The 55,662-nt window shown below is 36.3% G+C and overlaps 1 long non-coding RNA gene across 1 annotated transcript; it reads right to left on the minus strand.

Moving 5' to 3' along the window:
- Positions 1–15,566: 15,566 nt before the first annotated feature.
- Positions 15,567–47,051, minus strand: LOC128778280 (uncharacterized). Its single transcript, XR_008423790.1, has 3 exons — positions 46,883–47,051; positions 44,809–44,968; positions 15,567–16,062 (listed from the first exon to the last, which is right to left on the minus strand). It is a non-coding gene; the product is annotated as an uncharacterized LOC128778280 (long non-coding RNA).
- Positions 47,052–55,662: the final 8,611 nt, after the last annotated feature.

The raw sequence follows: 55,662 nt of genomic DNA on the forward strand, positions 1-55,662 counted from the left end.
AAGCTTTGCTCTTTTCTAGTAATGAAAAAGAGATTCGTGGGCTGATATTTCACTATTGATGTGTACAGTATCTATGTGTCAAATATATGTTTCAACCTCCACTTCATTCTGATAGTTAGATCTGCCATTTCCAGTCAGCAAATTTCATCAGAAAGGTTCAGTAGAAATTCCATAGAAAGGCCTGAAACTTTAATTAGTGAGAGAAGGGTACTAAGTATTAAGGAAATTTCTATAAGGTAGCTCTACCCCATTTTGGATATTCAGCTGTTTCTTTTTTGCTGTTGCCATATGCTTTGTTATCATTAAATTGTTTATCAATGAGCTCAATGCTTACAACTAATTTGGGCAATTAATTACTGGGATGGCTGATGGAGGCCCTAACAGAGAACTGGAGTCTGACTAATTAACGTGTACACAGCACTTGAATTATAGTTTACCATTGCTACTGCCAGTTACATTACTAGAGCTCTGGAGGAGGATTTCTTTCTTAACCAGCTGATAACATGCTCTGTGCTTTTTTTCTGCACCATAATGAATCATCAGTGGTCCCTCTGAGTCCCCAAATCTTCTAGGTTACATTTAATTATCTGTGTACTTCGTTCTATTTAGTCCTTTGCCCAAATTTGTTGATTTTACTTTAGCTCCTAAATTCGGTCTTCTTTTTCCCTGTAACTATAGTCCTCGGTTACATTCTCATTATTGCTTGCTTGAATTATCAAGTTTATTGGAAGTGGAATTAAAAAACCAGTAATTATTGAGGACTTTCTGTAAGCTAGGCATCATAGAAACATGTTTCAAACATTGTTTACTTTTCAGAACAATCATGAACGTTATATTATTATTCCTATTTTACATACAGGGGAAACTGAGATGCCACGATATTCTGTACTGTAGTTAAGTAGCCAGTTGGGAGCTCGTTGGACTTCTTTCCAGCTCTCTCTGCAGCACCACACATGCTATGTCTACAATTACTCTGAGTACCTACCATGTTCCAGAAATTAAATTATGTAGGCGCTATGAATATGAAATGAATAAGACATAATCCCTTACCTGGGAAAGCTCATACTTCAGAAAGGAAACAGGCCTACACACAAATAAGTCAATTCTGGAACACAAGCACAAGTATTTGGAAAAAGGTAGAATGAGTAAACTCACAGAAAATAAAGAGGATGGTTGTGAGGACCAGGAATCACGCACGGACAAGGGAAGAAAAGAGGAAGGGGTATATCAGTAAGAACTGACAAGAGCATAGAAAATTAAAGATTGTGTGATATGGGGGGAAATACTATGGCTCCCTTTGCTGAAAGCTGTGTTTCAAAATAACCCTGTGAGGCAGACACACATGGTGCAGCTGGATTCAGGGGCTCAATCTGGAGCTGGGGTTTCTCTCATCTCTGCATTGTTTTGGTTGACTTTGACCCTGCGAGGGCTCTCCCCTCATGATCAGCAGCAGCTGTTAATCCGTAGCGGTGTGGTCTTCAAATCTCAAATGCAAAATAGTGATTCTGTCCCCTGATTCTTTTTTTTTCATTTCTTAAAATATTTATTTATTTTTGAGAGAGAGAGACAAAGAGACAGAGACACAGAGACAGAATGTGAGCAGGGGAGGGGAAGAGAGAGAGGGAGACACAGAATCCAAAGCAGGCTCCAGGCTCTGAGTGTCAGCATGGAGCCCCACGCGGGGCCATGGTCAAGAACTTTGAGATCATGGCCTGAGCCGAAGTCTGATGCTTAATCGACTGAGCCACCCAGGCACCCCTACCCTGATTCTTAGAAGTATCTTTGTCTCTAATTGTGTCAGGCGCCCATCACTGAACTAACTGATGCTGCCCAGGGTAATGTGCTATGCTGACTGGCTTCGGTTTTTATCACATGCTATCCCTAAGCTATCTTTGGGGGCTCACTTGGAACCTATGTGCTAAGAGGGAGAGGAACTACCTCAGGGCACTGTTACCAGGAGAAACACAAATGGGCACTGGGTGGTAAAAACAGTCATTTACTGATGTCATTGTTCTCCACACATGTTCGCTTTTCTTGTGTTCCCTTTTCATTTCAGATCCAGGTAAATGCACCAATGCCTTCTTAATTTAAGTCCATTCGACAATTAATCACTGAATGCCTGTTTGATGCCTGGCCTTCTGTTGGTCCCTGGAGAAACAGTTGAAAAAGACATGGATCCTACTTTCAAGAAGCCCATAGGCAAGAAATAATCTGTCTTATCTTTAAATATCTAAACAGGGGTGCCTGGGTGGCGCAGTCGGTTAAGCGTCCGACTTCAGCCAGGTCACGATCTCGCGGTCCGTGAGTTCGAGCCCCGCGTCAGGCTCTGGGCTGATGGCTCGGAGCCTGGAGCCTGTTTCCGATTCTGTGTCTCCCTCTCTCTCTGCCCCTCCCCCGTTCATGCTCTGTCTCTCTCTGTCCCAAAAATAAATTTAAAACGTTGAAAAAAAAATTTTAATAAATAACTAAACATTTTTTTTGCATTTTCTTGACATAATTTAATCTTCTGACCTTATCAGTATTGTCTTCCTTAGATACTAGGCTTTTTGGAACCTGCTCTTTTTAGCTTGTTTTGTACTAGTTCTCAGTTTTGCAGACAACCGCTTTTCTTTGAAGAGTATGTCAATAGAAATTACTTTCCCAAGGGAGAAGAGAACATTGGGAATTTAGTAAGTTTATCCATTAGTGTTAAGTACTGTCACACACGTTGGTGAGAGATCAAAGTAATGAGAAGGAATTCAACAACCTTCATTATGAACTGCATTACTATTTAACTACTTTGTTCTTAAAGCACAAAAGTATCTAATTTTTAAAGAAAATCTGTCATATTAATTGTCAGATTTTACATATTTTTGTATTGCAGCTCATTTTATCTTAAAAATTAAATAAATCTTCCATCAGAGCAAATACCTCCTGATGCAATCCAACTACCTTTATTTTTTTTTTTTTTTAAAGATGCTTCAGGAGACACTTTAGAGCCAAAGGTTTTGTCTGTTTTAATGTTGATAACCTATTCACTTATGAAATAGTCAAGAATTTAACTTATTTTCTATTTGACTTAAATAATGCAAGGTCCCAAAGGAAATGTATTTTTTATTTATTTTAATTATTATGTGTAACTCCCTGGTTCTAGATCTTTGTAATTAGTTCTTTCTTTCTCTTTAATGTCCATCATGACTTTCATGGTTTATCCTCTGTCGTCATTTATCCATTTCCTTTTGTAGAGGCATTTGTACCTGATGATACCTGAATTTTTGCGGTGGATCTTTTGTTTTTCTTCTTTTTTCTCATCTTGTGTCTGTTAATACTCATATGTATACATATACACATGCATACTTACATACACATATATATGTATATGTATACATATGTACATATATATGTACACATGTACATCAGTATATATTTGTTTAGTTAAAAACACTGAGTTTAGTAAGATGAGCATGAACACCACCATTTTACAAAAAGGGAGCAGAGTATAACTGATTGATTTGAGGTCTTTTACTTAGTTCCCTGGGAAGTAGTACAAAAAAGTTCTTGTTGTATGTTCCTAATAAAGGTAATTAAAAGTTTTTGCTCTTTATGTTTATACCTATACTATTAGGTGCATACAAATTCATGAATATTACTTCCTCTTGGTGGATTGTTTATTATTATATAGATTTCTTCACCTTGGCTAATGACTTTTGACCTTATTTTGCCTGATGTTAATGTTGTTACTCAAGCTTTTTACAAGAATAGTATTTTTGACAATATCTCTGCTTCTTTCCCTTTATTTTCAATTTTAAGTTTGGCTTTTTCTTTTAGTTAGGTTTTTTGAAAGCAGTGTTTAAGTTGGAATTAAAGAAAAAATCAACTGATAATTGCTGTAATTAGAACTATTGTAGTTTTTATTTGTGGCAATTCATGTATTGGGTTTATTTCTTCTATTTTAAGTTTGTGTTTTGTGGTTCTCTTTTTTGTTCTCTTTTTTACCTTCTTTCCTTTCTTTACATTGATGAAATTTCTTTTGTTTCTCTTATTCAAAAGCTATAACTTCTGTTTTTATTATTTTAGTGTTACTCTTAAAATATAAAGATACATTTTTAATTATAACTTTTCCTTAACAGGGCTCCCATTATTCAGTATTTCCATCCTTTTCCTAAACATAAAAAGGTATTAATATGTTTTAAGTGTGCATTGGGGATCTTTCTGCAATATTATTATTATTTAGATTTTTATTTTTACCACTCTAACTCTACAGATTTGGCATTTTTATTTTATTATTACTATTAAAATAGCTGACATATTATCAACTTCTGTGGTTTATATTTCTTTAACAGTTCTTTTATTGCAGGTGCATGGATGGTAAGCTCTCATCGTCTTTGAATGTCTGAAAAGTTGTTTTTTTTTTTTTTACTTTCACTGCTAAATATTCATTTCAACTATTTAAAAAATTCTAAATTGATACTTTGTTTTTTTGTCTAATTGGTACATCAATTACTAAGAGAGGTATTAAAATCTCCAACTAAGATGGTGCACTATTCTATTTCTCTTTTCCATTCTGTCAATTTTTGCTTTATATATTTTGAAGGACTGTTATTGTGTCTTTATGATGAATTAAACCTTTTATCATCATGAAATTTACTCTCCTCTTTAGCTCTTGTAGGAGTCTTTTTCTTGTTTTCTCTTTTATCTGATAATATAAACCCTTCAGCTTTCTTGGGTGTACTGTTTGCATGGTACATCTTTTTCCATTCATTTACTTTCATTTTATGTGTTTACATCTTACTTTTCATCTTCATTTTTTAGCATAACATACATCTCTTTAGATTGCATATTATTTTTTAATCCATTCTAAAAATCTCTGCCTTTTAATTGGAGGGTTTAATATATTAATAATTAATGAAAATATTGTTATGGTAGATGTAGGTGTACCATTTTATTATTTTTTTTGTTGGTTCCTTATGCTTTTTTGTTTGTTTCTGTCCCTCCTTTATCACCTTATATGGGATCATTTGAATATTTTAGAATTCCATCTTAATTGATCTATTTTTTACATTTATAACTTTGCATTGCTTCTTTTTTTTGAGAGAGAGAGAGAGAGAGAGAGAGAGATTAAGTATGTGAGTGAAGGACAAAGAGAGAGAAAGAGAATCTCATGAGGGGCAGAGAGAGAGGGAGAGAAGGAGAGAGAGAGAGAGAGAGAGAAGCAGGGCTCACTCCAGGGTCATGTTTTACCCGAAGCAGGGCTCATGCTCACTGGATGAGGGACTTGGACTCAGGAACCGTGAGATCATGACCTGAGCTGAAGTCAGATGCTTAAAAGACTGAGCCACCCACACATCCGTACTTCTTCTTTTAATAGGAGCTCTATTATTACATTCTTAATTTTTCAATTTCCTCAGAGTTAATATTATACCACTTCACATGAAATAAAGAAAGCTTTCAATACTATAGGCCTATTTACCCCTGTTGTTTATGCAACAGTTGTCATATATATTTCATTATACTTTTCAAACCCACAAGACTATGCTATAATTTTGGCTTTAAATAATCCTGTGTTTTAAAGAAATTAAAAAGAAATACGTATATTTACCCAGATATTTACCATTTCTTGTATTCTTCATTCTTACCTGAAGATTTAAGTTTCTATCTGCTATCATTTCTCTTCGGTCTGAGGAACTTCTTTTAGTACTTCCTGTAGTACAGGCCTGCTGGCAATATATATTTTTTGTTTTCGTTTCTTTTATGTAAAAATGTCCTTATTTTGCCTTCATATATGGGGATATTTTCACTGGATGTGGTATACTGAGTTGAGAGTTATGTTTTCTACCCAGCTTTTTAAAGATGTTGTTCCACTCTTTCCGGCTGCCAGAAGCCTTAATAAGGTAACGGTAGCTCTAAATGTTGTTGCCCTGTGCATACGTATCATTTTTCTCTAGCTGCTTTCAAGATTTACCTGTCATCTTTGGTTTTCTGTGGTTTGACTATCATGTACTCATATATACTTTTCTTCATAGTAGCCCTGCTTGGGGATCTTTGAGATTTCTGAATCTTTAATGTGAAATTTTTATCAAACTTGGGAAATTTTCAATAATTTTTATTCAAATATTTTTTCTGTTTCCTTTTCTTGTGTGTTTCTGCGATTCCCCTTCTGTGTATGTCTGTTAGGCCTTTTCATATTGTCTAAAAGTTCCCTGAAGTTCTTTTTTTTTTCAATTTTGTATTTTCTGTTCTTCAGGTTGAATTATTTCTGTTGACCTAACTTAAAGTTCATTAACTTGCTTCTGCTATCTTCCTTCTATTATTAAATCCATCCAAATATATTTTTAATAATTTTAGATATTATATTTTTCAGTTCTAGAATTTCCATCATCTTTTAATACATTTCTCTTCTGAAATTTATTTATTTATTTTTATTTATTTTTGTTTTGAGAGATAGAGAGAGGACACAAGTGAGCAAGGGGCAGAGAGAGAGAGAGAGGGAGAGAGAGAGAGAGAGAGAAGCAGGGCTCACCCAAAGCGGGGCTCGTATTTACCAGAAGCAGGGCTCAAACTCACCCAATATGGGTCTCAAACTCGGGAACCATGAGATCTCGACCTGAGCTGAAGTCAGATGTTTAACGATTGAGCCACCCAGATGCTCTCTGCTGAAATTTATTTATTGTGTACATATTTTCCTTTATGTACTTGAGCATAGTTATAATAGGTGCTTTAAAGTCCTTGCCTGCTACTTCCAATTTATGATCGCCAAGGATTGGTCACTGCTTATTATATTTTTCTCTTGAAAATGGATCATATTTCCTGGTAATTTTGGATTTTATCCTAGATATTGTGAAATGTTACGTCGTGGAAACTCTGTTATATTCCTCCAAAGAGTGTTGTCTTTTGTATTTTAGCAGACATTACTTTGGTTGGATTCAAAATACAAACTGAGCATTGGCAAACAGCTCAAATCTTATTTGGGTTCTTTAATCTTTAGTGGAGTCTGTGCATTGCATGCATGTTTAGGGAATTAGAAATTTGTACAGAGTCTATATCAAAATTTGGGGATTTCCTTGTCTGTGGTTTTGTTTTGTTTTGTTTTGCCCACAGAATTATCCTTCTCCCAACTTTCCATTGTTTGTGATTCATTTGAACTCTGTATTCTGGTTCTTCAGGTGAAAAAGATTGTGGTTTTTCCTACTGGAATCTTAGCCACATTGTATAGCATCAACTTTTACTTGCTTTCAGGCTAAAAGCTGTAAAAAATGGGGATCTCAAACCTTGCTTTGGTTCTCTCTTTGGTGCCTTCAGGTTGTTGCTTTTTGTATTTTGTTCAGAGTTTATAGTTGTTATCTGCAAGAGAGTAAGTTGTGGTAGGAACTTACACACCTACATTATCATTTTAATATCAACTTGTTCTTATATCCTTTCTGCCTATATTGGTTTCATGATGTCATATTATTTCTCAATGGATATTGTACCTACATTTCTTTTTGAAATCTTCCATACATTATTTCAAGCTAATTTTTATGCTCTATAAAATAAATTCCACCTCCAGGTTAATCTTTTCCTCAATAGGTTTTTTGTTTTTTTGTTTTTTTTTTTTTCAGTTTCTCTCTCTCTCTCTCTTTTTAGAATTTGCAGGCTTATTTTGAATGCTTTTGTTTGTTTTTGTTTTCTCTCTCTCCCTGTACTATTGACCTGTTTTATGGTTACCTCCACTTAGTTCTTTGGGCTCCCGGTCAAAAACCAGGATTATAATCTGCTCCACTGATACATAGGAGTATGGACAACCCAGTAGGCAGTGGAGCTGTGCTCCTAGCACCAACATCATATTTCTCTTTAGGCTCACTGTTACTGATGAAGCCAAAGTCCCCATCAGCAGGTCTGCCACCTTTTCTCTTAGCTTCCTTGTCCATGTGAGAGAACTCACGTAAGGCCCAGATTTTCAGCAGTGACGCTACTGTTCCTGTCTTGCATGAAACACTTGCAGCATCCCCTCCTCCCCAGGAGTCAAAATCCTGCTGGTCAATGGCTCCCTACTGACCTAGGTGGCGGCACACTTGACACTTCGGCCCCTACCTACTCTTTGGACAGTATGGATATTATCTTTTATACGAATCTGAGTGCATCTTATTTGGTTTCTCTTAGTATTCCACCCACTTGCTACGTGTTTTGAGTAGATGGTGTGCATAAAGCAGGACCCCACTGTGCAAGTTGTCCATGAAGACAAGTTTTTCTATCCTGCCTACTACATACAGCAATGCCTCTCTATATTCTTTTGCTCGCTCCTTTCTGTGTCTATCAGAAAATACATTAAATTTTCCTTTCCATTGTTTTGTGTAATCTAGATGATGCAGTCTTACTTGTATGTAGCCAGGCCTCCTGATTTTAGAATTAAGGCGAAGAAGATGGAATTAGTGAGTATTTATATGTAAGGTAGGATACTAAGGGGAGGAAGGGATAGTATTTGTGAAGAGAACACATTATAATTTTGGGGTTAAGATAACAGACTGTGAAGTCTAAGTGTGTGGTCTACAATCCTGGCTCCACTGTGTACTAGCTCTGTGGTATTGAAAAGTCTCATATTCAACAAGCTGGCAATAGACTTCCTATTAGGGAGAAACCTTTTAATTTTGATTCAGAAAAAAGACTTTGATAGGCAATTGGTACAGATGATGAAACTCTTAAGGTATAACTAATCATATTGCTCCAGGACAAAATAATAGGGTAGTAAACTTCTCTTTAGGAAAAAATAAAATTCATTTATTTTTGCTCCTGAAAGGAAATGGGTATGGAGTATGGTGTTGTGACACTGAGGCCTGATGGAGGAGGACTAAGCACTGAAAGTCCTTCAATGGTGGTGTGGCTAAAGGACATCTCAAGAAAGGAATGCATATTGCTTACTGTAAAGTTGCTTGTTTTCCTGAACTATGATCCTGTCCTATTTCACAGCCCCCAAATTTCAGGTGGTATCACTAACCTCATCAATGGCTTATATGAGATATTTTTTTCAATTTTTATTTTTAGAAAGAGAGAGAGCACATGAGTGAGGGAGAGGGGCAGAAGGAAAGAGAGAGAGAGAGAATATATATATATATACATACACATATGTGTGTGTGTGTGTGTATATTCCCCCCACCCCCCACCCCGAGAGAGTAGGGAAGGTACAGGAGAGAAGGAAAGAGAGAATCCTAAGCAGGCACCACAGTATCAGCATGGAGCCGTATGTGGGGTTCCATGCCATGACCCTGGGTTCATGACCTAAGCTGAAATCAAGAGTCAGATGCTTAGTGGACTGAGCCACCCAGGTGCCCAAGATTTTTATGTGTTTATAATTTTTAATGGAAATCTGCTGAGGCAGTCCATAGACTGAATGAAATCTTCAGAACCAGTGGAATGAACCCCAGAAGTGAACAAGAATTTATATTTATTTAAATCTATATTTCGGTATTTATAGAATCCCAAGAAGGGTTTCAGATTTTAATTAGAAGATCCCAAGTTAACAAGTGATCACAAAAATGAGGAATGGATGGAAGGCAAAGTGAGCAGAAGAACTCTTGGTTGAGTGGGGGAGGTTAAAGATCAACTGAAGGCATCTCATACCCATCATTTGATCATTCCTACACTAATTCTGACCATAAGTACTTATAGAAGATTCTCATTTATGATAGAGGTGTTCTCTAAAGTTGCCACAAACACTGAATTAATGAATACTGAACTAAGGGAAAACAGAGTTGATCAATGTTATGACTGATCAATACATAACCTGCTTTTAGGTGTGTTCCCATTTAGAGACACCTTATTTAACATAGACTTGACACATTAACATTGAATTCATGGCCACCAGCTCCCTAACGAACTCCTGAAAGAAGTTTCTCTCACACATAGACTTTTTGTGTGAAGCACATCAAGCTTTCCTGTGCTTAGGAACACTAGACAGAACTGTATTACTTTGCTTTGGGGCTATTTTAAACAGTGGAATGACCAACAGAAAGCACAACAATGTGAGAAACACGTGACACTAAAACAGACCACAGAAAGAACACTTGTTTATAGGACAGAACCTGAAACAAGAAGGCAGAGGGTCATCTTGTTCAACTTCAGCTAGGAATGTGGCCATCAGATAACTCTTTTTTTTTTTCTGCTCTGTACATGTCTGTGAGTGACCTCAACAGCACAGCAAGTATTGATTTTGGGGTTACAAATAACTTTTGGTGAGTACTCAAATTAACAAGTACAGAGTCCCTAAATAATGAAGATTGCCTGCATTTTTATTTTGGCAGGTGTCAATATGTGCTTAGGACTTGGAAGCCACAGGAAAATCTTCAGTTCTGTTTCTCATATTCCAAATGAACAGAAAAAAATAGAACATGATCTTTAATTATGTACTCCTATTTAAAACCCGGTTAGAGAAAATAGGACGAGTTCAGCAACTCTGCTTCTTTTAGAGGTTCTGCTTTCATACAACATGTGCATTTCCTCCAGAAAATTAATGAAATAAATTCCTAAAAATTTAAAACCCAGAAGTTTACAGACTTAGGAGTTCTTTCTAATGAGTAAAAACCGTAGAAAAATTTGAAGGTAATTTGATACATTAAAATTAGTTTTATTCTATATTTCCAAAGTCCCAATGGCTTTTTAAATTTGAACACTTAGAAACATTTATGAAACCACAGCCATTACTAACAGAATGTATAAAAATTTGCAATTATTAAAGGTTCCTCTCTGACATCCTCAATGTCAAAGTAAGTCAAACAGGTATTTAACTCCACAATTCAAACCACATTGACTAAATCAAAAATATAACATTCACATAAAAAAAACAAAAAACAAAAACAACTTACTGAGCCTCCTGGGTGGCCCAGTCCGTTAAGACTCCAACTCTTGATTTAGGCTCAGGTCACGAGTTCGAGCCTAGCATAAGGCTCTGTGCTAAGAGCTTACAGCATGGAGGAGACTTGCTTGGGATTCTCTGTCTCTGTCTCTCTGTCTCTGTCTCTGTCTCTGTCTCTCTCTCTCTGACCCTTCTCTGTGCACGTGCACTCTCTCACTCAAAAATAAATAAACATTAAAAAAATATTTTAAAGACATTAGTGATAAAAAATATAGTATTGGGTGTCTGACTTCAGAGAAAGAATCATATTTTTAAAACTTCGGCAACCAGGGTCTATCAACCATTCTGGTACTTCTTTCTCTTTCTCTCCTTCCCGTTTATTACTCTTGGGCAGCCAAGATTCATCCAATATGAAAATTATTTACAGCAACAGGAAATACTCTTACTTTATTAAAACTATTTATATGTGGTGTTCATGAGGGTAAGCTGTAAGGAAGGATATAATAAAGCCTCTGTTTAAATGGTGTCATCATAAGAGTAAGACAAGTGAATAGGGTTAGAAATGAAACTCCTAGGTCCCGCTACATGTACCACTATCAGAATGTGGCAGTTAGTCAAAAAATTTTAATCTGAATAAAGCTTTAAAAAGCTCAGACTTATAGGTACCTAATTAGTGATCAGAATTTCTCTATCAGATGTGTGCAGGGGGAAAACTTGATGGTATGGTAGTCAGTAGATGATTTGTGTCTTTCCCTAAAGGGGTACTAGCTCACCTTTTGTAGGTTCATGCCTTCATTCTTTTGTCTAATGGAGCCATAATATCTTCCTTGGTTTTCCTGTTCTGCAAGAAAAGGATAACTTTAATTTTGTAGTGCCAGGGTTCGGTAAATACTCTGTGCCCAGATAATAGATTTATATTAAATGGATCATTTGAAGCTTGATTTTACAAATGCAGTCCCACCAGCACCATGTTTAACCTGAATAAACTAAATGTGGCACCTAATATTTTTGTCTGCACATGGTAAGAAATGTAAGCAATAAGTGTTTGTTGATATTGCCTGAACTAAAATGGACACAATATATAGATTTAAAAAAAACCAAACCTTATTTGTCTTTTTATTTATTTACCACTATTTGGATAACTAGATACCAGAGTAGGTGACCAATGAACGGCATTAGCCACGTGAAGAGGTTAGATACTAATTGCTTTAGGATTTTTCCGCCTGTTGGGAGACAGGATCCCACAGTAATATGGCGGTATGATCCCATTTTACAGATGGAGGTAAATATATATATATATATATATATATTTATACATATATTTATATATATATTTATATATATTTATATGTATTTATATATATGTATATATATATTTATATGTATTTATATATATTTATATATATTTGTATGTATTTATGTGTATTTATATATATTTATATACATATATATGGAGACACTAGGTGACATATCTATGAGAAATGAGCTTAGTCAGAAATAGAAATTGATATAAAATATACACAGCAACAATGATTAACTCCTTTACCTTATTATTTGCCTAACTCCTTTGTTTGTAGTTCAGGAAGTGAAGTTTTGTTTATTTTTAAGGATTCCGGTTGGAGCCTATCAAAACTAACTGGACCAAGGGCTCTAGGGTCTGTTAACAAATAGTAAAAATACATGCTCTGACTTGGTTAGAAATTGCTTAAAACATTAATCACACTCATATCATTTAACTAAGTTGTCTACCTCCCTGTTTTATTTCAATCTCCATTCAGTCGTCAATGAACAGAAAGCATCCTGTGGTACAGTTTCTTTTCTACTTGCCTGACTTCTCTTAATGCTTTGTTTTGTCTTTGAAAGATAAATGCAGAAATTTGCAATGATTTAAAGGAATAGAGAAACTTTCAGGCCAGATTCTATACTTTCCTGTGTGACCTAGAAAGAAGGCAAACCCATTAATGCAGGATTTGATTTTCTAGGAGAAGCACTGGACTTATCAAAGCAGATGTTTGTAAGCAGTCCATTTACTCATATAATAGGTAACTCTCCTCCCTCTGGACCCTCACACACAAATGGCAAGAATAGTTTAACTTTCTTACTTACAGTCAGATATGATCTATATTTCCTGATCATGCTCAGCATGGACTAATGGTTTCATCTGTCTACAGAGATGAAGATCATAGAAAGGGATGGACCCAACATACTATATTGAGTATTTACCATGTGACAGGTTGTATATTAGAACATTCTAAGCACATTATCATATCTTATCCTCCCAACAACCTATAGAAGTAAATACTATTCACATTTTATGGTGAGAGCTTGAAATATAAACAAGTTAATGATATGGTTAGTAAGTGGAGATGGTTGCTAAATTTGGGCACAAAACAAAATTAGAAGCTTGGTGTAAAGAGGGCCCAGGAAGAAAGCAAAGGATACATATAACACCTGTGAGGAATAAAATCTGCTTCAAGTACTTTTGGGGAGTTCAGGCACTCCTTTTGCAGAATCAGATGAGTAGCACAGTTATCTATGTCCTTGTTCTTTTTACTAAATTCATCCCCCTCTCACAACAGGGGAAGTTTTTGTTCATTTAGAGTGCATGTTTTTAAAGCTATTGACCTAGAGTTGTCATCACACTCTTCCTACTTCAAATAGTCTGAGTATTAAGATAAATATATTCTCCATCACTTTACTGCTAACCAAACAGACCCTTCAAGCATAGGGGAAGAGCCAACTCATGAAAAATAATATATAATACTTGCCTCCTCTCTAAAATATACATGGATTGGAATATCACCACTCTGGAATAGAAGTAGACCATATAAGAAGGCAGGCATCTAGAAACATATATAAAAAAATGTAAAGAAGTACATTAAACACAATGGATAAGTAGAAAAAAGGCATAATAAGGCAGCTGGGTTTGGGAGAGGGAGAGCAGTGGAAAATCCCCCTTAGACATTTTTTTCAACACATGCTAGAAGAAAAGAAACTCAGCAGAAAGGGCTTCTCTTAATGTGGAGCTATTTCTCCATCCCAAGGCTGGTCTTCCTATTTCACGTTTCTCAGTGGTCAAGTTTCATGCTCTAATTCCTTAGTACTTCTAGGTTGTGTGGTCTGGCCTGCAGTGACTGTTTAGGAAGCCAGCCTCTGCAGATTCAGTGTGGTGTTTCATGCAGAAGTGGAGAGGGTGACAGCAATAAGGGGCATGACTGGGCCACAGGGCCCTGCAGGCACAAAGATTCACCCAGAGCTCCAGCTAGCTTGAAGAACTTATCCATGGCACCAGTATAAGGCAGCTGCAGAGTGGTCCAGCCAGTGACTGTTATCTTTGGAAAGAATGAGATAATCAGACATTCTGAGAAGGCACAAAGGTTTGTGTCCAATAAGCAGGGCTGCCATAGTCTCCCTGAGGGTCATCTCCTTTCTAGCCAGCCAGAAGAGAGAACATAGAGGTGTGTATCTGGGACCTTTTCATGGGATAAAACCTCCAAGGCACACATCACTTCTGTTCACATTTTATTGATTACAACTCAGCCACATGGCCACATTTAATTGTAAGGGAAGCTAGGAAATGTAGTTCAGTTGTGCATCTAGAAAGAAGTGGGAAACATGGGTTTTGAGGGGCATCAACTGTATATTTTAAAAAGTGTAGCCTAGTGAAATTGAGTGCCTTGCCAAAAGTCACACAACTTAGAATCCAAGTTCTCCCTACAATGATATGCTTCTTACTTTTTGCCTCCAAAGCTATCTGCAAGTCTGTGGATATGAGCATCCATACTGTGTTCCAGACAGAGGGGTGGACACTTTGGTTTTGAAAGAAAAGCACAGCATTTAGAAGATACATTTAATAGGCCTAGCCATATCTCACCTCTTTTGATATTTTAAAAGAAAATCTGAAATTATGGGGAAATATTTAATTTCATGACATTAAAATTAAAGTTTAGCAAAAATTGGTTGTTTTAACTAATAAAAAAAATTCTTGTTTGACATTTCTGTGAATCATTGAACCAAAAGAATCAAATCATGGCCCCTCTGTGAGACTAAAATGTAGGTAGATCATTTTTTTCCAATCTTTGAAGAACAACAAGGCATTCTGGTTTAGTAAATGTTAGACTAAGCCAAAATATGGGGACACAAACAAATGTTATAAACAAAATATTTCAAGTACCATGTAACATAAAGTAAATAGGATAGTAAAGTAAATAGTTCAGAACATTGGCTAAATCTCAAAGTTGAGGCCATTGGATGATAAGTACTTCATGGTCTGAATCGATGGACTAGATATATCTTTGCAGCACACACTTAATATGCGATCGTATAGATCTGTGAACATCACTCAACTCTAGTCTATATTAAAAAGGGCTAGAGGAGAAGTTGGGTGGTTCAGTCGGTTAAGCATCTGACTCTTGATTTTGGCTCAGGTCCTGATCTCTTGGTTCATGAGTTTGGTCTGTGAGATTAAGCCCTGTGGCAGGCTCTGCACTATCAGTGGGATTCTCTTCTCTCCCTCTCTCTCTGCCCCTCCCCCACTCTCATGAGTGTGAGTTCTCTTCCTTCTCTCTCTCTCTTATCTCTCTCTCAAAATAAATAGAAGTAAACTTACAAAAAGGGCTAGAAATGTATCAGCTGAGCTCTTTAAAGAGAATTTTTAGGAGTGGGGAGTACTGTGGCATTTTTTTCCCTCTCACTCATGGGAAGGAAAAGGATAGGAGAGGGTAGTTCCTTCCCACTTCCTCAAGGCAAGTGGGGGGAGGGGGACACAAAAGAACCATCCATTAAATCAAAGCTGTTTGCAACATGAGGAGACTTGTGCTCACCTCCTGTTCAGAAAATACTGAAGGCAGGAGTCAGGCTGGTGTGTTTCCTCGGCTGGTGAGGCAAGGATTGAGGGGCCAGCAGTTAGCTGTGCTCCGTAACTTGGTGAGAGTCAAACATTCAAGAGCCTTCCTAAAGGGCAAATGGGCACATGAAGAAGTTAGACAGGCTTAAGTTTTCTCAGGACCCAGTCCAATGGGGCTGAATGTTGGGGCAAGAGAAATACAGCAGAGGGTCCTGAGTCAGGGGAGTGTACTGGGCTATGGGAACTCCCCAGTGTACCTCATAGAGGTCATTGTTATCAGATCTTTATCCCTACCTCTTGGAAAACGTCCTTGGATTTCACATTCTGTTCTGCTAAGCTCTCATTACCGGCAGCTCTCATCCATCTCTCTCTTTCCAGTTGCCTCTCTGCCTTGCTTCCACTGTCTGTGGAGCTGAAAGTAAAGTTAAAAATGTAAGAAGTGTTCCAGGTAATTCTGGTGCTATTTAGTTGCAAAAAGCAGGTGATCTTCACACAGGCTTTCTAATTTTCTTTTACCAAGTTGATTAACCTTTTAGTGTGTTCTTGATTTTCCCCTTTTAGGATTCAGTTTTGCTAAGCATTTGCAGTGGGTTCAATTATTTTTGGTAAGTCACTACATGAGTCTTTCCTGCTTAATTTTAAGTGAGAGAAAACCAAATTGTAATTTAGGGAGTACTTTTGGCTTCTGGTGTGTTATGATCTATTGTGGGGAAAAGGGTTTCAAATCTAGAAGGACATTGTATATCCTCTGTGTTGTCACGCTTTCTCCTCGCCAGACCACATCCCTCAGATTGTGGGGGAGGGTATTGGTGAGATTTTTAAAAATATATTTGGGACTTTTTTCTTCTCAGTGTTGCTTGGGGGAATAGGAGAAGGACATACATCATTCCCAAGGGCCTTCACTTTTTAAATATAATAGAGGACAATCATAAAGATTGACATTTTAATTAATTTATTTTTATTTTTTTATTAAAATTTTTTTTAATGTTTATTTATTTCTGAGACAGAGAGAGACAGAGCACGAGTGGGGGAGGGGCAGAGAGAGAGGGAGACACAGAATCTGAAGCAGGCTCCAGGCTCTGAGATGTGAGCACAGACCCCGACACAGGGCTCGAACTCATGGACCATGAGATCATGACCTGAGCCGAAGTCAGACGCTTAACTGACTGAACCACCCAGGCACCCCAAGATTGACATTTTTAGATTTACAACAGCACTTGTAAACAATTGTTCCACATTTAATGATTGGGAAAAAGGCAAACTAAATCCAATAAAAATTCAATCATTTTCTTGTCTTTTTAAGAGCAGTAGATGTAAAAAGAACAATTTAAGTCTAAAATTATTTAACTTGATGAATTAATAACATAGTGAAGACTATGCGCAGATTTAAAATGTTCTTTTCAGAAAATACAATTTAAACAATTACAACATTAAAATAAAGAATATTCTTGTGGCACCTGAGTGGCTCAGTCGGTTAAGTGTCCGATTTCGGCTCTGGTCATGATCTCACAATTTGTGAGTTTGAGCCCTGCGTCAGGCTCTGTGCTGACAGCTCAGAGCCTGGAGCCTGCTTCAGATTCTCTGTCTCCCTCTGTCTGTCTTTCCACCACTTGCACTCTGTCTCTTGCATTGTCTCAAAAATAAATAAACATTAAAAAAAATTAAAAAAAAAGAATATTCTTGTTGAATTCTGGTGAATATACCAGCTGAAAAACAAAACTAAACACCTTTCTTTCTTTTTGAAATGTTCTCTTTGGTAAAGAAAATCAGATATTTAAGATTTTCTCCCTCTTTAGTTCTTCTAATAATGTATCATGAAAGAATATAGAAATCGTATTGTACAGAGATTCTTTGTATACCTTGAAAATAAAAAAGAGATTTACATAAGTTTTTAGGAAGAATGCTAGGAAGATGCCTGAGAAGAACGAACAGGTTTTATCTGATTGTTAAACTCTCTATACTGTAATAGGCCACAGGATAGAGCCACTGAATTTTACAACTTTTGGAGGCACCAGTGACATCATAGTCCATATCAATGTCATCCCATGGAGTTGCATGGTATTGTGTGGTATGCAGTCTAAGCCACATGGCTGTAGGTGGAGGCCCTGCCTCTTTTTTATATTACCTTTAGAATAATAACAACAATAACAAAAACTTCTTCTAATGTCTAGTAAATTTTAGCTTATTCCCACTGAAGTATACTGAAGTCAAGTTAGGTAGGAAATCTCAAAAGACTGCATCTCAGATACAGCAAGGAGAGCTGTCCGGAGGGCTGGTTGGCTTGGAAAAATAACTGGGGGAAGCAAATGAGATGTGTGTGCCTGGCAGGAGAAGAAACAATACTGCCTGCGCCAACACAATGACAGCTGGCATTCCATGGGCTTTTGCTATGGATGAGAGTGCTCAAAATTGGGCAACTTCAATATTTTCAATTACGGGTGGCAGCTTTAATGGTCAGCTGCTGGTCATTCTTGACCAGATCCTCAACAGGTATACATTGTTCACTATTATGTTTTAGATGCACTCTTTCCCCTCTCCCCTCTCTCTCCACAGTCCTGACAGTTCATTTTGAAATATGGACAAGAATACATTAAGTTACCTACAGTTGGCCAGATTGGTTTTTCCTATTCAGCTTTCACGTTGGTATGAGGATGAGGGAAGAAAAGTTTAAACAGACTTGCTTTGATGTTATGAAATGGTGGTGGTGTAAATTCAAAATGTAAAGTATCAACCTTAGATAAATAACTTAAGATTTAATATAATGTTTTCCATTTGCAAAATGTCCAAGACAAGCAGACTTTGGTTTATGAAAATTTTATTTGTCTTATTTTTCTTCTGTGGCTCAGATTGAGTCTCCCTGCTTATGGTTTAGTTTTTAATAGTTTTTGCTACTGGAGTCTCTTCAGCAATGTCAATCCTCATGGTGTCTCTCTCCTCATACAGTGTTCTCTCAAAGATCTCTGAGGAAGGTGAGTTGGGAATATAGGAATAATCTTCCGCTTCATGGGTTCATATTATTGCCAGTCTTAGCTATATTTCTTCATAGGAAGTTTGTATCCTAGAAAAGCCTGTTTATTTTGCTTGATGATATATGCAAGATGGAGTTTTGGTTGTGATAGATTTAAACAATATAAACAAGTATGTCTTTTGAGCTACTTTCCCAGGGGAGATGATGCATTTTTTTTTTTTTTAAACCGATTACATTTATTCTCAGTTGCATTTCTCTGTTACCAGTAGAATGTGTCTGTTAGATAGCTGGGTCCATGAGAGTCTACTAGAACTCTTGGCATTATTCTCAGTGTCACTGCTTTTGATAGGTGACCTTGATTCTCTTTGGTTTTACTACTTTCAGGATTTTGGATTTCATCTGACTGCCATTGTAGCTCAATGGTTCCTCCACTTAGAACTTAAGAACTCTGTAATACTTGGCTATTTGGATTCTTAGTGGAAATATCTATCACAGTCTGTCTCATGGTTATAGAGTGTTCTGTGTCATTTTTTTCCTGTTCTTAGTCCCAGTCCTAGCCTGTGCCTAGATCTCTCTTACGGAGTATAAAATTTCCTATAAAGGGAAGTAACCATGCCCTCCTTAAGTGGGACTTCCCTGCTGCTTGACATAAATGTTATAGTGATGCAGACCACATCCCCCGCCCCCACTCCTCATCCCCCTACTTCTTTTTTGTGTTTTCTAGATAGGGAATGATATACAATATCCTATAAGCGATGACCAAAAAATCATTCGAAGTGGTCATTTAGAAAATAAATCAGCAGGAACAGCTGGGCAACAGGGACTCAAAATGTAGGAGAAACATTTTAGTCCACAAGAAAATTAAATAATGGTAACTATAGATGATTTGGAATATTTTCTTTTTGTTTGATGTTTTTGCTAAGAGAAGTTCAAAATAATTTACAGGCATATATTAATAAGTAGTTCTCTACGCACCCCCATTTTTCAATGCTTAAATCAAGGCAGATGGCTAATGATTGATTTATTCAAAGCACTCAGCATGTCAGTGGTTGAATTTTGTTGAGATCCCTTTCACTGTAGACCACACCGCTTCTAATGACCTATGTATAATTCATCTCAGCTCCATCCGAATTAGGAGCTGACATTTTTTGGTAACACAAATCATAGCTTCTTGTCAGTAAAAGAACCCCAGTGTGGGAAACTCAGACAGCTAGGGAGCTCAGTATGCTGCTAACTTTGTTGTTTTTGTACAGATTTGAGAGAATCTAATAGTTTGCCACCTTTATGTTGGCACATGCATACATATGTTTATTGATGAAGTTGACTTTTCTTCAACCCAGGTATTTCCTGGGCAAGCAGAAATGGAGATCATTCTGAGGATTTTCTACCAGGTGGTTCAACATGAATTAACAATAAAAATACATTAAACATGCTTTTGGTTCAATAATTTTTCAGTAATGATCTTAGAATGATAATTAGTAGCCTCAAAAACAGAATCACGTGGTTTTATTTCATGTTTTCAACATATATTTGGAATTTTCAAAAAGCTTTTCCTTCTGCAGCTGTATGACCCTCTTCTCTTTTAGTTTCTCCCTGTTGTGAGTGTGAATACTTGTGATCCAAGGCCCAAATTTGCTTCCTTAGTGTTCAGAAGTCCTTGATTTCAAGACCATTTGAGATCAGCTGATCCATGCACATATAAGGGGAAGAGAGCAAGATCCAGAAAAGACCAAGTGATCCTGGAAGATGTATTTGAATTTTGATTCTAAATGTTAACCAGAGATTTTCCCTTATCTTTCTACGGCATATGAAATAAATTTACTTATTACATCTTGACATGGATAAAATAGAAATACTCTCTTTGAAGGCTTTGGCTGATTTGTTAACATTTTTTTTTAATAGAATAATTTTTTATTTACTAGCATGAGAAATAGCCTTGGTTAAATTCCATTTAAGTTTAGGAGTCTTTATAGATACTGTCTAATTAATTATAGTTGTTTTACTTATTACAAAACTGGAAGTAAATGAAACTAACACAGTGCAGGTTTATTCATATGCAGTTTCTTTTAAGAAGACATTGGTTTTATCTAGCCAGAATTGTTAATGAACGGGAGTTTAAAAGTATAACTGTCTTTTTCTGGCAAAGAATCAAGTCAACAAAGCTGATGTCAGAAAGCTAAATTAAAAAGTCACCCTAGAATGTTTGCCTTACTCAGGACGTGTCCAGTACTTCTATAAGATCAGCACATGTCTACACCTTCTATATCTGTCATCCTCTATAAAGTCATTGATGTTGACAGAGATAACCTAGATGGCCTAAAACATGCAAAATCAAAAGAAAGATTATATGATATTTATTACATTCTATTGACTATTACATTCTATTAACATTAATGTTAATACATTTTCTAAAGATTTTAAATAATAATGGTTGAAATAAGAACAAGGGGAAGGGGGCCTAGGTTAAGACTAAAATAATTAGAAAATCATCTATTACCTTAAGAGTAAGAAAAAATGAATATCGGTGTTTGCCAGAAATTTTTATTATCTTTTAGGTCTCTAACTTAATATACATGAAGTTAGGACAAATCAATAAGACAGGCTTATCTATTTCTCCTGGAGTCATATAAATGGCCTCCAAAATGGTCCCAGCCAACAGCAAGAAAAAAAAATTAATGAATTCAGTCAGGATCATCTGGTATATTACTTACAGAATGGGAATTAGCATTCAAAATCTATGTTCCTTAATAGAACTTATTCTAAGAGATGTTGGGAATGCTACCATTTTGATATCTAAATACACATTAAAAGTTATAAACCAATATTTAGGAATCAAAATCAAATGACAGCACAATGACCCCCTATGAAACTATACAAATTATTTATCGCACTGGAATTTTACTATTGCTTGAAATAAGATGGCTGGAGCTTAAAATATTTGTCAATAGTGCAGAGATTATTGTTGAACTCACTAAGGGATATAATAATTATAAATAGATATTTAATGCCTCACATATTTTGAAAGATGAATGATATATACATATACATATCTAGAGATATATATACATATACATATATATATCTAGATATGTATATGTATACATATATCTAGATATATATGTAATCTATCCAACCATGCACCATTTCATCTATCTGCCCAGTACTTTAATATCAATACACATATTTTAATACCAAAAGGATTATAAATGCTGAGGTAAGCATCCAACATAATTCTACCAATTATATTTTATGTTTACTCTGTGCTAGGCACTGGGCTTAGTTAGAATTAGGTATATCATAATAAGCACAAAACAACCCAGACAATTTCATGGCAAAAAAACTTTAAATTCATTTCATGTAGAAACAGGGAACTGATGCAAGAGATTCGTTACTGATGTCCATGACAAGAATAATTAATCCAAAGATCTGTATGATTTTTCTATTGGTTAAATAAAAAGATAAATTGTTCCATTTTATGCAGCTGAAGAGAAGTCCTCAAAACAACCTCATGATTTATGTATTGTGTTTGTGGCCCTAATTTAGCCAAGTAATTCTGGTAGTTGAATAGATACATAGGAAATTCTGCATAAATTGGCTGTCTCCATAATTTTATTAAACCTTCTATGGAGAGACAGGGATGAGCGTAGTTGACAGAGAGGACAGTATAAATTACATCTCAAAATGCTTAACAAAGCAGCATTTTTGCAAGATAATATTTGATGACTGTCTTTTCCCAGATGTTTTACATTTCTAAAATATAACTTAATTATTAACATTGATTTAAAATTTTTTTAATGTTTATTTAGTTTTAACATTGATTTTAAATTACACAAGACAATCAAAAGGAAAGTGCTGGCAATTATTTTTGTAGGTCTTCTTTATACTCATAATTAAAGATTTGTGAGTGATAATTAAAGTAAAATATAAAATGGTTTACTGGTAGGTCTGGTTGTCATTGCCTTTTGTATTTCACCACAAAAAGTATATTGATCATTTCATAAAATATTTAGAAGTGGAAAGCTTCAAATAATTTTTATTTTGCAGCATGAACAAACATGATATCAACCATGAAGATATAACGATTGCTGCAAGTTAAACAGGCAAATCAAATTAATATATATTTATCACAGACCTTCTACATATGAAAGAATCTATATATACTGGGTACAAGTCAGTCCTGATTTTTTTATGTTGGCAAAGGGTTTTCAAGTGACCATGGATCTAAGGTAAATAGCACATGCAAAACCAGTATTAAACCAATTTATAATGTAGTGGAAAGAATAATAGGCTCACTTAAACTTTGTACCAAATTATTTTTGGGATGATGAAACTTGCCATTTCTCAGTTTCTCCAATTATAAAAGAAGGAGTTTATAACACCCAATGTCTCTTTGATCAACATTTTACAAGTATGGCCTAAAGTCAGAAATATAGCTATAATATCATAAGGTCTATCAAATTTTCCTTCATTTGGCCTTAACCCATAAAAGATGGATATTATACTTCTTGTCCAATATTCTCTGCATACACTTTAAAAAAATTTTTTATTAAAATTTTTTTTAATGTTTATTTATTTTTGAGAGTCAGAGAGAGACAGAGCTCAAGCAGGGGAGGAGCAGAGAGAGAGGGAGACACAGAATGTAAAGCAGGCCCCAGGCTCTGAGCTGTCAGCACAGAGCCCGGTGCCAGTCTTGAACCCATGAACCATAAGATCATGATCTGAGCTGAAGTCGGATGCTTAACTGGCTGAACCACCCAGGTGGCCCTCTGCATACACTTTTATAGAAACTCGGGCAAACTGGATCATCTTATATTTCACTAGGAAATACAAACATTGCTTAAAAGTGACTGGATGTGCATAGAGCATCTGTACTCAATTTTAGTATTTCACTGATAAAAATTATACCTGATATTCCACAATTTCATTTAAATACTTGGTGATCATTGTAGTGAATAAAATTATGATTAAGTGGTAGCAGCATAAAATAGCAAGTAGAAAGGAAAATTGTGCCATTTATGATTAGCCCTGGTGCTACTTATCTTTTTTTTATGGATTTTTTTTGACAGAGAGAGAGAGAATGAGAGAACAAGTGGGGGAGGGGCAGAGAGAGAGAGAGAGAGAGGGAGAGAGAATCTTATGTAGGCTCTATGCCCATCATGGAACTGATGTAGGGCTCCATCTCATGACCTGAGCCAAAATCAAGAGTCAGATGCTTAACTGACCAGGTGCCCCATGGTGCTACTTATCTTAATTGTTTTTCATCAAAATGAGTAATGCATGGGATGGGTGTATCTAAAACCTAATCTATACCAAGAGTTATCAAAGATTTTGAGGAGTGTTTGTTTTTATTTCCATGAAGATTTGAAATCTCCTCTCAAGGGAATAAGAAGAGAGGTGCTAAATAGTTGGACAGTTGGGAAAGTAGGTAGTGAAATTCTTAAGTAGAATGGTATAAAAGGTGCCTGAGTGGGTTCTTTCTCTGTCTACTGTCAAATGACACCAAGAATGGTACCTCGCTGGAGATCAACAAGGTAAGTCTTCAAGATTTATCTTCCGAATCTTATTTACTTGTTGGAAATTTTTGTCTCATGCTATGGTATATCGTCTTTTTGGCAATATTTTATTTCTAACACAATATCCTATGCATGAGAAGTATGTTGAGCACATTTTATTAAATTCATATTAAACTCACCTTTCCTTCCTTCCTTCCTTCCTTCCTTCTTCCTTCCTTCCTTCCTTCCTTCCTCCTTTTCTTCCTTCCTTCCTTCCTTCCACTGTCATTTATTGGGAATCTATTTTGTTCAGGAGGCACTGAGCTCCAAAGCATTCAGAAAGATCTAAAGGACATTGTTCATGTCTTATGGGGGAATGGCTATGCAAATACCTGTGGCACAGTGTGCTGGCATTATTATCACTTCATTAGCATAAAACTCCACAAGGATTCAGTGGTTAGAGGGATCCTTTCTAGCTGTAGTGATCAGGAATCAGGCATTTCTCCAAGGAATCTGTATTTGTTTTAGTGCATCATGGTATTATATATAAACTCATCTAATGTAGATGTTGCTACTTGTTGTTAGTACCTCTCAGTGGATGGAGTTAGGGAATCTATGTATAAATATAAATATAAAATGTGCACTAAGCACATTTTTAATCTCTTCTTTAGTATCTATATGCATATGTTTAAAATCATAAGTTTATATTGATATCTCCAATTCCAGTTCAAACTCAAGGCTTCTTTCTAGATTTCTCACTTTTCTTATTATAACTTCCTTCCCTAACACTGAGAAACTTGGCTCTCATTGTCATTAATATTATTAGATCGGTGTCCTCTGTATATAATCAGTCTTGCTTTGTATAATGTGTCGCAATAGCACATGTGTATAGTTATCATAGAGCAGCATATTGTCACCAGAAAGCAGCTTCCTGTACTGCTAACAATTCTAGGCTTTGTTTCTCCATTAAAATCACTTTCTGTTAGTGTCAAGCTCCAGTTTAGTTACTTCATTCTAGACAACAGAAAATGAAGTATGCAGATACATTTTGGATGATGAGGTTTGAAAAGGCCCAGGATCAATGAAGAGGAAGAAACAGAATTTTCTGTTGACATTTTAAACTGACTCGTTTAATAATTTAATTCTCCCTGGCTTGTAGAAAAACAAACAAAAAGCCCTCCCAAACCCACACCAAACATATGAGGTGTTTGAAGACACAATGTAAAAGAATGCAAAGGGTATGGAGAGGAGACTAAAGAGATTTTTTAAAAAAGCTTTGGTTAATTCATGGTATTTCCTAGCCATACCTTCATATCGATATGGAAAGAGAAAAAAGTGAGAAAGAATTTATTCTTAATTAATTTTGTAGAGTTTAAATTAGGCAAAAGTGCTGTGCTATGGAAAAAATAGTAGGAAATTAAAATGTATTTAAACATTTTTATATTGTATTTTTTTAAACTAAATTATGATATAGGAAAGATAGCCTAACATAGGTTGCAATCATATACTAATAACAATTAATCACCATCTGTAAACCACAGCAATATGGATCAGCGTATGTTACTAGTGAAATGTTAATGCCTTGGTAATGTCCAGTAGACTGATGTCAATTCATTGTGGGCAAAGGAGTCTATGATTGTTGATCTTTCATGGGTTTCCCCATAAGCCTGTTTCTTGCGCTGGAAGACTCAGTTTGCTTGAAGTATCATTATTAGTAGTACCTTTTTTAATTCTGGAAAATATTCAGCTTGGGTGATAAATTATAAGGTCATCATAACTTTAGATAGAACTTAGAGAAAGCTGAGGGATCTCTCAGCTCTTCTTGTCATTTGACCCACAGGAAACAGGCCTAAGTAAAGGCACGTAGGCCTAGTTGCACTCTGGACTAAATATGAATGCAAATTGGACCAATCAGCTGCATTTTACACCAGCTGTAGCTTCTGGGTGGTCTTCAAAGAAAACCCCATTTAGAGTGTATTTCAATGATGCAAAGGAAATTTCACAGACTGCTAAAATGAGGGTGGGAGGTATGTAGTTGAAAGAGAGGTTTTCAATCACTGTATTATGGACAGCAGAGAAAAGCTTTTTAGCTACAGATGTCCCCTGAAACTTCAGCCACGAGTTACTCACTAATATAGATTGTTCATAGCATTCTACTATTTCCCCATAATATTGAGATGAATTCTGAGCACCATGTTATTCAAGGTGATGTCATGGATTAAAAATGTAATTTAGCACTTTTTGTTCACAGTATTCAATGTTGACAAAATACGCTGTCAATGCTGTCTTTTGTGTAATGAAGGGAAAACAAGTTTTAATAGGATTTCATACTTCAGTTGTGTGATTCGATACTAATATAGTATGTTCAGGTGCAAAATTATTAGTAATATAATACTTTCACCTTGAGTATTAAGATAGGAATGAGATTTTTGTCTGTCAAGATTAACTGAAAAATTCAAGACTTGATTGTGAAATATAGTATAAAGTCTTAAAGCCCACCTTGTTTGATCAAGTCTACTGAAAGACAATTCTATGTACACAAATAAGAAATATTTGATGCAAAAATCCTTGATTATTAATATGCTATGAAAGCTTTAATCCATTTTGGATGAAGTGAGGAAAACATGTGATGATGAGGTGGTGTCAAAACGTGAAGAATGAAAAAATAAGTTCAAAAGAGGAGAGGAAGAAAAAGCAAGGAAGAAAGAAAATAGGAGTCTCCAAGGATGAAATAAAAAAGGAAACCAGCAAAAAATTTGAACCAACACCACCCTTGCATTTAAAAAATACAGATTCTCAATGGTCACGGACTTCTCTTATCCTAGGCATCCAACCTGTAACTTGCTTGATAAAAAGCAAATGATCAATGAGCTGTGGAAGATTCTGTACAGTCATTCCCCACTTCCAAAACAATAATTCGAAAGGAATGTCCAGTCTTGGGCCAGTGGTATTATCCTCACAAACAAAAGGACAGCTCATTAATCATTAATTATGCTGCTGTGAAAGCTGCAGAGTGGTTTTCAAAGAATACACTATTCTTCCTCCTTGATCCTTGATCATATTATTCTCGCATTAGAAGTTGCTCTGACCTCATTTCTGGGCATCAGTTAGCTCAGATATAGTAGCCAGGACAGGAAGGGTAGAGTGAAAGATAAGGATATAAGAGGTGTTGAGTTTTAAGAAATAGGATACAACATTGTCTTTCCTTTTGAACCTTCCCTCAGTAACATTAACTCTTCTACGAAGAAGGAATCATGAGCAAAGAAGTCTTAGCTCCAAGTGCTGTACTTTTGAATCTACCTATCCCAAGGAAGAATTTTTCCATTTTGAATCTATTTTAAAATGTTGACGGTACGGATTGGAACAGAAGGTCTGAAGAACAGGTCAAGGACCCTGGAATTTCTAAAAGCCCTTGTGTGATGGAGTAGGATCAATGGATTATCATGGTGAAGCGGGGGAGAGTGGGGAGGAAGGACAAGAAAAGGGTAGGAAGTAGCAGAAGACAGGGGGAGTCCTGATGGTAGAATTCAGGAACGTTATGCTTGAAATGAAAGTAAAGATTTCAGTGTTCATACCAGATGTTACACATATAGGATAAGAAATTTAAAAATCAGAATTTAAATGCAGGCAGGGCTGTATGGTTGAGATTGGATTATGATTCTCAAGAGTTAGTTTGAACATAACCAGACAAGACCACTGTCTTCCCTTCCATAGAAGATATGATATGTTTTCTGATTTCTTTTTGTTTCTCAAAATTTGTTTGGATGTTGGTTAATTCAATTCTTTTTCCTGAACTTAATTTTAATCAATATTATATTTTTAAAATGACAACAAAGATCATCTCTTACCTCATAAATGATGGACAAATTTGCATAAAATTGTTTTCCACAAGTCCTTTAAAATTTGTAGTAGGTCTTGCCTTTCAACTTCTGTGGATTAAAATATGTCATGAATGCATAAGGTCCCCCAACACAACAACTTATAATCAAAGCCTGTTATCACATCTTTTGCCTATTCTAGGATCTTAATTCTATTTACCACATACACTTTACGCACTAATAAAATAATTTCATTTGGTTTTAGAATAAAATCTAAATCATTAAATAAAATAGAGATTAGGTAATATACAGGCTAAAGTGTATAATACATATAATATATAATCAAGAAATTAAAAACTGCAATGTTAAATAAGCAATAGTATCTTTTAGGAAACAGTGTCATCTCTATTGATTTTACTCTCTACAAGACAGGAAAAGACCCACTGTTCTCTTTGTCCCATTCATTCATTCATTCATTCAGTTTTGGTTGAGGGTATACATTGTGCAAGCTATGTGCCAAGTGCTTAAAAAAGGTGCCAGGAGAAATTGCAAATGTTTTGGCAAAACCACTATTAAATCATGCTTTGGCACATTATTAAAGTTTGGTAAATATTACTTGAATGAATAATGAATTTTCAAGATTTTCTTCATATAAACTTCCTCTTACAACTTAATTTATCCTCCCACTTATTTTTCTTCCCAAGTATCTGAGAACGAAACAGATAGAAACAAAATACAATGACTAGTCTAACATATTATATTTTACTTGTATTGGTCTATGCTCTGGATAAATCATAAAAGATACTGATTTTTTTTCTAAACATAAAGGATTTTGCATTCTTCTAAGACCAGTTTTGCTTTAACACTAATCAGACTTACCAGCCAACACAGTAACATGAAAATATGTTTAAAACTCAGTTGCCCTAAATTTTCACTTTGTTCTGTTTCTTTAAACAGACAATAAACTGTAGAATAAACACTCTTTCCCTTTTTTGCTGGGCATCAATTGGCCCTTAGTCTGCTTATTGGTAAGTTGTTTTAGGTGCAGAGATAAATAATTGTAATTACACAACAACCTGCTATAATAATAATAATAATAATAATAATAATAGATTTCCCAATAATATATTACATATAAACTGGTTTAAGTTTGACTTTCATATATTCTCGAGACTTTTTTGGGGAAAGAAAATATCAGGAAATCAAATCTTGTAACAGTGTTTCAACAATTCATTAAACAGATTTTAACACTAAGATGCAAAGGCCTTTGTTCAAGTATCCTCTAGATTTCATAGCAATTTGAAAAATCTATTGTCTTAAGTCATCTTACAAGGCAACCTTTCCATTAAGTATATGAGGATTCTCTTAAAGATCACAATAGTGATGACTTTTCTTCCCAAATAATGACTGATTTAAGAATAGATTGTAAAAACCGACATTGCTGTTAGTAATGGATTTCAGTTGGTATTTCTCATTGCTAATGAGTCAGATTGGGCCATTACTGATTCTGGAGTTCTGACCTCCCTGCTGTTGTCTTTTTAATTGCCGACTCCTCATAGAATCCAGAGGGATTACACAAATTTCTCCAACCATAGTTGTGCTTGGAAAGAGTAAAGCCTCCCTAATTTCAAGGTATGGAGACTTTTTAGTTGAGAAAACTTCAATTGTAAGTTGTTTTGAATTTACTTGGCACCTTGTAGGTCTTACTGCAGTTTACTCTTTTGTTTTTCCATTTTCAAAATAACTGAACTAAAGGAGTACAATTTAGGGAGAGTTCAAGCCATGGAAGTAAAAGGAAAATTTGTCTTAAGTTCTCCAAAGACATCTTGTTCAGGAAAATGGGAAATCTTGTACCTTGGGGTGCAAATAATTGATGCCCCCTAGGGGACTACAAAACAAGAGAAGGGAAAGTGTACTTAATGGGAATTGACTCAAGGGTCTTGCATTTTCATCCACTATGTGCAATCCACAGTTCTTTTCTTCAGGGGTTCCTTTTGGCATGCTCTCAGGAAGTGCTTTGAGACTTCTCTCAGGAGATCTTTTCACATTCTTTCATTTCCATGCTGAGTCTGCAGTGTTCCCACACAGAAACCTATACAAACCCTTCAATGAATGATTGCTCAGCTTTATCAGCCTTGTGGGTCTCTCCAGGATGTGAGCAAACAACAGTGAGGAAAGACATTTCACACCTTCCAGTTCCTAAGCCTCTATCTTTATACAAAGCCAACATATTGTGTATGCTTCAAGCTTTTGCATGAACAATGCAAGTAGCCTGGCACCACCATATCAGCATTTTCTCAAATCCTTGTCTAGGGAAACAGTTATCCGTTATCACAGGAACAAGAGTAAATTTATTTTTGCTGCTGAAAAGAAAAAAAAAAATTGTTCAACTTAAAGGATTAACAGATATTAAAATAATATTTGTGTAAGGTTAAGCCCACAGACTGGCAAACAGTGAGCTCTCTTGAACATTAATAATCTGGAGATAATACCTGTTATACTTCAAAGACTTTAAACGGAGCCTCTCAGTAGCATGGGAATTAATATGGATGATCAAGAATTCATGGTACAGTCCCAATTTTTAGCTGAATGATCAGAGACCAATGTTCAATCACTATGTTTCATAGCTATTTGAAAATCTGTAATCAAGAAACATCCTTTAAAGGAAAACTCCTATTTAAGTTGCTCAGCTTGAATGGAGAACATCTCATGTTAAATTTCACAAAATTTGTCATCCAAAATAAAGAACTCTTTGGGTCATGTTTGATGCGTTACTGGAAGGTATGAGGGTCAAGTTTATTATATAACCATTACAAATCACACACTGCATTATACTACATTTCAAAGTATCTACAAGCAATATTTCAGATAGTAATGCACAGAATTGGCAAAAATAATAAAGGGTAGGAAAGGGATTAGAGGAAATGTAGGGTCTGAGCCTGAGTCATTAGAAATCAGAGCTGGAGATAAGAGCTTGTTTATTTGGGGAGGTGATCTAGGGAGATAGGAGGGTAGGACAGGGGGAACAAAACAGGGGAAAGAGAGAGAGTCAAAGCCAATTCCAAATGGTGTGTTCTCTAGTTGATCAATACTATGGTCAACTCTGCTTGATCCTCTAGGGATGTTCTGAGGAGCTATATGGATTACATCACAGAACTTATCCCTTGCTCTACCAGGGACAGAAAATAGCAGATGTCACTGACAATCTCTCTCCCCTCATTGGAAAAGAGTTGTCCTATGGAGTATCAATTTCTTTGCATACATATTGTACATATATGATTACTAGTGGTCTTGTATCATAGATCTACATTATAGAGTTAGAGAATCAGTTGGTGATTCAGTGGATAAACTGTATTTTGAAGAATATGCTCCAATTCTGAAGGGTGTTGCTCCCAATCCAATCTCTTACCTGAGCTTGTACCAGCCCATTCCATTGCTGTTTCAAGAGTGGCATGGTATATGCTGGGGCAGGTGGATCCTGTGGTTACTTTCCCATTCTTGCACTTTTTTTTTTTGGTCCCAAAACGTTCTAAGTTGGTTTGAGGCAATATTGTGTGAGATTCCACACAAACCAGTCAGGTATTCTCTAAGTCTCTGGAGGGTGGTGTTGGTGGGAGTTCCTGGGAAGGTAAAGCCATGTGTGGAGTAGGTATTATTTCTGTTAAAGATAAATTTCTCTCCTCTCCAGGATGGAAAAGTCTAAAGTAATCACCTGTCAGTTAGTAGGGCTTACTGCAGTTTCCCTTTATCACATCATCCTGTTTATTTCCTTCAAAATACTTTTTCCATTCTGAAATTATGTTGTTTTGTAATCCCAATAAGAATGAAAACCCCTTGAGGTTAGAAGTGCTGCCTCTTTTATATAGTATCATATACTCAGGAGTCCTGGAACATAGTATGGACTGGATAAATACTCCTCTTTTCACTTTGAATTAGTACTCAGTCTTTGGTAATTTATTTCCTTTGGGTGCTGGTCAGAAGGGAACATGCAATTTATTGAATTCTTTTTATATGCCGGACAACTTATGTACATTACATATGATGGGGGTGTTGCCATTCTACCCATTTTATATTTGAAGAACCAGTTGATAGTCAACTTGATTAGAGTCATACAACTATCCAGATAGGCCTTGGGATCCTAATTCAGGTTTGTTTTGCTCTGAAACTACTGTATCAGGAGACCCCATGGGATGACAATTTGGCACCAATTCCTTGTTATCTCTTTTTGTGGTGATGTGTCAGACTTCTAATGTTCCAGACACCACCAAAAACAATAGACCATCTTTCCCAATAGTTTATTTCCCACTGAGGTTAATGGCACCATTCATTAGGTCTAAGCAGATAAATAGAGGTGATTTCTAACTTCTCCCTCTTTCTCACCTCTCCCCAAATCTTTCTTTTAGTAGCTATATCTGTTAAACACAATGCCAGACGCAGCTACGTTTTTGGGATTTGGCTTTTCCTATTTACACAATTTCTATTCCTGACAGAAAATTCAAATGCCATACCATCTTGTTCAAAACTGGTTACCCACAATCCTATGGGGCACTTGTCAAGTCCTATCAATTTGCTTTCTAAATATCTCCTAGATCTGTTCTTTTCTTTAACCAATAATTCCCCAAATGAATTCATGTCCTTGTCAGTATCCACCTAGCTGCTAAACCATAGTGGACATTTGTTATTTCTGTCTATACAAAATCTCTTCCCACTTTCTGCATATAGTACCCATCTTTCCTTTAGGTAACAGATCCTTACATATTACCTTTCTAGGGGTTTTTGGTTTGCCTATCATAGTCTTCTGCCCCCATGGCCATGGAGATGAGCACCCACACCTGGTCAATTAGAATGCTCCATCCTTGTAACCACAATGCTTCATGAAAAAGCATAAGACCCAGCCAGGCCATCTGCCTCCAGAATTTTCTGAATTGAAGGTAGAGTGGGACCTTCTTTTACTTATGTTTTCTGAGCTCACAAGAAATGATCCTGAGAATGCCAAGTTCCTCAACACACAGAGAAGCCTGACAAGGTGAGTTCAACACATGGGCAGATGTAGAGGGGAAGGATTGAGTTCTGATGACATGCTTTGATGATATTTGTTCAATCTTGAGTAAATCCAGTTTCATCCTTGCCTTTCCAGTATAACTGTCAATAAATTAGGTGCTTTTCTTCCAAGTTTAAAATGGGCGATTTGAGTTTATCTAATTGCAAATTAAAACATCCAGTAATGAACTTGTTTTCTTGCCTAACCCTTGGCAAGGCCCACACACCCTGCTTTGGCATAGCTCTTCTCATGGTTTTACCCACTAATTCATTTTCCATCTTGCTTACAGAGTGGGCAGTCTAAAATGAAAACCTGTTGAAGTTACTCCTTGTTTAATCCTCCAGAAGTTTCCTTTAACTTTATGAGAGTAGACTTCAGTTCAAACTCCTTAATTTATCACATAAGACTAATCTTTCTACTTTCAAATCTCATCTCCTCCACTCTCTACTCTCCTTTTCTCTATCCACAGGCAATTTCTCAAATCCACCAAAGTACTCATACCTCTACAGCACTGTATATGTCGATACCACTGCCTGGAACACCAATTTCTCCTTTTCATCCAGTTGCTTGATACTTCAAGCACCATGGCACCCAGGATATCTTTCTTGAATCTCAGCATAGACATATTGTTTTGTAATTATTGTTTTGTTTGTTTTTTCCAAGAGACTCAACTTTAGGAAGGCAGATGGGATGGGTTCTCTTTATATTTTCTGTGCCTGTAACAATACCTGGAGTAAAATATGTGCCTAGTAAATGTTGGTAAATGAAGGAATGGAGTTACTCAGGTACAGGACCCTTGATGGTATGCCTTAATTATAGACCAATTAAAACATATAGACCTTAATAACACTGGGACAAATTCTCAGACAATTTAGTTAAAGTAAGATATTAGCTTCCAAAAATAGAATTCAAAATGAAAATCATCATCAAACAAAGAATACTTTCCTTCTTTTCTCTTTCAAAAAATTGCTCCTTACTTTTTGAAAGACTAAGACATAACAGGGTCAAAGTCTGTCTATGTCATGAAATATTCATTCCTGAAATGAACTATTTGATTTTGAAGTATAAAAAATTATTGTAATGATGATGACTCTATCTGTATATAATTAGGTCAGATGTTATACCAGACCTTTACTGACAAGAGGCATAGTTGCTAGAAAAGTTCTCATTCAGTTTTTCCACAAAGCTGACACGGTTTAGGAGAATGGAAAATTTGATGGGAATGCAGAGGCAAAAGAAATGATGAAGAAACTATTTCTCTTTAGTTTTTTAGTTTCAAGTGATTAAATGTATTGAAGAGATGAATTTCTTCAAGAATACCTGATTCAAACAATATTAGTTTTTTTTCCCCCACAAATGTTAGTTAACATTCTGCCCATGACACATTTGTTCTCTTTGATAAAAGTGGCATCTCAAAGTCTTTCACTAAAGAGAAGTGTCCAAAAATTATTTTGGTCACCATTTCCTGTGTTAAATTTTAGTGAAATTTCAATGTGTATTTGTGAGTGAGTCTGTGTGTGTGTGTGTGTGTGTGTGTGTGTGTGTAAGTGTGCATACATGCATGAGTACATGTGTGCTGAAGGAGAAGGACTTTCTCTCCAAAGAGAGAGAAATCTTCATGTTACATCTCTTTAAACTGACTAGCTTCCTCAGGACATATCTATTTCTTCCTAGGTCTCTAACTTAACCATCTTTCATTCCAGGTCACTATGGAACTTTCTTATATTATATCCTTCAGTAGAAAGAATCTTCTTTTTTCAAGGTATATTCAGCTTTATTTGCAATTTCTTTCCTACGTATTAACTGAGTTCTGATCTGCCAAAGTTTCTGACATATATTACTCACATTGCCTCTTCTTTGTTTTTGAAATGCAACATCTTACTATAGTATCCCAGGTTGACTGCTCTCTTACTTCAATTCTTATTGTATTTTCCTTCAAATAGCTTTAAAATTGGATTAAACTATCCCCTAAAAGCTCCAAGTTTTTTTCTGAACTTCGTTCTCCAGAACCCCTACCTTCATCTAGAATCATCTCTGCAAACTCTGTCCCCCACTCCACTCATCTTGCCAATCCTTCAACTCCTTATACACTAATTTTCCCATACCTTCATGTAACAGTCCTTTGTCATCCTTTAAGATAGCCATCTATGATTAACATCTCTACAACTTACGGTTCAATTTCTCTGTTCTAATGCAGACTGGGGAAGGCTTCCATATTTCTGGCTGTATTTATCTCAAAAGAATAAAACCTACTAACATGGTTTGACATTGAAAATATGGAGTCACTAACAGCTCTGTAAAAGAAGTTTTGAATGCATGTTTCTTTTATATTATGAAAGATAGTAGTCCATTATCCATGCCCTGTAACAATAATCTGTGTCTGGTATGTGGAAAGCAAAGAATGAGAGACACTTTCTTTTATCCCTGTGAATGTGTTCCCAGTGCTAATAAAGAAGTCTAGACTGATGTGCAGAATGAAGCCTTTACTCTGAGGCTTTGTTGGTTTCCAGAAGCAGGGCTTCTTCATCCGGCAGACAGTATCTATATTTAATTACAGAATCCTCTACTTAATTAGACTGGCTCTTTAAGCAAATTTCTTCTTAAATAGCATTCTCTCTTTGTATCTTCACATCATAGATCAGAACAACTGTGCTCTTAGTTCTTGTTGTTCAAAAGGGCGTTAGCAAGTTGTCCCTGGGGACTAGTTAGGATGGACAAAAACATCAACTTGAATCTATCAGAGCCCACACAAGATAATGAAAATTGTATGGCAAACTAACTTTTCTCATTGATGATAAAAATAAAAAAATTCAATAAACATGAATTAAAGTTATTAAATAATAGATTCTTAGAAATTTCACAAGATGTTATTTGTTGGTGGGGGTTTTATGAAAGTATAGCATTCAAGAATTTTTTAGGGGGGAGGGAGAATGTTTAGGTTTGAGTTAAATTTAATTAGGAACATTTTCATAAAAACATTGTATTCCCCTGTTTTTATATGCTTAGAATAAAAAGTTAGCCATTAAAACTGGAAGAATGTCTGCAGTAATTTGTGAATATAAACATTATGTATATAAGGCCTATTTCCCTTCTTGTATTTACTAACAGATACTATTAATTTTTTTTAATGTTTATTTATTTTTGAGAGAGAGAGAGAGGGAGAGAGAGAAAGAAAGAGAGAGAGAGAGAGAGAGAGAGAGAGAGAGACAGAGTGTGAGTGGGAGAGGGGCAAAGAGAGAGGGAGACAGAATCTAAAGCAGGCTCCAGGCTCTGAGCTGTCAGCACATAGTTTAATGTGGGGCTTGAACTCACAAAAAATGAGATCATGGCCTGAGCTGAAGTTGAAAGCTAAACTGACTAAGCCACCCAGGCACCCCTACCAATAGAAACTATTAAGAAAACTACTTGGGGTGCGTGGGTGACTCAGTTGGTTAAGTGTCTGACTCTTGATTTTGGTTCAGGTCATGATCGCGGTTCATAAGTTTGAGCCCCACGTCAGGCTCTGCACTGACAGTGCAGAGTCTGCTTGAGATTCTCTCTCTCCTTCTTTCTCTGCCCCTCCGCCTCCCACCCACCCCCCCAATAAATAAATAAACTCAAGAAAAAAAAACTACTCATTAAGATAGCTACATATAAGATAATGATACAAAAAAAAGAAAAATACATTTTCAATGTAATCACTATTTTAACTCATTATTTTAACCAATAGGTAGTTTGTCTGTCTATAGTTATTTGGTTTCCAAATTCAAAGATCATATCACTAATGGGGGAAAATAATTAGAATAAAGGATATTTTTTCCAGTGTGAGTTCTCTTTATAATTTCCAGTACTTGTTGGCACATAAATTTCAAGTAAATTTGCTCTGCCGAGATTTTCTTAGTAAATTTAGGCAACCGATCAATATTGCAGGCTTCTGTGCTGCTTGTCACAGGAAGCACCTGGATCTTTTATCTGTCCATACTATGGAGATTTCGCAGGTAATTTCCAGCTTAAGTCTCTTTGGTTGCCTAGAGCAGGTAAAACACATTGGATAGCTGGAGCAATAATTTTGACAATAAAAGTTACTACATAAGGAAAATGAAGTTTCTAATTGGGCCCAGGTGTTCCTGTTTGACGTTCCTTGTTTGGAGGCCATGAAGAGTGATGAGTTCACCTCAGCTTCATTCTGCCAGGTAAAACTGGGGACCTTAGGCTACAACTGCTTTAAGAAGAATTTCATCCATGGAGTTCTGTCTACAACCACCTTATTAATTTGCGTGGACTGTAATATTTTGGTGGGTTGCCTGAAAATGTTTACTTCATAATTGAAAATAAAACTATTTGATTTCATGGCCTGAAGGGTTAGCTCCTCTCAGAGGGACACCATATTTTGATGGTGTCCTACAGTGACTTCTCTACAATCATGGCAGCAGCTAGCAATCTTTCTGAAGATAGTGTCCAGGTATGAGGATGTGCTAATCATAGCAGACAAAGCTTGCAGGCCCAGGCTGAACTGGCAAGTCAGTTTCTGTTTCTAATTCTGTAAGAGCATCTTCAAAGCCACCTGCAGAAGGCAGTCTTCTCAGCTGTCTCTCAAATCAATCCATATTTCCTGAGCTTCTGTGTTCTGGAAACCATATCGCTCTCAGAGAAGGAGGAGACTTAGAGATCATTACTCAGAGCCCCACCCCTCTCACCTCCTATTTTATAAATTGAATTGAGGTCTTGAAAGGGTAAATGAATTGTCCAGACTACACAGTTACCTGATGGCTTTGCTGAGACTAGAGCCCCATATTCTGCGTCCCAGTCACAGTTCAGTGCTATGCTGGTAAATTCTGTCTCTCTGCTCTGTTGTAATCACTATTTTCCATAGACTCTCTAGATCTGAAATGTTCTTTTCTTTATGAATTCCATTTTGGCTCCCAATTCTGGTTTATTATCTTGATTCGTCAAACCATTGCTATACAAGGCCCATGCTAAAAGTTCCCATCCTGGCCCTCCCTTCACCAGAAACTTTTCTCCTCATTAGAAATCGCAAAGAGAGAAATATGCAGTTTTTCTTTCAAGACTGTGCTTTCTAGTTCCACTTCAAACATCAACTTTACCTTTTCTGACCCTCTGCTACAACTAAGTGATAACTGCCCTTCCACTAAAATGCTATGGAGATTTGTATCTTACTTGTGGAATAATTGCTCCTATGTACTTATCTTAGGCTATTTATGAGTTATATGAGGACAGTGAGCATGTATATCGTCTTCAGATTAAAAGTGAAAGCTTATTATAAATCATCACAGTTGGCATAGTATTAAAAATGCTATTTTAGGGGTGCCTGAGTGGCTCAGTCAGTTAAGCATCTGACTTTGGTTCAGGTCATGATCTCATGGTTCATGGGTTCAAGCCCCACCTCTGGCTCTCTGCTGACAGTGTGGAGCCTACTTCGGATCCTCTGTCTCCCTTGCTTTCTGCCCCTCTCCCACTCTCTCAAAAAAATAAACATTAAAAAATAAAATAAAATAGTTGATAAAAAAATGCTATTTTGGGGATGTTATTATGAATGTAGTAATTTTTCAAGGAGTACATACTCTCTAGGAATATTTAATCCAGTATTAGCCTATTACCTTCTTTCTGCCCACTGTCAAAGGCCAGGTTCTTGTGTTTTTAGCTCTCCTTAGTAGTGAGATTTCTACCTTCACATGGGCCAGGTCATCCCCAACATAAAGATTCAGAAAAAGAGAGCCCAGAATTTTGGATTGCTTGTGTACCCACTACCTCAGATGGATTCCTATCTTGGATTCCTATCTCTCTCCTGTGCCTGAGATGTCTCCCCACTAACCAAGAGGCATATCTGCATATGGGTCCTTCCCTTTATTGTCCGTATCATTTGGCTTCTGAGTCTGGCAAAGTTTCTCTTGCAGTGAATAACAGATTCTTCATTAAATATGACACTTGCATTCTTAACACGTTTTTATGTGATGATGCCGGTCCAGACACCACTCTTTGGGAATTTCTGGTCTAGAAAAACATTTTCTTTTGTTTTTTTGTTTTAAAAACTACTTCTATTTTTAAAAAGTGTTAGTCTTGAAATGATTTCAAATTTACTAAAGTTGTAGTAAAATGCACAGAGTTCCACTATACCATTTACTCAGATTCCCAATTGTTTATATTTCTGAACCATTTGAGAATAACACTTCTGTATCTAACCAATTCCTAGTTGTATCTGCCTAATATCAGAATGCTAACCTGTTACCAGCTCAGCTATTAACCTCTTTGTTTTCTTTTTTTAATCTACTATTTTATCTTTCGCTTTTAAAATTTGAGAAGTTATAAAAAGGGAATTTTCAATTTTGAAAATCCCCTTAAAACCTCATTTTGAGGGAGAAGTTTACTACTTGTATCCAATTTTTGAATAACAGAGGGTCAAAGGTATACAGAATCTCTGGAAACCAGAACTGGTGAGTTGGAAACCACTGGTGGAGCACTTCTGCCATGTTGAGATGAACACTTGCATTTACGTGGTGCTTCCTACAAGCAAACTGCTTGAGCTTTCGTTTTCTTAGTTATTTATTTCAACAACTACATAAAATATATAGGAAGCTTGATCTGTTAATTGGATTTCCTTTATAGAAAATCTTTAGAAACAGTCTTTCTCCCATGTTGAGATGTATTTGACTTCCCAATCTTGAATTCAAGAACTATCTCTAAATATTGTTTTACAGGCAGATAGATTAAAGAAAAAATATTTGTCAAGAAACTTCATTGGGGCGCCTGGGTGGCTCAATCGGTTAAGTGTCTGACTTTGGCTCAGGTCATGATTTCACAGTTCGTGAGTTCGAGTCCCATGTCGGGCTCTGTGCTGATAGCTCAGAGCCTGGGGTCTACTTTGGATTCTGTATCTCCCTCTCTCTCTGCCTGTCCCTGTTCATGCTCTGTCTCTCTCAAAAACAAATAAAACATTAAAAAAAAAAAGAAATTTTATTAATCTACAAAATCGTCCACAGTCTTTTCTCTCACTCAGTAGTGTCAGGGTCTGATTCCAGTGAATATCGCAGGCTTTGAGAAGTCTACTACAGTGACCGAGGATAATAGTTTTAATTTTCATGAAACAATTTATCTTCCTGGGATGTGATCTATTTTAGGCATGCCCCAATTTCTTTCAAGCCTTAGGCCCAAGTGTCTGTGATGATTTGCAACACTTGGTGCAATAACCTGGTGTTCTCCACATTCAGTGTAGGATTACTGCTTCTAATTTTGCAGACAGAAAACCAAGGGACATAATAAAGTGAAAAATGGCACCAGAAGTCAGCAGAATAGCTAGATTAGACTTCAATCATTTAATTCACTCTCAAGTTAGAAACTCTCTCACTTGTTAACTTCTTATTCAGTCTGATTTCCATCCCAATGCATGGGTCTCTTCATCTATTCCATGCATGAAGCTTCATTTACTTCAAAGTCTCTCCTATATACAGGAGAAAGAATGAGTACCTGGCCTGATTGGTATTCTGCCTTGAGCTTTGTAAGGATGTTTGTTGAAGACTAATGGTTGATGTGGACTCCATGAAGAAGACTCAAACCTTGACCTGTAGTTTAAAATTATATGTTACACAATACAAACCTGATGGTTAAAACTATTAGCCATCAGAATCCATCTATTGGCCTTTAAAGCCAAATAATTTTGCATGATAATTTGCCCAATACCGACAGGAGACTTTATGTTGAGGGGTATCTGCCATATGATTTTAATAACTCCTCTTATCCCTTAGTAGTCTTCTACTCCTCCTGATATGCTGATCAATTTGTCAGTATTCAGAGGCAAAAATCCATTTTAATGTTGATTCTGGTGACCTATCATCCAAAACATAAAACTACCACTCCTCCCTAATGCCTCCTCACACTATTTCAGATAATTTAAGTGAAATAAAAATGACATCTGTTTTTACTTTCAGAAACTTACTTCTATCCCTGCTGCCCTGTCATTGATGATCACCCCTAACTGGAAGCTGACTTTGGGTTTCTCTGTATTCATGTTTTCCTTTTCCCTCTAGTGTGCTCTAAGTGAACTGTGCCCATTCAGTACCACTCCTGCGGCCCCTCCCCCCCCATTATTATATTCATATAATAAGCATGAACTGATAAAGGAACAGCTGCTATAAAATTTTGCGCACATATTTATAAAGACAAAGATCAAAGATGCTGACTTTGAAGCAGATAAGGAAACAAAGGATAATATTCCCTTTATGTCCAGGGCCTCACGCTGACCACTCTGCTGGTGGGGAAGCCACTTAAACACCACTTAAGAAATAGAGCTTTAGGCAGGAAGAATTCTCATGGAAAACAGACACATTCAACTTCTACACAGTAAGAAGATCTCCATTTGGAATGACCTGTTATTCTCCCTTATTATCGCTCAGCATTCCAAAGCAATGTGGATGAACAATAATGCTGTGGTTGTTGGGACTCATAAAAGCATTGAGCGGTTGGGGCTTGCCCAATAAAATCCAATTTAGTGCTTAGTTGAAGGGAGACTTGTAGAGTAAAATGGCATATTGCACTTTAGGATCACCCTGCTAATTCTATCTGCTCTTCTACTGATTTGACTGCTGCTGCCCTGTTGTGTTGTTGCTCTAGGCTGTGTGAATAAAGAGCTTTAGAGGAAATCATAAATACTTGATTTAATTAAGACCATTACCAACACCACGTCTAGCCTCCTTTCTCCAAGTGCCAAGGTATGGATTACTTTTGAACAAAAGTGATGCAATAAATACGTAGGGACGAAATGCAGTTCCTGTTTTGTGGTTTGTAAAAAAGAGTGCATCACAACAAGATGCCCTGTAGCAATGAAAGATTTTCTGGTCAGCAGTTTCCTTTGGAGTAGAGGTTTCCAGGGCTAGAGGCTAGGGGGATACACAGTCAAACCTTTTCACATCAGTCAAAAAAGAAAAGGAAAAAAAAAAAGCAGTTCTAGTTCAGCCATTTGATCCTATGCTGAGATATCCAGTGCTGTTATTTTAAAGCCACAAGCCACAGGGATTGTGCTATTTTCTGCTCCAGCTGGACAATTTTGACTTTCATGCAAATCTCTGCATTAATGTGAAGAACCATGTCAATCCTGTTCATCCACTGACCCTTGTATTTTGCTTGAAGAATTCATTATATTTATCCAGATGCTATTACTAATATTGATAATCATTGAATAGAGTGAATAAATTTTATCCACTCTGGATCTCTCCTGGGGTTAAATATATTTCTTCTTTTTAATTTTTTTTTTTTTTATGGATAACTAGCTCATCCTGGTTTGCCTGGGGTTTTCCTGGTTTTAAAACTGAAATTTCTGCTCGCTGAGAAACTGCTTAGTCCAGTTGGTAACTGTTTCTTTTCTCTGTTTTCAGTTCTGCACTGTGCCTTGTAAATTACCATCAGAATGTTTTTTATATACTTTAGAGTCTTATGCCACAAGTTCTATGGCCTCAGCTAGCTCTAAAACAAAACAAATTTTGACTGGGATTGCATTGAATGTGTAGATGGTTTATATACACAATGGAATACTACGTGGCAATGAGAAAGAATGAAATATGGCCTTTTGTAGCAACGTGGATGGAACTGGAGAGTGTTATGCTAAGTGAAATAAGTCATACAGAGAAAGACAGATACAATATGTTTTCACTCTTATGTGGATCCTGAGAAACTTAACAGAAGACCATGGGGGAGGGGAAGGAAAAAAAAAGACAGGGAGGGAGGCAAACCAAAAAAGACTCTTAAAAACTGAGAACAATTGAGGGTTGATGGGGGTGGGAGGGAAGGGGTGGGTGGGTGATGGGTATTGAGGAGGACACCTTTTGGGATGAGCACTGGGTGTTGTATGAAAACCAATTTGACAATAAATTTCATATTAAAAAAATAAAATAAAACAAAAAAACAAAACAAAAACAAAAAACAACCCATTGAAAATTAACAGTAGCATACCTTATCCTTGAGCACAAACGATTTCAAGAACTAAAGCTACTTCATTTTAGTTCTGCTCCTCACACTTCCATAGGAGAGAAAAGAAAAAAAAAAAAAGCACAAGAAACACATTACCACATCTATTGGTAATCCTAATTATGAGTGACTTTCAAATTCTACTATTTGATTCTTCCCTTTTGGAAATTTCCTTTTGTGAAAGAGGCTAAATGTAGCTAACTTTTACTGAGTGCCTTAATATATACCAAGTACTGTCTAAGTCCTTTAAATGAATTTGCTTTTTTCAATCACCTCAAATTCCAGTGAAGAGAGTCTAATTATGGAGTTGCTCAAGATGTGTGCTACACAACTCCAGGGGGCACCAATTACATAGATGAAGTAGTTGTGCTGAAAAAGTAGATATTATTATTACTCCATTTGTTAGATGAAAAAACAGCAGCACAGGGAGATCAAATAACGTGCCTATGACCAAACAGCTAGTAAGTGGTAAATAGGTTTACATTGGCAGTCTTGTTTCAGTGCTCCCAATGGAGCCTATTTCTAATAACACTTGCAATAGCAAATCCTTACTTCTATTTGAAATGTGTACTTACATATGTGTTGTTTTTCTGCCTTTATTTACCCAAAGCTGTCCTGAAATTGTTCCATTCGTAGAGCCTAATCCAACTACATTGCTTAACTATGTCTTTTAAAATTTATTTATTGTTTTTCTATTTCCTCATAATTATTGTCGGGCAAAATGGAACCTAAAAATATGTGTACCTTTCCTGGTTCATTATGAAAATATAACTTAAAGAACAATACTGCCCAACAGAATTTTCTGTGATGATGGAAGTGTCATATATCTATGCTGTCCAATTTTAGGAAACACTAGCCATGTGTTGCTATTGAGTACTTGAAAAGTAGCTAGTGCTGCTGAAGAACTAAATTTTAAATTTTATTTAATTGTAATTAATTTTATATTAAATTTAAATAGCTGCATGTGGCTGGGGGCTACCATATTGGGCAACATAGGTCTTAAGCCATTCACTTATTAAGGTCATCTTAATATTTATTATGAATATTATACTCATTGCTTCACTAGTTAGAAATATACCTGTCCACTGGCTCCTACATGACTATATTTAAAGGACAGTTAAGAATGGGGCAGGAAGGAGAGAGAAATCACACCAGGGGGATCCATACTTTCAATCTCCTGTGCTTGTTTTATTCAGCAATGTTTGTAAGGGCGCAAAGATAATCACAGAGTAGATTACTTGGGGGGCCATAAAACCCATATTTAGGCATTTTTACAGGCACTGGACACAGTAGGGTTTCGAGTCATCAAGATGAAGATAAACATAAGAATCATGGCTTTATAGGAAAATTATAAAAATTACCTCTGAACTATCAATTAGCCTTCGTTATCGCCTGTCTCCTTCCCCCATCTCTCTATATTCATCCACAATTTTATGTATCACATGTGTAATAGGAATGCAGTTTGTTTTCTGCTATTTTAATACCCTTTTAACACAAGATGTATCTGAGATTTGTGATAAAAGACTCTTGGGAAATTTCTTCAAAATAAAGTCAGCTTCAAGTCATAAACTTTGACTTTTTTGACTTTGTTCCTTTGAATGATTGGGTAGAACAGAGACCCCTAAAAAAAGAAGGGGTGATTATGAAAACAAGCTGGATGACTAGTTTCTCCATTTAAGGTCTTTTCCTGGCTTTGCTTGACTACTATAGTCGTACATCATTAGTCTTGAAAAGAATGTTCACAGGGAAACCACCTTACGGTGCAAACGCATTTGGAGCAGGTGCGTGTGCTTTATTACATGCCCATGAGCACCAGTGAGGCCTTTGTTGTTGGCCACCCCTCTCCCCAGGGCTTGGCCTCTCTCCAGAGTCTCCTTTCACTTACTTTGCCAGCCAAATCTCCCTTTGCTTGCAGGAAGAAAGTATCTGTAGCGGCACTATGTGCTACTTGACTTTTAGCTTGTAGTATCAGCTGCTGCCATCAGTTCCTTCATCTGCAGTCTCACTTGTCCACTTAAAGTGACGTCGTCCGGTAGTAATGCCCGCTACAACACACAACGCTCACTTAAATTTGGATGTCAGATAAATAATGAGTACATTTTTAGTAGAAGTATGTTTCAAAATTTGTATGGAACATAATTTTTAAGTCTATCTCCAATTTTGCATGAGACATACTAAAAAAATATTTGTTGTTTATCTGAAATTCAAATTTAACTAAGCATCCTTTATTTTTATTTGCTAAATCTAGCAATCCTACATCAGGAGCATTCTTTTCATCATAACAGCAAGGAAAGAGCTGATGCAACTCAAACTTTGTGGGAAGGCATCACAAGTCATTTGAACAGTGTGTTCACCTTTCAGAAATACCAGATATGCTCTTCTTGGAGTGACTAACACTTTAATAATGGCAATAGTCACTGAATCTGAATCTTAGCTATGACAAAAGAGTGTTGAGAGGACTAATGACTTATTGACTGGCTCTGGCTGAGCACCTCATGGAGCTTCATTTGATCACCAGAATAGAACAGCAGTTTAAAGTACAGACTGTCAATGACTAATTCAGAGTTGGGAACTTTATTTTTTTATTTTATTTTATTTTATTTTATTTTTTGTACTTTTTTGCTTTTCTCTCCTATGGAAGTGTGAAGAGCAGAACCAAATGAAATAGCTTTAGTTCTGGAAATCGTTTGTGCTCAAGGATAAGTCATGCTACTGTTAATTTTCAGTAGGTTGTTTTTGTTTGTTTTGTTTTGTTTTGTTTTACAGCTAGCTGAGGTGATAGAACTTGTGGCATTAGCCTTCAAAGTATAAAAACATTCTGATGGTGATTTACAATGCACAGTGAAGAACTGAAAAAAAGAGCAGAGAATGTGCCATAATAAAATTTGTATTACATAAAATCAATGATACAGACATCAATGCCATTGTTCACCATCTTGCTAATGACAGGGGGGACAGGGCCAAGAAGACAGCATGACTTTGCAGCCCACCTAGCAACTTCTGGCTCTATCAGAGGTAATCCTAAACTAGAGGCGAAGCCACCACGCTCAGTCCCAAACATAGCTCTTTTATAGCTGTCTGAATTTGTTTCATCTCCCCTTTATTCTTGGATTAGTGGCTTTAAAATGGAAATGCTGGATTCATTTCAGTTATTAGACTGATGTAAGCATTGTAATTCTCTCTCTTGAATTCTTAAATGTGTTGATTGTACTCTGGGAATTTTATGGTTCTTTTAAAAATACCGAAAGTGCTTTGCTCCATTTTTCTGATGTAATTGCTTGTACTATTTAATTCCCAACTCTATTATATTTGAACTTTTGCAGAGGAATCAAAGAAACACAAAAGACATTCTAAATGATAAATTTTCATTTCTTCTTTCAAAATACAAATAAAACTAGTTTGTCATAAATTGGAGGAAAAGAAAATTGCGTTAAGGTGAAACTTATTCAGAGTCAGAAGTCTTGTTTTTTTAAAGGAAATACTCTGGTGACCAAAACAAATGGTGGCGAGTTGGTGACACAATAATAATTGGCAGTCTCTGGTGTCCAAAGCCATTTGCTTGAATTATTTATGTCTCAAAACTGACAGGAATTTCATAAAAGCAAATAAGGCAAGTCCAGCGGGTGTCGTTTACATGATGCAATCACACATCTGATTGACTGCAGGTCTCATCTGCCAGAGCTGATGCCTTAAAAACCCAGGGGAGGAGTTTATTTCAAGACAGTCCCATACCCATCAAGGTTTGATTAGTTCTTCACCAGCTTGATTCCATTGATTGTCAAAAGCAGGTTGACAGAGAAGAACAATGCAGCTACTGTTGTTTGCTTTAAAGCACCTCAGCCCGCAGGAATTGCCACTGAATTGTACCCTTAGACTTTGAAATGATCGTTCAGTCCCCTAAAAATACTTTCAAAAATTAACAGTAACCAACTGAATTATGATTTGTTGCTTTATAGTACCTGAGATGTGGCTGTTACAGTCTGGCAACCTCCTTGGATGGTTTTTCAGCTTTGTCTCTGGGACTCAGCTGGTCCTTAATGTCTTCTCTCACTCCTCATTAACTTGGTTTTCTCCCACTGCAGTTCCCTTCTGGCAAGGTGGTTGGAGATAGGGCCATGGTTCCATTGTACTGGCCTTTGGAGTTGGAATAGTAAGTGAGAAAAATGAAATTGCCCCAAGACAATTTACATAGTCTTCATTACAAACAGATGAGTGGCTCTTCCTACCCATTTTAATGTGAACTTTGGAGTAATGCTCATGGAGTTTATGATCCTTAAAATTTAAGTTTATCTTATACATTTTAAGAAAGAGATTTTAATGTGCAAAGAGAGCAACATACTTATGAAATTTTCATTTAAGTTTGTATTTACTTTTGCCTTGGACATTACAACAGACTTTGGGAATTAAATGAATGACTTATAATACTCTTCAGATTTTTTGTATCTATGGAATATTTTATATTCCATATTTTTAGATATTTTGAATATTTATTTCATCAAAACTGTGGAAATAAATTGTTCAGAATATTATGTCATTGTTCATAATTGCTAAAGTCATTGCCATGTCAGTTGATGTCAATGACAAGTCATTTCCTTTGAATACTGCCATTTGTGACAACATGGATGAAACTTGAGGGCATTATACTAGGATAAGTCAGACAGAGAAAGACAAATATTGTATGTTCTCACTTATACATGGAATCTAAAAAAACAAACTCAGAGAATCAAGGAGTAGAATGTTGGCTGCCAGGAGCGGGAGGGGTGGGGGAAATGAGGAGGTGTTGGTCACAGGCTACAAGCTTCCAGCTATAAGATGAATAAATTCTGAGGATCTAATGTACAATATGGTAACCATAGTTAACAATACCGTATTGTGTACTTGAAAGTTGTTAAGAGAGTAGATCTTAAGTGTTCTTACCACAGAAAAAAATGTTAATTATGTGACATGATGGAGGATGTTAGGTAACACAATACGTAAGTGTTGCATAGTATGTGTATGAAGTCAACACATTGGATGATTCGAACTTATACAATGTTAAATGTCAATTGTATCTCAATAAAGCTGGAAAAAAAAGTTCTGGAGATGGATGGTAGTGATGGCTGCACAACAGTGTCAGTACACTTAATGCATTCAAACTGCCCACTTAAAAACGGTTAAAATGGGAAATTCTATGTTATGTATATTTCACCACAATAAAAAAAGAAATATAAAAAATTATTTTCTTTGGACATCCAGGATGTAAAATACATCCATGATTTTATGTTATGCATATTTCACTACAATAAAAAAAGAAATAAAAAAAATTATTTTCTTTGGACATCCATGATGTAAAATGAAGATCTGCTGATAAAGGTTTCTGAAAAACAAACACTGCCCTATTCATAAGTAAAAGTTCTGGGGCAAGGCATTCAACATTTGCTCTTTGGTGGGTTTGGGACAGTGGAGAACTCTGAAAGATGAAGGGGAGAGTTAGCTCATCCAAGGGCCAGTTTTAACAGGAAAGAATGGCTGACTTGTCCCTAGAAGAGAACGCATTTGTTTCAAAAATATTCCACTGGGGGGCCTCTGGGTGGTTCAGTCGGTTAGGCTTCTGACTTCACTCAGGTCATGATCTCACAGTTCGGGAGTTTGAGCCCCACATTGGGCTCTCTGCTGCCAGCATGGAGCCTGCTTCGGATCCTCTGACCCCTCTCTCTCTGCCCCTCCCCCACTTGCGCGCCTGTGTGCTCTCTGTCTCTCTCTCTCTCTCTCAAAAATAAATAAACATAAAAAAAAATTCCACTAGAGGCAAAAAGGCCTATTTCATATCCTAACCCATTTCTCTGTTCCTTCTAATTACCTTTTCCCAAGTCAGTGGTATAGTGTTTCTTCTCTTTTATGCTGAATACAAATATAAAAGTTCTCATTGTTATACACCCAGGTGTCCAGGTATATAATTGCATCAGCAGGAAAAGAAAAGATTTCTTCTTCCAACGGGACACTTAGAATAAAAGCTAGAGCTAGAAAAGCTTTTATTAAGCAGATTATCTTTTCAGTGGTACCTAGCTTTCCTGACCTTCCTAGAATGTCCCACACTCAAGTTCCAACTGGGTAGAGGAAACTGCTTCTCCTGCCACTTCATCTACTTTAAATGTTTGTGGTCCTGGTGTGAGAGGGGACGGTCTCCAGAAATCACGCTGGGATTTGTTCAGACTTTTCAGAGCTCTCCTGTTCCAGGCACATGTGAAAAGGTTTAAGTCATGCAAATATCACGAATAAATGAGTAGTATTCATCTCCAACTCGTGTTTACAAAGATGTGCTGGACACCTGGGAAAGCAGTCAAACCTCAGTCAACACTTGACATTAAGTTTAACCTCCTCCTAAGGAAATAAGCACTTAAAATTTGCTGAGTCATCCGACTCTCACACTTTTCATGGGAACCGTGGACTAGGAGGTTTCAGATATATCCTTCCACTGGGTGTGCTCACAGTTGGAAAATATCTATTATTTTTTTACTGCTCAGCCTGGTGTTTTTGGAACATGGCTCCTTCTTGTAAACATACTAAGATACTTTAAATTCTAAGCTTTCCTTCTGTTAGCCAGTCTGCCCTTCTCATCCTCCTCCCAAGGTCTCTCAACTCCTCTGTCTTGTTCAGAGAACAGCAAGAGATGACACACTGGTCACATTCACATCAGCAAAGGCAGGCAGATGACTATTCTTAAAAAATAGGCAAGTATTATTTCTCCTTAAAGTGGCAGGATATTTTACATCATTAGGATACTTATTAAGGAGTACCTTTAACTGCATTGTTTTTAGGCAATTAATGAGCATTGTCTCAGCACCCACAGATAATGAATGGGTTAGTGAATGAGGATCTAGGAGACTGGACATAGTCTCTGCTATCAACGAACATATAATAGATGATCATCATAACAAATACCCAATAGAAATATGCACAAGTGAAAAACCCTAACTATGAACCAGGAAGAACACTTACTTTTGAAACAGAGTGTTGATGTTAGTAAGGAAAAGTTTCCAAACAGCTTTATTGCTACAGAGTGAATATGAATTCATTTAAATATGATGGGAGAAGGTTATGAATATTCAGAATTTATCCATTTCTGAGCTATATCCATCAAAGAACTGACAACTGCATAACTATCTCACATTTTGGGTATGTGAGATACATTGGAGAAATTAATAATTTTTACTATGGAGAAAATACCCATCTCCTCCAGACACGTTGTACTCTACCCTTCCCTAACTTGTTCTGTTTGCTTTGGCAGACTTAATAGTATCTTTGCAGTATTTTGCACGGGAGAGTGCCTGGGGAGAGGACAACCCCCTCCCCCTTTTCCCTCTTACTACTAGATAGCAGCTCATTCAAGAAATGTGAAAAAATGGTATAGCTGAATTGTAGACCGAGGTACCACTATACAGATTCTAGCATAAATATATGTTAGCAGAGAGTAAAGAAAGTTGGTTGACAGAGAATGTTCCAATTGCTTTGGTGGAGGTATGAGGATTTTGCTAAGTAAAGACAATATTCTATTCCTCACTTTTTTTTTCTTTAGAGGATAAAGTGTAGTTAAATCAATATCAGAAGAATATAGTTGGAGATTACAGAGAGGAAAAAATCTGGATGCCCTAAAGATGTTACATTTCTTTAAGCTACTATGGGTTTGTGAACTGTAGTCACTTCTTGTTCCATATTTTATTGTGAAATGTTACAGGAGATATGATTGATTTAAACTTTGGGGGGCGCCTGGGTGGCTCAGTCGGTTGAGCGTCCGACTTCAGCTCAGGTCACGATCTCACGGTTCGTGAGTTCGAGCCCCGCATGGGGCTCTGGGCTGATGGCTCAGAGCCTGGAGCCTGCTTCCGATTCTGTGTCTCCCTCTCTCTCTGCCCCTCCCCATTCATGCTCTATCTCTCTCTGTCTCAAAAATAAATAAACATTAAAAAAAAATTAAACTTTGGTTGTATATTATTTCAAAATGTTAGATTAAATCACAAGTAACAAGTGAGTAATAAGGATAATAATTTGCTTTCATTTGACCTGTGTTAAATTCCTGAGATTTAATTTGAATTTTTAAAAACAAGTAGTTATTTCTAAAACCAGCTGCTATGAACAAGTCATGGATAATGCTAAAACATAGTGGTGAAGCTGAGGGCTTGCTTCAACTGGTAAGATGGCATATTCAGTGCCCAATACTTAATGTAGTCCTACCTTGAGATCTGCTATAGATGGGATGCTTACATCCCCCCCAAATTCATATGTTGAAGTCCTAACCTTCATTGTGGTAGTTTTGGGAGGTGAAGGTTTGGGGAGGTAAGTAGGTCCTAAGGTAAGAACCCTCATGAATGGTATTGGTACCTTTATCAAAGAGACCCCACAGAGTTCCCTGGTCCTCCTAACATGTGAGGTTATAGAGAGAAGATGGTTGTCTCAGAACCAGGAAGCAAGTTCTCAAACACTGAATGTGCCAGTGCTTTGATCTTGGACTATCCAGAATCCAGAGCTATGAGAAAAAATTCCGTTGTTTAGTTCTAAACTACCCAGTCTTTTCTCTGTCTCCGTCTCTCTCTGCCCATCCCCTGCACTTGCTCACACACATTCTGTCTCTCTCTCAAAATAAATAAACTTAAAAAACAAACAAACTACCCAGTCTATGGTATTTTGTTATAGCAGCACGAACAGACTTAGTTTCTTTTTCTAGTTGGATTTCATATGGAGTAGCTACAAGTTGATATAAATGCTTTTGTGTCAATAAGCAGAAGGATTCTGAGGTTGAGGCAAGCAAACCTATTTTTCTGAGTAGCACATAGCCAATTCAGGTAGCATTGGTTTTGCTATATTAGCCATGTAAATAAAAATAGGTAATAATATTTTCTTATAAGTATATAGACATTTCCAAAGTACCTCCTATCCAATTTTCACATAAGTTATTTCATCATGTACAATATTCTTGGGAAGAAGGGATATCAATGTCACTATTTACTAAATAGGAAAAGTTATGGACTCTAAGAGTTCAACTCACTAAGAAAACAATTTTCCTAAAACCAATTTGCTGAAAGCTAATTTTCCAATAAGCCGAATCACTAAATGATAATTCAGTAACAAAAATTTGAATTTAATAATAAGAATAATATGTTCATGGCCATTAAATGAATTTTAAAAATGTTCCTTAAGACATATTTGGTAAACTAGTGAATTTTATGAATTTTTCATTTGGCAAATTGATTGTTTAGTACTTTGGCTTGCTTTCAAACTGACAAATTCATTCATTTAATACTAAAATAATGCATTTAATGAGCACATACTGTATGTCAGGGATTGGATGTTTCCTACTGAATGAGGTAGTAGTACATACATTATAGTTAGTGGAAGAGAGAGTCGAGAACATTGTCACAGAACAGAGTGCTATAATAGTCATGTTATGGGAATACAGAGGAAGACCATAGGGAGAAACAGCCATTCCATCTGGTCACAGGAGGGTTCTAAGAGGAGGTGATACTTGAGCTGAGATTTAGAGGCTGAAAGTGATTTACCTAGGGGATGAGCAAGTGATCAGAATGTAGGTCAAGGGATCAGAATATGCTTAAGGCAGTGTTTTTCAAACACTGGCGACAGTGTTCATGAAATAAATGTCAAATAAAAATAAAGTCAAGATTGACATTTTAAAAAGTAAAACAGAATGGAACAAGAAAATACCAGGAGGCACTGGATGGGATCAGGTAAGTATTATTTTGTGTAAATCTGTTTTAAATAGGTATATGTCATATGTATGTCATATTATCACAGTCAATAGATAAATAAGGCACATAAGATAGGGAGAATATGTTTATAAGGGTGCTACATGTAGACTGTTAAAGTGGGGCGAAAAAATTCAATGTGAGAGACTGTAGGCAGAAATGCCTGGACAAATAGAGACCAGATTATGGAGTCTATAGGCATTCTATGAGAATTGAACTTTATCCTGAAGATAAAAGGAGTCACTGAAATGATTCATGGCTTCAGTAAACCAATTTTCTTTTAGTCAAGAAGTTTGAAAACTCCAAATGGGATAGAAGAATGACTATAAGAAAGAAAATTTTGTTTTCTAATTCTACTACTTACCCTCAACCCAAGCTTTTATTTCTTAGAAGCTATAGCTACTATTATTTTCTGTTTTTGTAAAAGTGTACACAATAAATATTTCCTGATTTTTCTGCTTCAGATGAGATCATTTAATTACTTACTGAAAACGATGAAGAACCTACCGTAACCACACAGCCTACTACCTTCCCTTTCCCTTCTACCTTATGAATTGTGTTAGATGTTTTCTCTTTTTTTGGGTGGTTGCATTATAATTTGAACTACTATACTTAACTCTTGATATTTCAGATATATAGCATATTTATTGACTCTTTATTATGGAAATATGGAATTAATATTGTAAATGTTTGATAGAAAACTGTAGATTGAAACAATCTGTTAGTCCTAGAAATTTCCAATTTAATGGGTAGAGAAGATATTTCTCTCAATCTCTCTCTTGTCTGTCTACCATGTATATCTTTGTCTACGTATCTTTATATAATAACCCTACAATATCCCTTAGAAATCAAGAAGATGCCAAACATAAAACTGTGGGAAGAGAGAAAGCAAATGTAATCATTTTATAAACCCCTCAAAATAGAGAAGGAGTACTGGGCATTCTATAAATCATGACCTAATTCCTTCTTTAAATAGATGACTTTATTACACACGTTCCCTGTTGGTTTCTTTGGGACAAGAAATCTTTATCTTTTCCTTCTTTTCTTTACCTTCATTTTGAGTACTGAATGATTTTGAACTGAAAACATTAATAATTGCTTCTACAGCCATTAAAGTTGGCAACTACATGTTCTTGAATTGACAAAGCACTTCCACACGTTTCTAATTAAATCATGACAGCCTGAAAGATAGGTGTGCCAGACATTATTATTGTTCAAATTTTATATAGATAAGAACCAGAAATATTATGTTACTTGTCCAGAGTAATGTGGATGGCATGTGGTGGCCCAATAGTACTAATAATTGTAACGGTAATGAACACTATTTGGAAGCTTACTAAATTGCGAAGTTCCATTCTATTATTACAATGTTTGCAATTGCTAATATAATGCCTTGGGAAAATTCAACTTCTCCACGTTCCTTACCTATGAAATGGGAAGATCAGTAATGATCTACTTCATAGGCTATTCTGAAGGATAAGGTTGTCATGTAGGTAAAGTGCTTAGCACAATGCTTGGAATATGGTTAGTTCTTAATAAATGTTAGCAATTATTATTGGCTGCATTTTACTACATCCACCACTTCCTAACTATGTAACCTCGAATATGTTACTTAACCTCTGTGGGCTTCAAAGCCTCCTTGTTAATCAAATGGAATAACTGGTGCTTAGGGAGTCTAAAGATTTCACTGAAAATCACACAGCTAGGAAATGATATATTTAGGACTTGAACTCACCTCCTACATGTATTTAACCATTAGATACCATCTAAAAGACGTCCCATGAAATTTGTATATAGGATTCTTGTGTGGCCGTTAATGACAGTTAACTTAGAATGTAATTGATATTGCCATTTATTAGAAATTGTTTCACAGTTATGACAAATCTGTGACAAATCTATACATATGACATAATTGAGAAGATTAATTTCAGTGAAGAGTAAAAGGTAAGTTCCAGTATAGATTCTTGGTGTTTCTCAATTTTCTTTGAGTGCTTTGTTTAAATAATCAAGCCAACAATCATCTGTTAGTTGCTCCCACAGTGGGTTATCTTTGAGTTCAAAATTCTGTTTGAGTTTTTGGAGGAACTATCTTTGTGTAAGATAGGTGATAGAAAAGTAGATTTGTTGTTGTTGTTTTTTAATGTTTATTTTTGAGAGAGAAAGACACAGACAGAGCATGAGCAGGGAAGGGGCAGAGAGAGGCGAAGACACAGAATCTGAAGCAGGCTCCAGGCTCCGAGCTGTCAGCCCAGAGCCAGATGCAGGGCTCGAACCCACAAGCTGTGAGATCCTGACCTGAGCTGAAGTCAGGCAGTTAACCAACTGAGCCCCTCAGGTGCCCCATGGTTTTGTTTTTGCTTTTAGAGTTCAGAAAATAAAACAATGTCATCCAGAATAAGGTATAAAGTATATAAGTGTCCTATATGAGCCACCCCTTTTATCTGGCATCATTAGGTGATAAAATCTACATATACTTTTTTCAGATATGCCCATCTTATTCCTGTAAATAACAGTAACAAAAAATCTCTTAGATTACTTTTAAAATGGATTAAGAACCATCTAACTTCACCATTCTAAAATCACACCACATTACTTTGTTTTCATGACTTAGAGAAGATGCTAATTAAGGTATGAGCTTTGCTTTCTTTAATCTGTAAAATGAGGGGGAGTTTGTAACAATGATGTCTGTCCTACTTACTTCTCAGGGATCTTCTGAAGTGCTCTGCGATATTATAGTATAAGTATTATTATGATCCAGTCTCTTCAGTTTAAATATACAAACATAATCATCATAGCTAACCTTTTCATATTGCCTATCATGTGCTAGGCACTGTTCAAAGCATGTTACGTATATTAAATCATAGACCTATCACAATAATCTTATGAAGTAGATATGGCACTTATGCCCCATTTTACATTTGAGAAAACTGAGACCTGAGGCACCAGAAGTCAAACCCAGGCCGTGTATCTCAGAGTTTGTGCAATTAATGACAATGCTATAT

This window comes from Panthera pardus, unplaced genomic scaffold (genome assembly GCF_024362965.1).
Source record: "Panthera pardus isolate Hobbes unplaced genomic scaffold, ASM2436296v1 HiC_scaffold_2, whole genome shotgun sequence".
In the NCBI taxonomy this organism is placed as follows: domain Eukaryota; kingdom Metazoa; phylum Chordata; class Mammalia; order Carnivora; family Felidae; genus Panthera; species Panthera pardus.